The sequence below is a fragment of the Lagenorhynchus albirostris genome, chromosome 13 (assembly GCF_949774975.1).
Source record: "Lagenorhynchus albirostris chromosome 13, mLagAlb1.1, whole genome shotgun sequence".
In the NCBI taxonomy this organism is placed as follows: domain Eukaryota; kingdom Metazoa; phylum Chordata; class Mammalia; order Artiodactyla; family Delphinidae; genus Lagenorhynchus; species Lagenorhynchus albirostris.
The window spans coordinates 4664401-4736489 of NC_083107.1; the positions used below are offsets into that span (position 1 = coordinate 4664401).

General features: G+C 41.2%; 2 protein-coding genes across 2 annotated transcripts in view; both read right to left on the minus strand.

Annotated features, from left to right (window-relative positions):
- Positions 1-15374: 15374 nt before the first annotated feature.
- Positions 15375-47214, minus strand: IL18R1 (interleukin 18 receptor 1). The gene is made up of 11 exons (XM_060169403.1): positions 47157-47214; positions 42907-43150; positions 39504-39669; positions 36865-37015; positions 34142-34243; positions 30180-30242; positions 26089-26209; positions 22768-22907; positions 20556-20717; positions 17996-18154; positions 15375-15730 (listed from the first exon to the last, which is right to left on the minus strand). The coding sequence occupies exons 1-11, from the start codon at positions 47212-47214 to the stop codon at positions 15375-15377; spliced, it is 1722 nt and encodes a 573-aa protein (XP_060025386.1).
- Positions 47215-59173: 11959 nt separating this feature from the next.
- The window catches only part of IL1RL1 (interleukin 1 receptor like 1), a 13730-nt gene continuing 814 nt past the window's right edge, over positions 59174-72089 (minus strand). The window contains exons 2-10 of the mRNA XM_060169994.1: positions 72001-72089; positions 70851-71025; positions 70592-70754; positions 69128-69199; positions 67455-67596; positions 67216-67361; positions 63752-63898; positions 62573-62740; positions 59174-59703 (exon numbers count right to left, since the gene is read on the minus strand). The exon at positions 72001-72089 is cut by the window's right edge and continues 122 nt beyond it. Of these exons, the coding sequence (XP_060025977.1) occupies positions 59174-59703; positions 62573-62740; positions 63752-63898; positions 67216-67361; positions 67455-67596; positions 69128-69199; positions 70592-70754; positions 70851-71025; positions 72001-72089 (1632 nt within the window). The remainder of the gene's footprint in view (positions 59704-62572; positions 62741-63751; positions 63899-67215; positions 67362-67454; positions 67597-69127; positions 69200-70591; positions 70755-70850; positions 71026-72000) is intronic.

The following is a 72089-nucleotide window of genomic DNA, read 5'->3' on the forward strand; positions in this document are numbered from 1 at the left end:
GAAGAACAGATGAGTGACCTGGAAAATAAAATAGTGGAAATAACTGCCACAGACCAGAATAAAGAAAAAAGAATGAAAAGAATTGAGGACAGTCTCAGAGACCTCTGGAACAACATTAAACACACCAACATTCGAATTATAGGGGTCCCAGAACAAGAAGAGAAAAAGAAAGGGACTGAGAAAATATTTGAAAAGATTATAGTCAAAAATTTCCCTAATATGGGAAAGGAAATAGTCAATCAAGTCCAGGAAGTGCAGAGAGTCCCATACAGGATAAATCCAAGGAGAAACACAACAAGACACATATTAATCAAACTATCAAAAATTAAATACAAAGAAAAAAATACTAAAAGCAGCAAGGGAAAAACAACAAATAACATACAAGGGAATCCTCATAAAGTTAACAGCTGATCTTTCAGCAGAAACTCTGCAAGAGAGAAGGGAGTGGCAGGATATATTTAAAGTGATGAAAGGGAAAAACCTACAACCAAGATTACTCTACCCAGCAAGGATCTCATTCAGATTCAACAGAGAAATTAAAAGCTTTAAAGACAAACAAAAGTTAAGAGAATTCAGCACCACCAAACCAGCTTTACAACAAATGCTAAAGGAACTTCTCTAGGCAGGAAACACCAAGAGAAAGAAAAGACCTAGAAAAACAAACCCAAGACAATTAAGAAAATGGTAAGAGGAACATACATACCGATACATACCTTAAATGTAAATGGTTAAATGCTCCAACCAAAAGACACAGACTGGTTGAATGGATACAAAAACAAGACCTGTATATATGCTGTCTACAAGAGACCCACTTCAGACCTAGGGGCACATCCAGACTGAAAGTGAGGGAATGGAAAAAGATATTCCATGCACATGGAAATCAAAAGAAAGATGAAGTAGCAATACTCATATCAGACAAAATAGACTTCAAAATAAAGACTATTACAAGAGACAAAGAAGGCCACTACATAATGATAAAAGGATCAATCCAAGAAGAAGATATAACAATTGTAAATATTTATGCACCAAACATAGGAGCACCTCAATACATAAGGCAAATGCTAACAGCCATAAAAGGGGAAATCAACAGTAACACAATAATAGTCGGGGACTTTAACACCCCACTTTCACCAGTGGACAAATCATTCAAAATGAAAACAAATAAGGAAACACAGCTTTAAATGACACATTAGACCAGATGGATTTAATTGGTATTTATAGGATATTTCATCCAAAAACAACAGAATACACTTTCTTCTCAAGTGCTCATGGAACATTCTCCAGGATAGATCATATCTTGGGTCACACATCAAGCTGTGGTAAATTTAAGAAAATTGAAATTGTACCAAGTATCTTTTCTGACCACAACGCTATGAGACTAGGTATCAATTACAGGAAAAAAATGTAAAAAATACAAACACATGGAGGCTAGACAATATGCTACTAGATAACCAAGAGATCACTGAAGAAATCAAGGAGGAAATAAAAAAAAATACCTAGAAACAAATAACAATGAAAACACGACGACCCAAAACCTATGGGATGCAGCAAAAGCAGTTCTAAGAGGGAAGTTTAGAGCAATACAATCCTACCTCAAGAAACAAGAAAAATCTCAAATGAACAATCTAACCTTACACCTAAAGCAACTAGAGAAAGAAGAACAAAAAATACCCAAGGTTAGCAGAAGGAAAGAAATCATAAAGACCAGGTCAGAAATAAATTAACAAGAAATGAAGGAAACAATAGCAAAGATCAATAAAACTAAAAGCTGGTTCTTTGAGAAGATAAACAAAGTTGAGAAATCATTAGCCAGACTCATCAAGAAAAAAAGGGAGAAGACTCAAATCAACAGAATTAGAAATGAAAAAGAAGTAACAACTGACACTGCAGAAATACAAAGGATCATGAGCGATTACTACAAGCAACTATATGCCAATAAAATGGACAACCTGGAAGAAATGGACAAGTTCTTAGAAAAGCACAACCTACCGAGACTGAACCAGGAAGAAATAGAAAATATAAACAGACCAATCACAAGCACTGAAATTGAAACTGTGATTAAAAATCTTCCAACAAACAAAACCCCAAGACCAGATGGCTTCACAGGTGAATTCTATCAAATATTTAGAGAATAGCTAACACCTAAACTTCTCAAACTCTTCCAAAATATAGCAGAGGGAGGAACACTCCCAAACTCATTCTATGAGGCCACCGTCACAATGATACCAAAACCAGACAAAGATGTCACAAAGAAAGAAAACTACAGGCCGATATCACTGATGAACATAGATGCAAAAATCCTCAACAAAATACTAGCAAACAGAATCCAACAGCACATTAAAAGGATCATACATCATGATCAAGTGGGGTTTATCTCAGTAATGCAAGGATTCTTCAATATATGTAAATCAATCAATGTGATACACCATGTTATCAAACTGAAGGATAAAAACCATATGATAATCTCAATAGATGCAGAAAAAGCTTTCAACAAAATTCAACATCTATTTATGGTAAAAACTTTCCATTAAGTTGGCATAGAGGGAACCTATCTCAAGATATTAAAGGCCATATATGAGAAACCCATAGCCAACATCGTTCTCAATGGTGAAAAACTGAAAACATTTCCTGTATGATCAGGAACAAGACAAGGGTGCCCACCCTCACCACTATTATTCAACATAGTTTTGGCCATGGCAATCAGAGAAGAAAAAGAAATAAAAGGAATCCAAATCAGAAAAAAAGAAGTAAAACTGTCACTGTTTGCAGATGACATAATACTATACATAGAGAATCCTAAAGATGCTACCAGAAAACTAGTAGAGCTAATCAAAGAATTTGGTAAAGTAGCAGGATACAAAATTAATGCACAGAAATCTCTAGCATTCCTATACACAAACAATGAAAAATCTGAAAGAGAAATTAAGGAAACACTCCCATTTACCACTGCAACAAAAAGAATAAAATACCTAGGAATAAACCTACCTAAGGAGGCAAAAGATCTATATGAAGAAAACTGTAAGACACTGATGAAAGAAAAGACGATACAAACAGATGGAGAGATATACAATGTTCTTGATTGGAAGAATCAACATTGTGAAAATGACTCTACTACCCAAAGCAATCTACAGATTCAATGCAATCAAAATACCAATCAAAATACCAATGGCATTTTTCAAAATACCAATGGCATTTTTCACAGAACTAGAACAAAAAATTTCACAATTTGTATGGAAACACAAAAGACCCCGAATAGCCAAAGCAATCTTGGGAAAGAAAAACGGAGCTGGAGAAATCAGACTCCCTGACTTCAGACTATACTACAAAACTACAGTAATCAAGACAGTACGGTACTGGTGCAAAAACAGAAACATAGATCAATGGAACAGGTTAGAAAGCCCAGAGATAAACCCATGCACATATGGTCACCTTATCTTTGATAAAGGTGGCAAGAATATACAATGGAGAAAAGATAGCCTCTTCAATAAGTGGTGCTGGGAAAACTGCACAGCTACATGTAAAAGAATGAAATTAGAAGACTCCTTAACACCATACACAAAAATAAACTTAAAATGGATTAAAGACTGAAATGTAAGACCAGACACTATCAAACTCTTAGAGGAAAACATAGGCAGAACACTCCATGACATAAATTACAACAAGATCCTTTTTGACCCACCTCCTAGAGAAATGGAAATAAAAACAAAAGTAAACAAATGGGACCTAATGAAACTTATTTGCACAGCAAAGGAAAACATAAACAAAACAAAAAGACAACCCTCAGAATGGGAGAAAATATTTGCAAATGAAGCAACTGACAAAGGATTAATCTCCAAAATTTACAAGCAGCACATGCAGCTCAATATTCAAAAAACAAACACCCAATCCAAAACTGGGCAGAAGACCTAAATAGACATTTCTCCAAGGAAGATATACAGATTGCCAACAAACACATGAAAGAATGCTCAACATCACTAATAATTAGAGAAATGAAAATCAAACCTACAATGAGATATCACCTCAAACAGGTCAGAATGGCCATCATCAAAAAATCTACAAACAATAAATGCTGGAGAGGGTGTGGAGAAAAGGGAACCCTCTTGCACTGTTGGTGGGAATGTAAATTGATACAGCTACTATGGAGAACAGTATGGAGATTCCTTAAAAAACTAAAAATAGAACTACCATATGATGCAACAATCCCACTACTGGGCATATACCCTGAGAAAACCATAATTTAAAAAGAGTCATGTACCACAATGTTCACCAAAGCTCTATTTACAATAGCCAGGACATGGAAGCAACCTAAGTGTCCATCAACAGATGAATGGATAAAGAAGATGTGGCACATATATACAATGGAATATTACTCAGCCATAAAATGAAATGAAATGAAATTGTATGCTAAAGTGTACATATGGAATCTAAAAAGAAAATGGTCCTGATGAACCTAGGGGCAGGACAGGAATAAAGACGTAGACGTAGAGAATGAACTTGAGGACACAGGGAGGGGGAAGGGTAAGCTGGGATGAAGTGAGAGAATAGCACTGACATATATACACTGTCAGCTAGTGGGAAGCAGCTGCATAGCATAGGGAAATCAGTTCAGTGCCTTCGTGAGCACCTAGAGGGGTGGGATACGGAGGGTGGGAGGGAGATGCAAGTGGGGGGCATATGGGGATATACATATGCATATAGCTAATTCATTTTGTTATATAGCAGAAACTAACACATTGTAAAGCAACTATACTCCATAAAGATTTTTAAAAAAATAAATAAAATCCATGGAAGATGAATGATAAAAAAAAAGAATAAAGGCAAGAGACCTGGGAAGAGATGTGGCTAAGATGGAAGGAAAAGGCTAAACGTAAGGGGTTGCCTATGACTGGTATTCAATACCTATTGATTTGAACTTGATTCAAGTGAGTTGGGGTGTGGGAGCTATCCTTCTGAAGCTTCAGAGATCCTGATGCAGACCTTGAAGTTGAGTCTAAAGTTGTTTAGAGAGGTGATTCCTAAAGCCAGTTTGATCACTTTAATCGAGTTTGCAGGAGACAGAATACCCTCCTACAGGCATTGTGAGGATAGTCTCCAAAAATGGCTGCCATCAGTTCCTCTGGTCCTTCACGTGCATTGTTGTGCATGTCGAGAGGTGGAGTCTATTGTTCCTGTTCTTGATCTAGGTTGAATTTGTGACTTGCTTTGCCCAACAAAATGCAGTGGAAGTGCCCATCTGGATGTAGTTTTTTAAAGGTCTTCAGCTTTCTCTTGGAGGCCAGATACAATATTTCTTGTCCAAATGTTCTGAGATCACCTTGCTGTAAGGAAGCTCAAGTAGCTGTAAAAGCTAGTTGTAAAAACATGAGGAGAGAGAGAGAGTGAGCTGTCTGGTCATACTCCAGTTGATCCAACCATCTTAGTCTACATATGTGAGTGAAGAATATACTAGATGTTCCAGCCCCAGCAGACACCACATGGAGCAGAAAAATGGTCGAATGGAGTCAAATCTAGATTGCAGAATTGTGAGAAATAACAAACTGTCAATGTTTAAGCAACTAAGTTTTGGGGTGATTTGTTAGATAGCAATAAATAACTGAAACATATAATATTACCGTTGGATAAATGAATTCTATTTCACTTGGAGTAAATTGCTGGGAGAAACCAAAATGAATCTATTCTGTGCATTCATGGTTCCAAGCATTTTATGTGTGTCTATTATTGTATCAGAAACATGATACAAGGATAAATAAAATACACACGCTCTACACTCAAAGAGTTCATATTTGGGGGAAAAGGTAAATAATTACAGTGGACAGTAATAAGTTTAATCTAACAAACATTTGCTAACCATCTACTATAGGCAAGATATTTTTCTGGTAACTGTGAACAGTTAGGCTGGTCAAAGAGGGACTGGACCTCTGAAGATCATTTCTTAGATGGTAAATGCTAAGTAGAGGTATGCACAGTGGACCATAGGAGACAGGCTCTTAGCCAAACTACAGACTTGGGGATGTCTCCCAGAGGGATTTCTCTGAATTTTAATTAATTTTTTTCTAACCTCATTTGTAGATAGTTAAATTGATCATTTGTCATATCTTCAAACTCTTCCCTGGACTTTCTTACCCCTTTCTCACCATTGCTATTTGACTCTCTCCCAAGGACACTGTTTCCCTAACAGCCCACTTAAATTGTGGTTGTTTTCTCTCCCAGACCCCTTGAGCCACTGATTTCCAGCCATTATACTCCCTCCTCCCTAAAAATCCCCAGCTTTGAATAGCATGTCCTCACCCTGTAATACCACCCATTACTCACCTTGTTGAGGTTGTCCCCAAACCTCTGGTCACACTGCTGCATTTGTTACTAAACAGAACTTGGGTCTACATGCAGCAAAGCCAGTCTACTTATACCAGGTTGTGGTGAAGGAAAGAACAGCATTCATTGCAGGGTACCAAGCAAGGAGAACAGGCAGCTTGTGCTCCAAAGACCTGAATTCTCTGGTGGCTATCAGGGAAGTGTTTCTAAGGACAAAGTGAAGCGAGAGAGTCTCAGGGTATGAGATCAGCTCGTGTACAATTCTCTGATTAGCTGGCGGTGAGGTAACAGGGTCATGCTTTGGAAATCTCAATCGTCAACCTTCTGGTTCCAAAGTGTCTGAGGTCCCCATGCTGGTGGTCAGCTTGCAGTTAACTTTCTCCACCTGGTGGGGGCTTTAGTATCTGCAAAATAACTAGCCCTTGAGGAAGAACTAAAAGTCCTTGACCTAATTTTATGGCTAAACTATTATTATTTTGTCTTGCTTGACTGCTTTCCTTTGTTTTTGCATTTTCTTGCTTCTCTGATTAAATTTGCTCTTTGGAACTCAGGGAAAGCCTAGGAAGATAAAGCTCTACCAACAAGAGGCGGAGGACACAGGAGTCTGTTCCTGGGAAAGCCCCGCAGGGTTCCTCTCAGTTTCACATTCTCTGAAGAGTTTAGTCCCCCCACTTATTCTTATGCTCACCAGAACCCTCCCTGTTTTGATTCTTGGTAATCTTAGTATTCACATAGATGATCCATGGAACACTCTGGTCTCTCGATTCTTTAACTTCCTTCTCTTCCAAATGTCTTGACTTCCACACCTACCTCAGGCATTTATTCCTACACCTGCCATTACTAGTATTTGACATGCCTCAATAATCTCCGTTTCAAGCATCCTATCATCTTACTCCCTGAAACACTCTGATATCAATTCATTTGTGACAATCATGTGGTCACAGAAGAAACTTATATTGCTCTAACCAAATCTTCAACGACACCCTCTATACACGCATTTCCAACTTAAGATTTATTGTCATGCATTATTATCAGTCGCTTACCTATACCTTTAGTTCACTTGACACTCTCTTATTTTATCGCATTAGCTTAAAAATTACTAACTCTCTTCCTTAGTTGAACATACACAACTGAACATGGCTGGAGGAAACACACAGGCATGCTGACTCGTCTCCATAACCTGAGGGAGACTCTAACACTTGTTAGCAGCCATGCTATATTTCTCTACTTCACTCAGTATCTTATTTTCCTAGAAAACAACTTCATATTTCTTCCTTTCTTCTAAAGTTTCCCCCCTCATCCTCATTCTCAGCTGATGACTGAGAAACTTGCAGTAAACAGAACAGCAAACAGAAAAGAACTTCTTTAAGCTCCATCAAAAGCATCTACTCACCTGTTTTTGCAGGCGTTAGTAAGGGACATATGTAAAGCAGCTGCTAAGGAGCTATTATAGAGAACACAGGTCCAGGGTAGAACTTCCTGACTGAATATGAAACATGGGAGAAAGAGAATTAATATAGGTGACCCTCAGTTTCCTGCTTAGAAGAAAATGGTTCTACCATTTTCATCAGGTAGAAAATGGGTTCGTAAAACCAAAACAGAGGTACAGGCTTTGGGAAACTAGAATCAATTCAGTATAAATAGTTGAGTTTTAGATGTTATGTATGTTTCTAGATAAAGTTACCCAAGGTAGAACTGAATGTGTGATTCTAGAGCTCAGAAAACAGACCATAGATGGGAAGAGGGATTTTTTCCTCTTTAGGTTTGCTAAAGCAATGGGCAAGGATAATATGCGGCATGAGAAGGAAAGAAGATTCCAGAAAGGGACCCTGGAAAATTTTAAGGGAGGGGTGGCATGGAACAGAGAAAGGGAAACCACCAAACAGTATGAAAAGGGAATATGAAAATGGGGCTATGAAAACCAGGAGGGAATCTTTTCACAAATCCAAGGAGGTTTCAGAAGAAAACTGGGGTGACTAGTGTTGACTACAACATACAAGTCAAGTGAGGTTGAAGAGTTTCCATTAGAGCTGGGGATCCAGAGCCTGCAGACGTCCTGGACTGCAGAGTATGGGAGATATTGCAGCAAATGGACCAGGGATTAATGAGAAAGCAAAGCATAGCCTGCCTTTCTAAGAACCTTGACTTTGAACAAAGTTTTAGATATAATCTGTTGACTTCCTAACAATGAAAGGTGTGATTTACTCCCCAACACCAACTCCAAATAGAGTTATACCATAATTTTAGTTAAATAAATGTTGAATATTTACACCATTGTTACAGGTAAATACTATTTATGGCTGAGCCATATAATACTATTTGACTACATCTCTTTTCGTATACCAACTTTTGTTTCACTAGAAGCTAATAATTATTTTTCTTCATTTGATTAAATTTCTCTATATTTATCATTAACTCATTCCTCAACTTTCCACTAGAAATGTAAATGACCTCTCAATGCGTTAACCACACTGGGAAATCTGTCTTCTTCCTGAAAACGGTCTATCTGGAACTTGCTCTCAATTGCCATCGTGGGATTTCCATTTACCGTCAGCCTGGAGAAACTTTTTACCACTCTCCTAAGTTGGATCCCTTATTTCTGAGCCTTCTTAGAGGATGTTCTCTTTTTTGGAGAAGCACCTCTTCCAGTAGACCTCAGACACAAGGTACATGGGAAGTAAATATCTTGAGGGCTTACATGTCTGAAAATCTCTATTTTGTCCTCATATTGGAGAATAATTGTCTGAGTATAAGACTGCAGGGAGCACATCACTTTTCCTTCCAAGTTTGGAAGTGATTCTCTGTTTTGCTGGGAAATTGGTAGCCCTTTCAATCTAGAAACTCATGTCCTTCAATTTTGAGATATTTCAATTGCCTTAGTGTATATATGTAAAAACAAATTAGAAGATCACCGAAGAGAAGACACCATTTTAATAGCAAAATAGTCCAAACTTAACATGAGATATCCAAAATCTCTATGAGTAAAACTATAAAACAATCCTGAATGAACCAAATGCATATTTGAACAAGTGGAGAGACATCCTATGTTCTTGGCTAGGAAGATGCAATCTCAAAAATAAGTTGATCCTCCCTATATTAATTTAAAACTTTAATGTGAACTCAATAAAATGTCATCAGTTTTTTTTTTCCTGGAGTTAAGCATACTAATTATAAAGTTCATTTGGAAGAAAAAAGCATGTACGAAAAGTCAGGAAATCACTGAAAAATAGGAGCTTTGGGGTGAGGTTAGGGACATAGCCCCTACAAGATATTAAAATATGTTTTAAAGTCTCTGCAACTGAAACAGTGTGGTATTACCACATGAATAGCAAGTTGACCAATAGAATAGACTAGATAGTCCAGAAATAGATCTAATAGGAAATGGAAATTGAGTATAAGTTAGAAGGGGCATCTCAAATCAGTGGGTAAAAGTAAAAACGTAGTATTGTGGTAAATGGACTGTCATCTGAAAAATGATTCAATGGATTCATTCCTTGCACTGCACACCAGTACAAATTCCAAATGGATTGAAGATTTAAATTTTAAAAATTAATCTCTATGAGTACTGGAAATATGGGTGAATTCCTCTATAATCAGGGAATGGGTAAATATCAAAAGCAAAGTTAAAAACACAAGGGACAAAGTGGGAAAGAAAAATATTTTCAACTTACATCACAATGTCTTAGTTCTAATATGTAAAGACCTTTCAACAACAGGGATGAAAAAGATCAACATCGCTACAGTAAAATTGACAAAAGCTAAGGGGCTAGCGCTCCTTACATTGCTGATGGGAATGGAAAATGATATTACTTTACCCCTACGAAAAGGAATATGGCAATATCCAGCAAAATTACATGTACATTGCCCTCTGACCCATGTATTCTACATTTGGAATCTATCCCCAAAATAATCTTGAAAAATGTGAAAAGATGCATGCATAAGGGGACTTCCCTGGCGTTCCAGTGGTTAAGACTCTACACTTCCATTGCAGGGAGCACAGGTTTGATCACTGGTCAGGGAAATAAGATCCCACATGCCCGCAGCGTGGCCAGAAAGAAAGAAAGATAAAAAAGATGCATGCATAAGACAACATAATTCTTTACAACATAATCTGTAATAGCAAAAGACTGGAAACATCTGAGATTGGCTGTATAAACTATAGCATAACCAAGCCACACAATGGTGTACCACGTAACTGTAAGAATGAGAAACAGCTCCATATACAGTTAGGGAGTGATCTCTGGAATATATTGAGTGGGAAAAGCAAGGTGGAAAAATTGTAGTTAATACACTACGATTTATCTGTAAGACGTGGGGAGATTAAATATGTATGCCTATTTAATTACATTACAAAACAGAAGGGTAAATCAACATCACTCTTAGAAAGGTTTACCTGTGGGGAAGGGGAGAACAAGAAGGGTAGAAGATGGACTTCTCTGCATATACCTTATTTTGCAGATTTGCTCTTAGAAGGATGTAAATATTTTGCATTATTATAAAACAAAATACAATTTAAGCAGCAATTCCTAAAAAAGCACAATAAAAGAAATAAATCTAACTGTATACTGAGTCAGCAAAACTACGTCAAGAGGAATCATTTCACATGACTTTAGGACACACCGACTTGGCTTTACATTCTAATGGGAGGTTCTCAAGGCATAAAACAGTCCCCCCAAAATCTTGAACTGTTTTTAGTCAACAAAATATTGATGGCGTTGTTCGTATCATCATCCTTCTGAGGCTATTGTGTATATTGTGGGATAAAGCAAAGGAATAACTAAGTTGCTGCTGGTGGACTCAGTTGGGTGAACAGAAGCAGTTGGTTTTTTTTAGCTCTCAGCAGCTCCACAGCTAGCCTGCAGGATGGTCTGAGCTGACATCTGCAGCAGAATCTTCATGATTCCAGAGATTTCTTCCTGTCTGTGGCAGGATCAGCAGCTCTTGGCAGCCCAGTGTTTTTCTGGGTGACTTTGGACTATATCCTTGGAAGAATAGACTAGAGTCTATTTCTTCCCCTTTCTAAACAATTCTATAACCATTTCTGTTTAAACTAGCCAGGGAGGATTACGTTCATTACATCTAAACCATGGCCTATTCAGAGGTGTTTGATTTTGCCAAATAAAATTGTTATGTGGAATCTCAACATAAAAATGGGTAAGAGCAGCGCTACTCCTGTTGAAGTACTGATATTTGGAAGGAATGGGAAGTGGGGAGAGGGCTGGGACCAGGCACACATGCACCCACTGCCCGGGATGGTCGCTAAGGCACCTCTGAAGAGAGCTGGGACTCCTGAAACCCAATTTGAAAGTCGATTTTAATATGGCCACCATGAATGATTAAACTTGCACATCGAGTTGTAGCCATTGTTTAAATGGGGTATCATGTTCCTCGGATGGTATGTGCAACCACAAAGTAGGCTGCAAAGAGATGAAAGCTGGTTTTCACAAGCCTCTCACAGAAAAGTAGGCATTGGTCTCAGCACTCCCAGGCTGGACTCTGCGATCGCTATCAGTGTGGCCCGCAGGTAGGGCTGAAGCACTCAGTGTCCTGCCCACAGCGCACACAGCCCGTTTCCTGTTAGAGTCGTGGCCTGGCCACAACTTCTTGGCCCTGACCCCGTTTCTCAGAGTAGCTTCTGCTCAGAAAGATGGCTTCCCCCAAACCCCAGCTCTCCTCCCTCAAGAGGTGCACTCGTGCCAGGTTGATGAACTATTTCCTCTGAGTATTTAAAGCTTTGATTCAACTCGGTTTTGCCCGTGTCCCCGGTTCAGACAAGCATGTTGATGGCTGCAAGGAGGTGCACCCACTCTGAGCCTTGCTGACACTCCTCCGCAGCCAGCTGGTCAACCACTCAGCATCAATTCAGGATGAGCTCCTAGTACCTCTCAGGGCTCTTAACTCCCCCTACCTCAGCAGATGCCACAGTCACGTGTACACTTCCATCCTGTGGAGGATTTGAGTGCTATTCTCCCTCCATCCTTACCCTAGTAGCCTAGAAGAGCCCTCGTACTCTTTTAACCTCCTGAGAGCCAGTCCTAAGCAGCCCTGCTTCCTCTCTGCAAGACTGTTCTAGACCCTCCTAGTACAAGGTGCCTCCCCAGGAAAGTGCCTACAGCCTCCCACAACTTACCTGGTCTCCCTGCAACAGGCAATTCCAGAGAGGAGACGGTATCCCTCTCTGCCCCGGCCTGGTCACACTAGCTAATTGCATACCCAGGTCAAGTCCCTGGACAGACCATGTCTCAGGTTCCTGGGTTTAGAATATGTGGGTAATAAGGTCTCTCTCTGCTTTACAAGAGTATAACTCGAATTTAATAAATGTTTCCAGCATATAATAGACATACATGGGTTGTTTCTTTATACATCTTAGACAGCTGGTTGTTCACTGATTCTCTGAAATGGACTCCACAGTGTAAGGACATTTGAAGTCATAGAAGAGAATGACATTATTCTATCAATAAAAGTTAGGTACTGGTCCTGATTGGAAATGCTTGGCATTTAAATTTTAAAATATGCACATGAGTTAACCGGCACGTGAAGACCTAATATTTGTGCTGGATATTGGGTGGCCTTGTGAGAGGGAATGGAATTCTTCTTTTGCTCCTGGATGGATTTTAAAGAAGGCAGGTACAAAGTAATTTGACATAAGAAAAGATAGATCTAAGCATTCATTTTGAATGACCCATATCTTATTTTAAAAGGTGGGAATCTATGTTGAGACTGAGGGATTGAATTTTTTTTTTTTTTTTTTGCAGTACACAGGCCTCTCACCGCTGTGGCCTCTCGCTTTGTGGAGCACAGGCTCCAGAGGCGCAGGCCCAGTGGCCATGGCTCATGGGCCCAGCCACTCCGCGGCATGTGAGATCTTCCCGGACCGGGGCACGAACCCGTGTCCCCTGCATCGGCAGGCGGACTCCCAACCACTGTGCCACCAGGGAAGCCCCTGAAATTTTAAACTAAGTGAAAAAGATGTCGAGATTTTTCAAAAATAAAGGCACGAGACCAATGGTTCATTAATGTATTTTAAAGCATATATTTACTGTATACATTTAATACAAAATACATTTAATGTATTTAAATCATACATAATAAAAAAGAAAAGCAGATCATTCTATTAGAGACTATGATGATAGCAATAAAATTTCTCACGACCACATATTTTCACATATAAATCTTCTTAGTAATTAAATCCCTTTACTTTTTTTAGCCATCCAACTAGCATGCAAAATTTTAAGTGCTACAAAAATTAGACTACTTTCTTATACTGAAAATCTCATTTTTCTTTGATTTTCAGTAGTATCTACCACAGCTGTTTTATTATTTAAGTTGCCTGATTTTATTTTTTTTTATTTTATATTGGAGTATAGTTGATTTACAATGTTCTGTTAGTTTCAGGTGTACAGCAAAGTGATTCACCTGATCCGTTCTTTCTTAGACCCTTTTCCCATACAGGTTATTACAGAACATTCAGTAGAGTTCCCTGTGCTATACGGTAGGTCCTTGTTGATTATCTACTTTATATAGAGTAGTACCACAGCTGTTTTAAACAGTCTCTGCTTTAAATTTTTCTGGAACATTCATGCCGCACCCATATCTTCTAACCAGCCTTCCAAACTTACCCAGCTCTTTCCTTTCTCTGTAAGGCTGCACGCTATTTATCACTCACTCAGTGATTTTCATGAACAGACCCCTGAGGCCGTCAAGAAGGCCCAGTACTAAGGAGACAGATATATGTCTTCCAATGTGAAAAGCTGCAGACGTCCAATGCAGATATGCTGATGTGCTGCTCCTCTAGGTTTCTCTGTAAGAATGAATCGCCTCAAGTCAAAACTGCCTTCCTTTCCAGATCTTGTTCTCTTTCCACCGCTAAATAACTGACCTAGGTGATAACTAATAACAATAACAAACGTAGTAATACCAACACTTATTGAGTGTTAAGTTTGTGTCAAGAACTGTTGTAAGAGCTTCATTTGTATTTATTCACTTAGTCCCCCTGTACAGTTCTTATAAATTCTAATGTTACAGATGAGGAAACTGCATCACAGATGCAGTTAGAAGTTAGAAGAGTTTCCGGAGATCACAGAGGAAGTGGTAAACCCGGGATTTGAGCTCAAGTGTCTTGGCTGCCATGCTGCCTCCACCCAAAGGGCATTTAAAATCTGTCGCCTTTTAAAAATCAAGCAAGTAACCATCCTTTTTTGGCTGTTGAATAACTCATCTGACCTGGCACCCATCCTGTGTCTAAACCTTTATGCAGAATCAACAAATGTTTTAGACCATTTTTTGGAAAGACCCAGAAAATTATTTGAATTAAAACTTGTGTCTGGCATGAAAGATTAAAAAGTTGTTTTGAGTTCTTTTTAAGAAGTTCCCACAAATAGGTCCAATTAAGCAAGCCCTCTGCAGCATCTTAGTGGGGTTTCAAGAACTGTAGGTCTGCAGCTGTAGCCAGGATACATTAATGCACGTGCTCTGAGGCTGAGGCCCTGTTACAGCAGCTCACACCTCGCTCCCTGCTCTGCTCGCAGCCCCGTCGGTTCTCCCAGAGCCCCACCCTGCACCCCGCATCCCAGGCACTGTCAGAGGTGTTTAGAGGTAGGGAGCTATTGTGGGTTCGTGAAGGCACCATTCCAGTTCCTGTGTCACCTACTGGCTCATAGAGAAATGCCACTTTGTGAACTTAAAATCCTTCAGTTCAATTGTTAGCATTAAAAATCTCTTGAAGACGTGCCCTTATTTTAAGGCCTAAGTTATTCTGCACCGTGTGCAGTCTCACAGTTGCTGAATGGGATTGAGCAGAGTGCCTGCATCCAGTTATGGAAGAGGGAGAAACAGGAGACCCATTTCTGTTGAATTCCAGGGTCTTCTGAGAGCCCACGACTATAGCTCAATGTTTAGTCTTATCCCCGGCAACCTAATGACAAGTTTCATCTTCAGACTGTGACTAGGACATTCACAGAGTAGAGTTAAATATTTGAATAATGCCCTTCATTATCAACAGGCTCATACACTCAGTCCCCAGAGTGTCAAGAGTTCTTTCTTCTGCTCAGCTTTTCTGAAGATCAGGGCTGCGAAAAAACAGGCAAGACTTCTGCTTCTTCTCTATATGGTTTGACTGCTTTTGCGGGCATCAGATAAAGAAGATTCTTCCAGAACCTTGAGTTATAAGACAGAGATTTATCGGCCTGCCACTTCAGAACTCTGTGGGATTTCAAAAGCTTCAGTGATTGAGGCAAGAATGTGAAGTCACCGACTGGTGTAAATTCAATTAAGATGATTTTAATTTTCCTTTCCACTAGTGCTTCATGGAGTCCACTTTCAAGTTCATACCTGACTTCATTAGACATATAACTTTTACTCAGGACAATTATCAGTCTTCGGCTTTTCTCTATCAATGAATGGATTTCATCAACAACAGCTGAAAATACGAGAAGTGGCAGATTAAGAAAACTGAAAGGGTGGGCATGAGATTAAAATCATTTTGCACAGGGCTTCCCTGGTGGCGCAGTGGTTAAGAGTCCGCCTGCCGATGCAGGGGATGCGGGTTCGTGCCCCGGTCTGGGAAGATCCCACGTGCCGCAGAGCGGCTGGGCCCGTGAGCCATGGCCGCTGGGCCTGCGCGTCCGGAGCCTGTGCTCCGCAACGGGAGAGGCCACAGCAGTGAGAGGCCCGTGTACCGCAAAAAAAAAAAAAAAAAAAAAAATCATTTTGCACAGTCCTATTTTGTATTAACTCAAATTCACTAGTAAGTTTTTCTTTGAGATAAACCATTAATTCTCAACTTTATATGCCTATTAAAAAAGCAATCATCTACACAATGATATAATGAATACCTACTTGGCACTTTTTCTGTGCCATACCTTCTTCTAAATATTTTATGTATATTAACTCATTTAATCATCATAATGACCCTATGAAGAAAGTATTGTGATCACCCCCATTTTACAGATGAAGAAGCCAAAGCAGAGTGGTTAAGTAACTTGCCCAGAGTCACGTGGCTAGTAAATGGCAGAACCAGAACCTGAACCCAAGTGGTCTGGTTCTGGAGTGTATGTTCCTAAACATTCCACTGTCTTGCCTCTTTACATGGATGGTGGAACATGGTAAAATTTGAATTAAAATTTTTTTTACAAAATCCTGCCATTATTCTAGACCACAGGTTGCTAAATTTTTTCCTGTAAAGGGGCCAGGTGGTAAATATTTTAGCCTTTGTGGGTCATACAGTCTTTGTCACAGCTACTCAACTCTGCTGTTGTAACTCAAAAGCAGCCACAGACCACACATGAACATATGTGTAGAGATGTTTCAATAAGAGTGGCAGGCAGGACCTGACCTGTGGATGGAAGACTGCCAACCTCTGTTCTAGACCTCTAGCCCTCCTCAGATAGAGTTCTTAGCCAAAACTAATCATATCAAATATACAAACATCCTTTATTTTTATTTAAAAACTAAGAAGAAATCTGTTTTTAAAATGACTCCTAGAAAAATAATGGAAATATTGGGTTGGCCCAAAAGTTCTTTTGGCTTTTTCTGTAACATCTTCCGGAGAAACCCAAATGAACTTTTGGGCCAACCCCAATATAATAAAATTGATGTAATCGATGTAAAGTCAAGCAGAAATACTTTGTACGTGACAGAATGTCTTCTTAGATACAAAGAGTGATGCACAAAAATATCACAGTGTTGAATGCATCTGACAATTTGGCATATTATTCCTTTTGAGAAGTTATCTATTACTAAAAAGTATTCTCTATTTCTGATTTGTAATATTTTCCCTTCTTAATTTGTAACCCAGGAGGAAAAAAAAAAAAACACAACTGTTTCTTATTTCCTACTCTGTCCTAAATGCCCAGCTTAGAATTTGGCACAAGGATGGTGCTCAGTAAATGTTGGATGAATGAATGAGTGATGGTAACTATGAAGACATCTGTATTGCATCATCTGTGATGCGTCAGCATCCAACATAATTTGACATCAGATTCCAAATCTCTGGAAGACTTCAAAGCTCTGGAGGACTTTCAGAGAAAACATGGAAATGTTACTAAATTTCTTTGATTTTGACTGTAATATACTTCAATATATGTGTTATAGACATTTGTATTCACATATTAATTAAAAAATAAAATTTCACAACTAAATTATTCTAGGAACCACCAATCTCCTTTTATTCATCCTTTGCCATCAGTCCTAATTTCTACTTCAATTTTCTCAGCAATGTTAATGCGATAAAGAAGAAACATTTTCTGGTAAGAATTAACCTGTTTTATAGTCCAAAGGATCACATATTAAATTAAGAACTGGTTCTGCTGTACAAAATATCATCAAAAGAGGTATTCTTACTGTGGGGTATTTCTAGATAAATGCCTCATGATAATGATTCTGGACCTGCTTCTGAGAATGGAATGCCTACTTCCTTTCTCCAAGACTCAGAGAACTGTGAAGCCAAGTGAAGAGACCAGGTCCCCAAGAGGCCATTTTTGGAAACAGTGCAATCTTCTCATCTTCTCACTACTGCTTGTATTGATTTAGCTGGTTATTTCTGGTTTAGAGGACTACTTCATTTGTTTGTTTTTAAGCAAGCAGAATAGCCTTCTGTAAGGCTAAGCTCTTCATCTTCTAAAAGTAAAGATGAAGTTAAAGATGAAAACTCCACTAGTTTTCTATCTGATATTTCCTTTCTTACCTCTTCCAGGCACCACATCCCGTTCAAATATGCACAACTTATACCCAAAACGCTTCTCCAACACCCTGGGCAAAATCTCCACAGCAAAGGTGTGCTCCTCTCCGTTCTCGGGCCGACATTCTTTTAGGTAAGACACAAAAGCATCGTACGTTTTCCCATCTAGGAGATAAGGTTGACTCTTTTAATTAGTGTGAAAATAAGGGTTTATTTAAGTACAAATTTGAGCGAAAGTTCTGAAAAATGGGAACAGAATCATTGAAAAAGAAGAGTTAAATATAGCATCCTCACCTCTAAATGCATCAAACAGTGTGCATTAAATATGTGTAGTTCGTTGTATATTGATCATACCTCAATGAAGCTCTTAAATAAAAGAATTAAATATTTTTCATAGAAAACAAATAATTCTATAACTTAATGACAAATTTAGCTCAAAGCAAAGTGAATTAACTTCGTTATTTTTATATTAGTAAATTAGAAGTTGTAAATGTGAATAATAAATCTATAAAAACTCAAAGGAAAAATATGAAAATTATTTTATGACTTTGAGGGGTTCAAGACTTCATGGGAGAGGTAACTGTAGCTATGATGGAAACAGCAAGAGAACTAGAATTAGAAGTGGAGCCTGAAGATGTGACTTAATTGCACGATGAAACTTTCAACGGATGAGCAAAGAAAATGTTTTCCTGAGATGGAATCTACTCCTGGTGAAGATACTGTGAAGATTGTTGACCTGACAACAAAGGACTCAGAATATTACATAAAGTTAGTTGATAAAGCAGCAGCTTTTTATATGCACTGGGAAACCAAAAAAATTCGTGTTACTAACTTTATTGCGATATTAGCTTTATGCAGTGGTCTGAAACTGAACCCGCAGTATCTTCAAGGTATGCCTGCACATTAAAAAGTCTTCCATGTAGCACACCACTATCAAGAAAGTCAAAAGCACACCACGATCAACAACCTGGGAATAATATTTGCATTTTATATTATAGACAATAGGCTAACCTCCCTAAAATGTAAATAGCTGCTAAAAATAACCAAGCAAAAAAAAAAAAAAAGTCAACAACCCAGTAGAAGCATGGGCAAAGAATATGAATGGGTACTTTGAAAAAGGAAATACAAATGGGTCTTAAACACATGAGAAGCTGCTCATACTTTTGCACAGTAAGCAAAATGCAAGTGAAAACTACACTTCGATACCCCTCAGATTTTATCTATCAGATCGGCAAATATCCAAAAGGTTGTGGGTAAGGCTATGAGAAAAAAATGTACTCCCGTCCTTTGAAGGTGGTAGGCAGCAGAGAAATATGGAGCGCAAATTGGTAATATCAATCAAAATAACAACTATATCCACCTCTGCACTTCTAGTAATTCCACTTCAGGGAATTTTTCTTTCAGTTACACTGCACACATGTGAAACAATAACTGTACAAAAGTTATCCACCATGTCATTCCTGCAGTAACAAAAGGTCTTAAGCAACCCAAACGTCCATCACACGGTGACTAAATAAACAATAATACATCCACAGAAATAAAACACTGTGCAACCCTAAAAAATGAGAGATTTTATAAACTAATATGGAAGGGTACCCAAGGTATAGTACAGCAAAGTTCAGAATAGGGCACATAGCATGCCAAGATTTGTCTTTTAAACAGGTGTGAAATAAGATTCTCTATTCGTATTGGTTTGGATGTACATCAAGGTGGGATGGGGTAGGAAACAGGCACGGAGCAAGTGTACATGTATAATTTCTAAGACTTTTGGTGTTTGAACTACGTATGTCCTACACACACACACACACACACACACACACACACACACACAGAAACAAAAGCAAGTGCAATGGATTAGATTTATTTTTTAAAATTTGGTAGCTATTTCGAATCTTGAGGACTTCTAGTCACCTGCAAGAATAGAGAAACTGAGACAGTCGCCAGATAGAAGCTGGAGTAGATGAAAAGTGGCAGATCTAGGGGACTGGAACTCAGGTCATTTGGTGCGCACTTCAAGGTTCTTACAAGTACATCATGCAGCCTCCTTTGCCAGGTTAAAATAATGAACCATAATACAATTCTTTATTTTTCTGGCCTTGCCACGTGGCACATGGGATCTTTGTTCCCTGACCAGGGATTGAACCCGTGCCCCCGCACTGGAAGCACAAGAGTCTTAAGCACTGGACAGCCAGGGCATTCCCAATTCAATTCAATTTAAATGACCTTTATTGAGTGTGAACTTTGTGAAGGCACCAGATGGCGTGTGAGCAATGACATTCAGACACACAGTCCCTGGGCCTAACCATCTCACAGGGCATTTAGAAGGACACGACACACATGCATGAAACAATTAGAGAACAACTTTTAGCAACAGATAAGCACAAGAAAAAGTGGCCCAGACAATATTCATAACGGACGCTTTGTTCAGATCAATTTTTCTTATGGAAAACTTCTACCGCCAATATGTCTACAATATAATCAAAATGAGGTGAAGATTGATGTTTGTTTATATAGCTTCTTAATAAAACTGTAAAATAAGAAATCCCAGCATGACAACATTCGTTACCTGTTAAGGTTTCATCTCTTCCCAAGAAATGTCTATAAAATAGAACCAAGTCAACTCTATAAATGGCACACACGGTCACTAGGCACACAATGACCACTGAGATCAAAACAGCTACGATCATTCCTCTAGTGAAGATGTGGCCGGGGATGTCAACTGGGTCTTCTAGAAAGAAAAAGAAAACGGGAAAAACTAGAGAAATTTCACCAGCATCTTTCGCCATCACTCTGTGGTGGTCAGCGTTTACCTTTAACACAAATCTACTTGTCTACCCAACACATTCCATTGAGTTGCTCTGCAGTCCTGCCTTTAGTCTCCAGTGGTGACCTCTCTGCTCCATAAAAATGTGTACAAGGGTATTCAGAGACGTGAACTGAAAGCATTACGATGTAGTCTGTCCACACTTTTGGAAGTTGGATCTCTAGGATGATAAGACACTAGGATGAGATTCAGAGGGGCCCACACCGAAACCTCAGCTGGCGGCTTGGGAACATAGATGGAGGCGCAGAACCTTGAGAGAGCAAGCACTGAGCTGAGTCTGTGTGGGCTCCAGCCTGGCTCCATCATCTACTTTGTATCCTAGGGAAAGTCACTGATGCCCTAAACTCTTAGAATTTCATCTGTATACATAATACAGCTATCAAGCTAGTGATATTTTCTCCTTCACTTACAGGGTTGCTGTTTTGGAGGAGGGTTAAATATTACACATAAGTAGTTGACACAGTGCCTGGCACTCAGCTCTGAGAATTTTTGTATATTTTTATACGAAAGTGTCCTTTGAGAAAAAAATTACGTTTCCTAGATTGATTCAGTTTATGCTCATTGTGGACAACATGAGATACAACAGAGGAGTATAAAGGATAGAATAATTATTGAATAACCATCCCACAGTGTGGCAACGGCCACCGCCAACAGGCTAGTACATTTCCTTCCAGGTTTTGTTTTTTCCCTGAAAACATTTACTTAGTTGGAACCATCTGGTGGTCACGCTTTATTTCTTAACATTATATTAGGAGCATTTCTCTAGGTCTTTAAAATTATAATTCATATTATCTCAGTATTTAGATCGACTGCAATTTTTCATAAATATACAGAATGCTGCAATGAACACAGGCATAAATCCTTATCTATGTTTCTGATTATTTCCCTAGAGTAGATTCTAATGGAGGTGGGGTTTCTAGGTCAAAAAGAGTAAGCATACATAAAACTCTTGCCATCGTGACACAATTTTAGGGATTATCTTTCCAGTAAAATTAATTATTAGGATGTAAGTAAGCAACCATCGTTGCTTGGTAAGTGAACTCTGAATAAAGCCAGCCCCTGGGGTTCCTGCATCTCTGAAAGGCTTACATATCTATGACTGTGCTGCACAAATACACACACTCTCACGTTGGCCCACACACTCCTCCAGGGATAATGGTGGAGTCAAAGACCCTATTCCCCACACAGCATTTGTGAGCCCAGCAGAAGGAAAAAATGATCAGGGTAGAAACATCTATGGTAGAGATAGCACAGCCACGCATTGATCTAGGACAGTTTACAGCACGACTTCTGAGCAGCTCCTGAGTCTGTGGCCCTCGGTTGGACTGTTTCGGTGGAGGATGCCCTCCATCAGGTGGGCACTGAAAAACTCTGAGTCCAGTGATCAGAGCCATCAACTAACTGTCCACTTGCCAAGTCCAGGGACTATCCCAAGAGAGGGAAGCCTAAGTGAGTCTTTGTTGAACGAAAGACCACACCCAAGGGCCCCTGTGCCCAGGGCCCAGCTAAGGTAGGGTGGAGGCAGCAATTACTCCTGGACCACTGGTCTCATCCTACACGGAGCAGCAAACTTTCCTCCTGTTGTTCAGAGTGTGCCTGAGCTGCCCGGACCACCTCCCCTGTGACTCACCAACCCTGAGCTCTACCTACCTCCCCGCTCTGGGCCCCTGGTTGCTACACAGGATTGGAATATGTTTGAGAGCAGAAGAATACGCTTGAGGTTTTCATTCTCTGCTTGGAATCAGGGGATTGGGATTGGAATCAGGGCACAGGGGATTGCAGCAAGGGCTGAGCACCAGCTCTGCCACGGAACGCCTGTGACACAGGGCAAACCCTTCACCTCTCAGGAGCTTGGTTCCTGGTGTGTAAGATGAGAAAGTGATGAGCGACGACAGGTCTCTCAGCTGCTACATTCTAGGTTTCCACAAACTGCCAAAGATAAAATTTCTCACACCTTTTTTCAATAAGATGAAGTTTTTGGTGTCTATGCCTCCCTCGCTGGCTGCAGTGCAATTATATGAAAAGTTCAGATTGTTTTCATTAACAGTCTCAATTCTCAGTATTTTTGAAGCCAGCCATTTGCCTTCTGAAGTCCTGTAAGAGAGGAAAATGGTTTAGCAATAGGCTTTGTGTCATTGCCAACACGTTACCCATGAAAGAGGAATTTGTATGTGCAAATACATCTGCACAAAGACACGGCTCTGTGGACTCCAGGGAACAGTCCCCTTCTGGTGGGTTCTCTTCAGGTGTGAGCCTCCTGCTCCCCGGGGGTCTCAGCCCTCCTGAGACCATCTGGGGACGGCGCTGCAAACTGCCTAAAATTAAAATGCCTGGGAGGTAACGATGCTCAGTTGAAAACACAAGAAAATATTCTCTCTCTCAATTACAGGCACACTTCATTTTACTGAGTTTTGCTTTATTATGCTTCGCAGAAACTGCACGTTTTACAAATTGAATGTTTGTGGCAACAGGGTCTCAAGCAAGTCTTTTGGTGCCATTTTCCCAACAGCATTTGCTCGCTTTATGTTTCTGTGTCACATTTTGGTAATTCTCAAACTTTCACATTTTTTCATTATCGTTATATTTGTTAAGAGATCTGTGATCAGTGGTCTTGGATGTTACTATCATAATGGTTTGGGCATTTATTTTAGCAATAAAGTATTTTTTTTTAGCAATAAAGTATTTTTAATTAAGGTATGTACATCATTTTTTAAGATGCAATGCTATTGCACACTTAATAGACTACAGTATAGTGTAAACATAACTTTTATATGCATTGGGAAATCAAAACATTCACGTGACTTGCTTTATTGTGATATTTGCTTTACTGTGGTGGTCTGGAACTGAACCCTCAGTATCTCCCAGGTGTGTCTGCATTTTCCCCCATTCCTCCTGTCCTGACGACTCAGCATTCCTCCCACTGTGAAGTCTCCACCAGCTGTGATAAGGCCGCGTATCGTTAATACAGACGCAGATTCATATCAAGTTTGTCCTAGCAGTCCTAACGACCACTCTTCTTTTGTTCAGCATTTAAAATAAATTAAAACCACTATTCTCAGACACCCCCAAGCACATGAGAAATGCCAATTAAGCTGCTCAGTGAGTGTCAGAAAATGACCGGAGGCCACCAGGAGCGGCCAGCTCTCTTTCTCTACTAAAAGGACTCAAGCCACCCTGTCCCTGATGCAGGGCACACGCTCTTGGCGCCTGCCTCCTGCTAGGGGCAGGCCCTGAAGGTGCGCCGTCAGCCAGCACTCCCAGGTGTAGTCGCTCACCCGGCAGGCCCCCCGCAGCTGGATGTGGTACCCACTGTAGCCTCTAACTGTCTCAAATGCATTTTAGAAGAGAAGTCATACATCTGTACAGAAGTCACCCACCCCGAAATATCAACCATCTAACATCAATGTAAAATCCACAAAGAAAGTAAAAAAAAATCCCACTGAGAGGCCAAAATAGATGACATAAGTTCATGCGCCCAGTATAAAGAAAGATTTAGCCTCGCTTAAGCCCTTAGTTTAGCTGAAGCTCCGTTTCTAGTAAGTTTGGTGAATTGGTCTTCTGTGCCTCCAGAGATTAACAATGGATCATGAGAAGGAGGAAATGCAGGAATCCGGTGGGGGACAGACACTGAGGACAAGAGAAAGTGGCAGGATAGCCACGCAATCCAGCTGAGCCAACACTCCATGAGCACTAATCACGCTCCCGGCTCTGGGCGAGGGGATAAAAAAAACCTCACAAGTGCAGCTAAGGTGACAGACACCTTCGGACCACTACTCCCTAGAACCTGAGTGTACAGTTACCTTAATAACGACAGTAATGACCCAAAGCCATTCAGAAACATTGTAATGGCCACAGGCTTAGCATGTTTTGTTTTAATAAGTATAACCATTCCTTAATATAGGCTATTTAAACTAGACGGCATTTGGAAATTTTTGCACCAACTCTGCCTCCTAGATATTTATATCTAACCATTGCCCTGTTTGCGTTTTCTAGCTGTTCTTCGTGTGTTTCTAGTTTCCATTAATGGACTCTGACAGGAGAGTGCTGCCATAATTACGATCAGTGGCGATGGACCAACAACGATGTCACAGGGCAGGAGACCGGTCATTTAAATTAGTATTTTCTCGGGTCATCACTGGCATCTGACAATCTTTGGGGACCCTTCTGGACTCGAGAAAATTCCTCACTTCTCACCTTTAAGAAAGATAATCCCTGTAAGGAATGTTCTAGAAAGAAGCTCTGAACTGTCTCTAAAGAGCTGGAAGCAGCGTCTGTGTCAGCACATCTCACGCCCAGCAAAGAAATCCACCCACCCCACTCCCCCTGCCACACACACAAAGCTGTCTTCAGAGGGCTATTTCTCTCTTTGTGATTTCTGGTAATTCTCAAGCATCTTATAATGAATTCTTTTCAACAATCAGAACAAAGAAAGCTGTGTGTGTAAGCCAGGTACAGGGCATAGATCTGGACAGGTAGCCATAGATGGATGGCCTACATGTGTCCAGGGCTGCCCCCAGGGTCCTCAGGGAAAGGAACTGATGACGTGCTTTGTCACCTATGGATACCCAGCGGGCCCCACGGTGACACGTGGGCAACACAACTAGGCACGTCTACTGCATACAAAGGGCCCGGAATAACTTGTACGTGTCCCAGGCTCCTGACCTGGTCTTTTCTCTGGTACACTAGTAAAAACAAAGCATTTAACACAATCTTCAAAATTCAAATGACAGTGGCCTAGGTAATCGCTCTTTTTTATGAGATGCTTAGGTAAAGTCCCCACCCCATCAGATCCTGACTGACCAAAAGCTACTTCTGTAAGGCGATGCTAAAAAGCCTCATTGACCTTCTTTTTCTTTTTCTTTTTTTTTGTGGTACGTGGGCCTCTCACTGTTGTGGCCTCTCCCGTTGCGGAGCACAGGCTCCGGACGCGCAGGCTCAGCGGCCATGGCTCACGGGCCCAGCCGCTCCGCGGCATGGGGGATCTTCCCGGACTGGGGCACGAACCCACATCCCCTGCATCGGCAGGCGGACTCTCAACCACTGCATCACCCGGAAAGCCCTGACCTTCTTTTTCTAATTTAGGTCTCAGCAATAAATTTCTGCATAATGCGTCAGCCTAGAGTATGCGAATTATAAAATATGTAAGTTATAAGTTAAACTCATCTCAAGCATCCTGTCAGCCATTCAGGAGTCTGGTGTTTTTACCTCATATATATATGATACTATATGATTTTTGTATATCATGATATGTATTACATATATCACATATTCATACCTAATTCTTGTCCCTTCCTCTTCGTGTACATTAGGATCCTTTCCATTTTTTTTCCAGATGTTCCAGTAAATCACATCCTTTTCATTCAGCAAGGCAGAGCAGTTGAGCTGTACATCTTTTCCTAGGTAGAAGTTGACAACCAATGTTCAGATTTTAGAAACTCAGGTTTCTCAAAGGTTGAAATTAATACAGCCAACGTATATTAACCTAATATACAACGACAATATAGAGCTGCATCTAAGGAAAAAAATGCCTTGTTTTGCAATTAAAAAAAAATTATAAATCAGAGAAATTAGGTTGCAATTACAAGTCATCACCAAACTATGAACTGGCTTCTCTTCAAATGTTTATGTCTAAATCAATTATTAAAACTTAGGATGGCCAGTGGACTTTCTTTTCAACCTATAGTCTAATAGGTAGTGTCAGGCCTACACACCCACTGCAACTTCTGGAAAAACAAAATGGATACAAAACAACAAAAAAAATTAAATTAGCTAAAAATTAAAGACATCAAAGTGCAGGGAAAACAAAGAGAAACAGATGAACTGAAACTACAGTCAGGAATAAAGTCCTTCCAGGGTGAGCTGAGATAGCCACCATTTTATTCCTTGAAGGAATTTGCTTTGGTTTGTACAAAACAGAGGGAACCTCATGGAGAAAAGAGAGTCCAGTGGAGATGCTGACAGCCACATGGGCTCACAGGATTATTGCTAAGGGCTTGGGCAGCATAGGAGGCTGGAAAGGCCTAATGATTTCTCCTGCAGTCTCATGGTACTTAGCAGAGTAAGTCCCACTGGAGGACAACACACACGTGACTGGAGTCTCCCCCCAGCCATAAGAGATGAAAAGCAGGTTAAATCCAACAAACCTGCATCCTAGCTACTGCTCAGCTCAATTCCTGACTGGATTGAGATGATCAAACCCTCACATTATCTGCCTAACAAAGAAAAGGCAAACACTCTTAGGAAAAAGTAATACAAACTTCATTCACCTTGGTTGTTTTAGATACAGAAAGATCAACAACAACAACAAAGAGAGACATACAAAGGGTGAGAAAAGGGGACAGTAATCAATAGAAAAAATAGGTAATAGAAGTTGACCCAAAGATGATCCAAATGCCTGACTTGGCAGATAAAGAGTATGAAATAACTAATATAAATACGTTAAAGAAAACAGAGGAAAAGATGGACAAGTAGATGAAAAGATGGATGTTTTCAACAAAGAAGAGTAACCTATTTTAAAAGAATCAAATGAGCAATTGATAACTGAAAGAAACATGAATTTAAGAACTCAATGGTTTTAACAGAGTCTGAGCATAAAAGAAGTCAGGATTGCTAAGGCTGATTACAGGCCAAGATCAAAACTGAAGTACAGAAGGGAAAAAAATAAAAATAACAGAACAAGAGCGTAATACATGTAATTGGAGGCCCAGGAGAGGAGAGAAGAAAGGGGCAGAAGAAACATTCAGACATAATGGCAGAGGATTTCTCCCAAATTAATTAAATACATCCTTTGCAGACTCAAGAAGCTCAGAGGAACCCAAATCAGGATAAATGCAAAGAACACCACACCCGGATGCATCAAAATCAAAGAGAAAGAGAAAATTCTGAAAGCAGCCAAAAGAAGAAGACACATCAAAGTACCAACAATAAGACTAAAGGCCAGTCTTTCAGCAGAAACTATGGAAACCAGTGAACAACAGAAGGGCATCTTTAAAGTGCAGGAAAAACTGTCAACCTAGAATTATTGAAATTATTGAAAAAAATCTTCAAAATTGGAGGTAGAGAGATTTTCAAGTAAATAATAGCCAAAAGGATTTATTGCCAGCATAACCACGCTATAAGAAATACCAAAGGAAATTTTTCACTCTCAAAGAAAAATTATCCCAGATGAAAGCAAGGACATACATTAAGCAATGAACAGTGCAATAAAGGACAGACATTTGGGTAAATACAAAATAATTTTTGTGTTTCAAGCAATAATAATGCCAAATTATTGTGAGTTTTATAACATATGCAGGAGAGAAATACATAAAATAGTAGCTTAAAGTGAGATAAGAGGATGAATGAAATTAACTGTTGTGAGGTTCTCACGTGTCTGTGAAATTGTCAACGTACTAATATGTGCATTTGCCTTATTGTAGTAAGAGGATATATATTGTAATCTCTAGGAGAACTACTAATGAAGAATACAAAATGGCATAACTAAGAGGAAAACAAAACAGATTAAATAAAAAATATTAATCTGAAAGGAAAGGAGAATAAAAGGAAGAAATAAGACATAGGACAACTGGTAAACAGCAACACGAGAGGTCTCAAACCGACTGTATTAGTAAGTCATTAAATGTAAATGTACTAAACACCATACAGACTGGATTTCAACAAAGATCCAAATATATGCAGTTTATGTGAGACATATTTTGTGTATAAAGACAATGAAATGTTAAAAGTGAAAGGATGTGAAAAAAGATAAAACATGCCAGTCCCAAACAAAAGAAAACTGGTGTGTCTATCTAACATGAGAGAGAGTAGGGATTGGGAAAAGATAGTATGATAGATGAAGAGAGAAATTTCATAATGTTAAAGTGTCAATTCAAGAGGCATCAATTTGTATGTGCCCATAAGGTAACCTCAACATACATAAAGAAAAAATAGACAGAACTAAAGGATGTGTAGACAACTTGACCATCATAGCTGGAGATATTAACATCTCTCTTGGCAATTAGTAAGGATGTTGATGATTTGAAGAGTACCATTAACCAACTTCACCTAATTGATATTTATAGAAGGACTAAACCAAAATCTGCAGAATACACATTTGTTTCAAATGCACTTAGAACATTCTGGTCCAAGTAAGTTACTACAGATTTTAAGATTTAAATGATACAATGATTACTCTTGGACCATAATGGAACTAAACTGGACATCAATAACAGAAAAATAACTGGAAAATCCTCCACATATTTGGAAATTAAGAAACATTAAGTAATCCATAGATGAAAGAAATATCACAAGGAAAAATTTTTTAAATAGTTAAAACTTTGAACTGAATAGTTATGAAAATATGGCATATCAACATTGTTGGAAACAGCTAAACAGTGATTAGAGGGAAATTTAGAACTTAAAATACACATACTACAGAAGAGGAGAATTTAAATTAATTCTCTAACTCTCCATGTGTACAAAGGAAAAATGAGGTGCAAATTAAGCCTAAAATGAGAAGAAAAAATAATAAAGTTCAGAAATCCATAAAACTAGAAAGCAGGCAAGCCACAAACACAAATGGCAAAGTATCTGAGCTCCACTGGGCATATGTGGTCATATACATGACTGTGGCCATCTGTAGTCAAAGGGTGTGTGCTTTGGAAACAATCAACAGGATCAAATGACAATCAACAACAAACAAACAATGTAAGAAACTTGAATCCCAGCTCTGCCCCTTTCCTGGGGCTTAACTTCAGACAAATTACTTAACCTTTCTGAGCTTTGGTCATTTAATCCAAAGCTTAAATGGGAACGATACCCCTCAGAGTTGCTTTCAGGATTTAATACAATAACATATTTCAATTACCTAATCCAATACTCAGTTTAGCATATGTGAATTTATTCTTTTCCTTCCGTCCTTTCTCCTTTGAAAGAAATTACTCAACTGGACATATCGATTCATCAAGACCCGTCTAAACAAACCCTAAATGTAGAGTCGAGTCCATTGATTCAAAGTGAACCCATTAATCAAATATTCAAACCACACAATAAGTTTGAATCATTTCTCCAGAGTATTCTCATTGAGTTTTCATATTTAAAAATGATCATAGATACTATTAGAGGAAAGCCACATACAAAGTGACTAAAACCACAGGTCTGCAAACCACAGGCACTTCCATAATCTTTTGAACCGACCGTTAACTGTAATTATTACTAAAAAGGGCAACATTCAAACAACGACAAGGTTTTCCTGCTTTTTCAATATTCTTCAGTAAACATGGTATGTGTTATGAACACAATGTTGATCAATAAGGAACCAGATTTAGCCTTGGAAGACTATTATGACCCCCATTCACAAATCCAAAATATACGTATGTCAAAATATACCTAATTCCACTTTAACATGCGTAAGCTTTGGTCCAAGAAGAGCTGGAATTATATTACTGTTGTCTGAAAGTGAAAAAAGAAAAGAAAAATGCATTAGTGTTACAAGGAGTTTTGCTAAGACAGACATTTGTTGTAATACACTTATTATTCCAGGTAACCAAGATTCTAACAGTCATCACTTTACATTTATTATTTAATGTATTTTCATTAAATAAGGATTGCAGGGAATACTGGTCGTTGTTTCACTTTCCATCAACTCAAAGCTCACCTCACTGGAGAAAGCACACTGAATTTGGTCTCCCCTCAATTCCAGCCTCTGCCTTCTGCCGCTTCAGATAAAAGCCAGAAGACGATGCTCATCCAGGGAGACAATGAAACTTTTAGGACTTAGAAGATGCAGAGTCACTGGGATATGTCTTTCTGCTCTGCCTTTCTTCCTTCCATCTGCTCTCAACTCCTCAAGATAGATTTATTGGGTGCAAGGTCAAGACTCAGGTAGGGTAGGCAAAGCACTTACTCTCAGAAGCCTCCTGAGACCCTCCCCTGGCAGGACAGTGAGAGGAGTGCCCCTGGATGCCTCACTTGCCTCACCTTAGTCCCAGTCCTGCTGGGGTGTCCACCCCTGTAAACTCAGTTCTACTTCTGTTCCTTAGTGACCTCTGACCCAGACTGGAGGTACATAGATATGCTCTACCTCAGCCCCATTGAGTAACACTGAGGAAGGAAGCAATCCCCCAGCAACCTCCCACTGAGGACTACCCCACAACCTAGGATGCTAATAACTGCAGAACACGGACAGCCCTGTGGTCCCGCATTCACAAGGTACGTAGTCCAGTCCCTGCTGCTCCCATTATCAGCATCGGCAACTTTCTTCATTACCTGGACTCCCCCTTCTAAGTGCTTCTGGTGCTTCTGGGGCATTTACAAGTAATGTCCAGTGCCTCCCTCATGGGGGCTCCCAGGCGCCCAGCAGATGTGCTTGCTCACGAGGACTAAAGGGGACTCAGGTGCTCTCCTGCAGCACCCACGCCCTCCTAGGCTCTCCCAGGAAGCACGCGCTACAGAGTGAAGAGCAAAGAAGGGAAAGGAGGAGTCATGTGAGCAAGGATACAGAAAGAAACTAGTGTAGCAAAACCTCAGGGTAAAGGACTTCCCTGGAGGTCCAGTGGTTAATAAGACTCCGTGCTTCCACTGCAGGGGGCACGGGTTCAATCCCTGGTCGGGGAAGTAAGATCCCGCAAGCTGTGCAGTGCAGCCAAAAATAAATAGATAAATAAAAATTTTAAATAAAATAGTTAAAATACGGTGATCTTCAACTATCTTTGTAATGAGCTGAGAGGTAGATCATAGATAATTAAAAACAAAAAACAAAAATCCCAGGGTAAGAATCTCTTCTGGGATTCAGACTCCAGGCGAGACTAGAATTCACGTCGGCAGGAAGAGCTGGAGGAACCGCTGCCAGACAAGAAGCTGACCCTCAGGTCTGAGCACAGAGGAACAGACGCTGCTTCAAGCACACAGGGGCAGGAGGTGGTTTTGAGTAGTGGAGAAAATTGCTACTGATTATTTTTCTCTTCATCGCTCTCCTTTTCTCAGGAATTTGGTGGGAGTCCTGGGAAGAGGAGGTGTAAAGGACATCTTTGAGAAAGGATGCCATCTACTAGAACTCAAAGCAGATCATGGAGAACCCAGAGCAGTACTGGGTTTGTAAAACTGGTGTAAAGTGAAGGGTACAATCCTACTGAAGGTAACAGAAGGAAGAGAACACTTCAGTGTGTGCCCCTGGCATGGCTAGTCTACCTCTGAAGTTACTATCCCTGGATCAAAATGGCACAGAGACGGTCAGCTGCAGGAGGAGAGACATCAGCAGGTCAGCCAGAGAGTGAGATGAAGACAAAAGGCAGAGGCCAGGTGGGTTGAGAGGCCTGTGATCCACAGCAGTGATGCTCCCCACGTGACAGTGCAGAGACCTACATCCGTGACCACAGGTGAGCACAGACAAGGTAGGCGCTCAGTCCCGCTGCCCTCAGCAGAGGCCATGATACCTCCTGATCATCAGCGTCAACTCTAAGCTCCACATTTTAAAAGAATGGTGGCAAACGTCACCAATTCCAAAGGAAAAGGGCCAGGATGGTGAAGAGTCCTGACTTCCTGTTGAATGAGGCACGACTGAAGAAACTGTTCCTATCTCAGTACAGAGCAACCTTGGAGGTATTGCGGGTTCTGTCCAGACCACCACAATAAAATGAATGTGACAATAAAGCGAGTCACACAACTCTTTTGGTTTCCCAGCACATATAAAAGTTATGTTTACGCTGTACTACAGTCTATTAAGTGTGCAATAGCATTATGTCTAAAAAACAATGTACACATTTTAATTTAAAAATAGTGCTGTTGGAAAAATGGCGCTGATACACTGGTTCAATGCTGGGTTTCCGCAAACCTTCAATTTGCAAAAAAAAAAAAAAAATGCAGTATCTGCAAAATGCAATAAAATGAGGTATGCCTGTAATTCACTCAACAGACATGTAATGAGCACATGTACAAAGGTCCAGCCGTAAGTACAGGAGAGACCAACATGAGGAATAGAACACAGGTTAATCCCTTCTTTCCAGGAGCTCTCATTCTAGTGACAGGAACAGACATGTCATCTGATTCTGACAGCAACCAGAAATAAGAACAAGAGGCCGTGGGAGCACGGAGGAGGACGGACACTTAGCTGAGTCCTGAAAGACACAGGTGGCGTTCTCCAAGAAGACGAGGAAAACAAGATGGGTGGTTAAGACAGAAGAATAGCACGTGGGGCAGTGTGGGGATATGGGAGTGAGGAGACGGGAGACGGTAATACTAAGATGGTAATAACAGAGCTTTCCATGTCCCTGGCACCACTATCAAGGCTCTGCAACCTCACTCACTCGGTCCTCAAGGCAACCCTCTGAGGGACGACTCAACTCATTACTGTCCCATGTCACTAGTGAGGAATGAGAGGCAGAGAAAAACTCAGTCATTTAACTCAGCCAAGGTCACAAGCTCACAGGGTTCAATGATCTGACACAATTCCTGGTCTTGTGCACATGCTCTTTGGATAATGGATATTCTTCTTCTTCTTCTTTTTTTTTTTTTTTGCGGTACGCGGGCCTCTCACTGCTGTGGCCTCTCCCGTTGCAGAGCACAGGCTCCGGACGCGCAGGCTCAGCGGCCATGGCTCACGGGCCCAGCCGCTCCGCAGCATGTGGGATCTTCCCGGACCGGGGCACGAACCCGTGTCCCCTGCATCGGCAGGCAGACTCTCAACCACTGCGCCACCAGGGAAGCCCGATAATGGATGTTCTTACTGCTCCTTCCAAGAAGGAAGGAAAGAGGAGCTGATGGGCAGAAAGCAGAGATGGATGAAGGGAGGGAGTTGGCGGTGGAAGTGTCAAGGGACCAGAGATGTAGGATTTATACGATATTAAAGAAAGTCAAACTGAAGGATTTAAGGTAGATAAATAGAACTTACTGAGTTTAAGAATTTAGTTATGGGATACGCAGGTTATGGGGCGTGACAAGCAGGATAATGTCCCCCCACCAAAGGTGTTCACATCCTAACCCCCAGATGCTGAATATTATACCTTACACGGCAAAAGGGACTTTGCAATATGATTTAATTTAGGATTTCCGGATACAGAGGGTGTTCTGGATTAGCCAGGTGGGCCTAGTGTGATCACAAGCATCTTCATAAGCAGGAAGCAGATGGTCAGAGTCCGAAAAGGAGATGATGAGATGAAGGAAGAGGTGAAAGAGATCTGAAGATGCTGTGCTGTGGGCTCTGACGATGGAGGACGTGGCGTGCACCAAGGATGCAAGGCGCCTCTAGAAGCTGCAGAAGGCAAGGAATCGATTCTCCTCCAGAACCTCCAGCAGGAATGCAATCCTACCAAAACCTTGATTTCAGCCCAGTGAACCCGGTTCAGATTTCTGACCTCCAGCACTGTAAGCTAACACATCTGTGCAGTTTGAAGACAGGAAGTTTGTGGTACTTTGTCCATTCGCAATGCGTGGAGTACAGCTATATAAGTGGATGGCTGGAGAGAAGAGGGAAAACGCTGCTAAAGTCGACGAGCTCTGGTAACTGTGAACCCACAACGTTGTTGAATGAGTCATCCCAGGAGTTTACAGCTTCCTGGATGATGGGAAAGAACGTGAAGGGTGGGTAAGCCACCTGTATTCAGACACTCGAAGGAGCTGTCATTTTCAGAAGGGACCAGACAATCTATGGGGTTACTCAAGGCAAACACAAACAGTGAGTGGAAGCTACAAGAAGGAGTAATTGGACTCAATAAGAAAAAAAGACTTCTCTACAATCAATCATTAAAATCTGGACCCAGGGCTTCCCTGGTGGCGCAGTGGTTAAGAATCCGCCTGCCAATGCAGGGGACACGGGTTCAAGCCCCGGTCCGGGAAGATCCCACATGCTGTGGAGCAATTAAGCCCGTGCACCACAACTACTGAGCCTGTGCTCTAGAGCCCGCGAGCCACAACTACTGAGCCTGCGTGCTGCAACTACTGAAGTCCGCGTGCCTAGAGCCCATGCTCTGCAACAAGAGAAGCCACCACAATGAGAAGCCCGTGCACCGTGATGAAGAGTAGCCCTTGCTCGCCGCAACTAGAGAAAGCCCACACACAGCAACGAAGACCCAACGCGGCCAAAAGTGAATTAATTAATTGATTTAAAAAAATCTGGACCCGTCTGCTGTGTGATTTGGTAATTTCCATGGTAGTTCCTGAATGATCTATTATTGGCTGACTCATAGGAAGGATATCTTCACTGGATAGGGTTTAATTAAATTACTTCCAGGGTCTCTGTCACCCTAAAATTCCAGGCTTCAGTTTTTCCATTATATATGGTCTGGGTTCATGATAAACCAAACTAGTAGCCATCATCCCAAAATATACAGCCCTTTTCCACAGCCACGTCTGTGCTCCTTATACGTTCTTATTCCAGCCCGACCCCAGCAGGTCCTTCTGCCCGTCCATCACACGCAGCCTCTGAGAACCAGCTCAAACAGAGCCTCCGACACCTATTCTTCCTCTGGACTCTCTCTGCACCCTTAACACCTCACAGACGACTCCAATTTCATATTCTACGGTGCTTCTATGGGGCTTATCACCTCGATACTGAGCAGGGCCCTGCGGGGCTCCTGGGCACAAAAGCCTTTCTATGTCCCCCATTTCTGGATTACAGGAAATAGGCTTCATTCAGCCTCCAGGACCTTCCCCAAGTTCCACTGACAGGTTCAAACAGATGCTAATCAGGGAAGGGAGGGGATGCAGAGACAAGGGAGGAGCAGTCAGGACACAACAGTGCAGCCTTGGGGCAGGGTCCTGGTTCCCTTCAAGGGATACACACAAGGATATATTTCAGCTGTTTTGCAGATACCGAAACCCCCTCCAGGCGGGAGAAGTTAATGGTGATAAACGGAATATTTCCTGCCATATCAGTGAACAAAGAATGTCACAGTCATCAGCGATTGCAGCCCTCCAAGGGAGCTGGTGAGCCCTGAGGAAACTCAGGAAGGAAAGAATACCTACCATCCAGCAGCCATCAGACTGCAGCCACTCCTTAGGGTGCCCTGAAGACACTCAGGGTGAGAAAACACAGGATACTGGCCCCAGATAGCTGAGGTGCACATCAAAGGAATGATGCCAGACAGCCCAGACTCTTGCATCTTCCCATACATAGAAAAGCGATAAATTCCTTAACTTGGGATATCTGGCTTTCTTTAATTAACAATAATCTTTTGACGTTCAGACTACCTGCCCTTTGTTGCAAAACTTCTATATAACCTGGGTCCCCCCCTCGCTTCCTCGGAGCAGTTCTCTCAGGGTTACTTGAGATGCTGCCTCCCAGGTTTGAAATCCTAAAAATTTCCACCGAATAAAACATAACTCTCAGCTTTTAGGTTGTGCGTATTTTTTAGGTCGACTACAGTAAGCACGTAGATCCCAGACCGGTTGGAACCAAAAGGTTGATGATGCCGACTCCCGATGACCTCACCACCAGCCAATCATAGGAGTGTCCACGAGCTGGCCACGCCCTGCTCCTTGAACGCTATAAGACTCCTCAGGACCCGCTCCAGGGTAGGACACACAGTCTAGAGGGCATGAGCCCGCTGTGGTCCCCTTTGCCTGGCAAAGCAATAAAGCTGTTTCTTTCTACTTCACCCACAACTCTCAGAGATTTAATTTGGTGTCGGGGTACAGAGGCCGGGTTTGGCTTCAACCTTTCCTGACTATAATCAAATTCCTGAGAATCGTACATTATTCACTCCATTTTGTATTTCCATGTTTCCCTTACCTCCCAATACTCAGTACAGTTTACTGAATATAGACACCCATCAATAAGTATTTACTGAGTGCAAGCAGATGCTTAATAACAAAAGATTCCACAATTTAGTCAAATACCAAATAAGAGAACTGACGCATCAGAGGTTCACCTATATAAACCTTCATTATTGTCCCCCCCAAAATTTTTCAGCATGGCAGGTGATGCCGAAATGATTTTCACCCTTATATTTGAACTAGTGATGTGGTCACGACTCCAACTAAGTTTGCCTCAGGCTTTCCGTACGCCTTTCGAAAAAAAGAAAATATTCCATTTTACTACGATACATTTGTTTTTTCCCGATTCTAAGATTTCTCTTACCTCCAACTATTGTTATATTGAAGGTTTTGGTGACGTTAAATAGTTTGCCATTACGAAGAAGGAAAAACATGCAGGTATAATATCCCTGATCTTTAAACTCTGCATTCTTCTTTAAAAATGGGTTTTGATTGTTCTCTATCTTTTCACAGTTCTGTTATTAAAAAAAGCAAGTTAAAATATTTTAAGTGAGAGTGGTATCATAGGACAAGAATTCAAAATTTTAAAGTTAAAGATCTTTAGAGAAAGAGGGAAACAGAATAAAATCTAGCAGTTTCTGAGCAAACGTCTCAGTGATCTGCAACTGCCTCTACTGGAACAATGAAAGAGAGTCCCATTCCTGGTATTATCATTATTATTAATTCATGCTGGGAAATAGAGTATAGGGGGCACTGTAGTTGCTTTCCTCATTTTCCTTTAATCTCTCTCTTTACATACAAAGAGAGGGAAGAAGAGGAGAAAGGAAAAAAACCCACTACAACAACAAAAAATCCCCGCTTGGATCAAAACTTTCCAAGCAATTCTAATTCTTAATGCTTTTAGCTGAATGCCATGTATTCAGGACTACCCATCCTGGGGATGGGTAGTGGAGGTGGGAACAGAATTACTCAGAGAACCAGGTACCTAGCAGACTACCCATACCCACTGATGTCCTCCACCAGAAGACAGTGGACTGATGAGAAATGCATGAAAAATATTCCAATGTATAGGCACACACAAACATGTCTCTGTATCACAAATTTCTGTATGCTGTAGGAATGAATAATAACAAAAAGGCCACCTTTTTCAATCCAGCCATCAGGTACCAATAAATAGGTTCTGAAGCAATCTAAGAATGAGATGGGGAAAATGGAAACTAAATTGCTAACCTTCACTAGGTGACACTGTTCCTGTAAATACCAACCAAGGAGCAGCTACTGCCCACAGACTCCTCTCAAAGCTGCCAAAGCTGGTAGCAAGCGGAGATAGACCCAGAGGATGCTTAGAATGGGCTTGTGAAGCACCCACATGTGTATCTCACATCAGTGAACTGTTTCTGCATACACCAAATTTTTATAAACCCCACCTTATTTTTCTAAGGCATATTAAAATATCAATTCCAAGGCATATAAAAATATCTTTATTTTTTTTCCAATCGTTTACTGATTTAGCTTCCTTGTTCCCCTCCCCTCAATTTTCTAGCTAAAAACATTCTCAATACGTCTATTTTCTAAATTCAAATACCTGCATAGAGGGATTTCTTAAAACCCAGTACACTGATCCCCACACATTTATATATACTGTAAAAACATTTGTACACGTGACAGGAAATAGAGTCAAGTCAACTCAGGGCTGATACAGATATTTGGAAAACATTTTGGATAAGAGCTTCCCTTGAAAAATCACAAGTAAACAGTGTTCAAGCAAAAGCTACAAACAAACATTTCTAAGGAATCATCATCAGTAGCTTGAACTTTCTCAAGGTCGTCTCTTCAGACCACCCTCTCTCACAGCTCTTCAAAGTTTCCATGACAGAGTTACACCTTTCAGATTTGTTCCTCTATAGAAATAATATCATTTGTGTTGTGTGTGTGCATGTATGTGTATGCATATTATGCAAGTACATGTGACTGCATACATACTTGTGTATATACAATTTCCATAGGATCGTCTAAAGGAGCTCTTACAACTCAACAAGTAAAAGGTACATCAACTGAAGAAAATAGTTCACAAGAGAAGTAATATTAAGATGTAGTAAATACATAAAAATGTTTAACTTGTTATTAAGGAAAGAACTGGGGGAAAGATACTAAGAGTTACAGAAGTTTTGCACTTCCGATTTTTAAATGTTCTTAAAAGTATTCATTCCCATGTGGTAGTGATATGAGAAAAAGAGGGTTTTAACCTGGTGTAGCTGCCTGGAGAGCAGCCTGATAATTTAAATCAAAAGCCATAAACATGCTCATAGCCTTTGATCCAGTTATTCTACTTTTAGGGATTTAGTTAAAGAATAAAATCATAATACACCTCCTGAGTTATGGGAATGATATTTATTTTAGCCTTATAAATAATAGTGAAAAGTAGGAAATTAACAAATGTCCAATAACAGGGGCTTAGATACAAGTGTATACACATGGAATCCATGTTTGGGAAAATGTTTAAAGATGTGGAGAAATCATCACAGTATAATTTTTAGTGGATAAAGGAAAATACCACTTTTTAAAAGTAGATGTTTACATGGAGAAAAACCCCATTCTCTGGCTGGTGGGATTATGAATGATCTCTGCTATCTTCATCATTCATTTTTTCCATCTTCCAATTTTGTAAATGCATATATTCAGAACAAACATATACAACAGAATTTAAAATTTTAAGTATATGCAGCAGAATAAAATGAACTAGCATTCTTAAAAATTAAATTTTTTGAAAGAAAAGGAAAATTAAGGAAGGGAGAGGAAGCTGTTATCATTTATTGAATGCCCAACACGGGGCAGGAACCTTGACGCCTGCGTTACGTGTAGGAGCTCAGACAGGCCACCTGAGCTGTGTGGACTCCCAGTTTGTATGTTACAAGGCCAAAATGCTTCACAGCCATCAGACCCTCACTTTGGAATTTTGTCTTTTCTGTCAAGTTTTAAGTTAAAATATTTTAAAAGCGTTACCTTATACAATAACGTTCTGTTGACCAGTTTTTGATAGTAACTATGTTCACAGGCTATCTGCAAAGATTTTTTAACTTCCACAGATTTACTCATTACTTGTTTCTCAGTAAAACAGCTGTGTTTAGGTCTTCTGATGACATTTAATTTCCAGTCATGAGTATCATTTCTAGGAAATAAAGGGTTAGACATATTTTATCATTAGTACAGAGACTTTGCAAATACCACCTTTTAGTAACCAATCCAGTGAAAAATTTCCCTTCTTTTTGTATAAAGAGATTCATTCATTGATGCCCAAATCCTGCTCTGTCTCTTTTTGGTTCAGTGCAGCAAGAAATTTAATAACTGCCATGGGAGGGGGTGTAGGGGAGTAAATGAGAAAACCCCGAGATGTCCTAAACACACACACACACACACACACACACACTCACACACACAAACCTACATCAGACCATATGTATAATGGATGTCAGGACAGAAATGTTTAAAACGTCAATGGTCTTTAGAGATGGACAGGTTCAAAGATTCTTAACCCAGGATGGGAGAGTGGAGGTGGTTTCATGAGGACTATAATGCTTTCTGAAGGTCTGTATATATACACTGCGTTTTATATTTCTCAGGACACTTTGTTCCTATCCTCTTCTCTTACTGTTGAGTAAACCGTGTCTGGAGTGGCTGCTCTCCATGTAGTTATATTAGCACTTTAAGTACCTTACTAAGCAAAAATTAGTTTGAATAGATGCCATTGTTGTTCCTTCTGGTTAGAAGTTAGGAATATAGAGGAGGAAAAAATTTTAACAGCATTTTTGGAAACGATCTTTTTGTTAACTTTTTATTTTATACTGGAGTATAGTTGCTTAACAATGTTGTGTTAGTTTCAGGTGTACAGCAAAGTGATTCAGTTATACATATACATGTATCTATTTTTTTCAAATTCTTTTTGAATTTTTGGGGGGTTAGGTTGTTACATAATATTGAGCAGAGTGCCCTGTGCTATACAGTCAGTCATTGTCGGTTATCCATTTTAAATACAGTAGTGGAAATGATCTTTTAAAAAAGAAAATGTTTGCAATCTCATGTGTGCTTGAACTGCACGTTACATAGAGATACATATACTAAATACTACACGAGGTTACGTTGTCCTGTGTGCCTGACACATCTGTACTCGCCCCCCAGAGGCCCTTCCAACTCTCCTTTTGAGTCTACAATCAGATGGACAGAAGACTAGCACTCACAGAGTTCCAGGTATTGTACCACGTGTGTGCACTGAGATGACTCTTTTCCTTACGTTAGATGAGAAACCTAACCTTCAGGCAAGGTTAAATAACTCGCCCAAGGTAACACACCTGGTACACAGTCGGGCCAAGATGCAAACGCACATCAGTTTGGCCCTCAAGGCCAGGAGTGCTTGGTACAATACTATACTCTCACAAAACTTTGATCAGACAATGCGATTTTCACTGTAGGATTAAAGTAGCAGTCTCCAGAGACATCTGATTATTAGTAGAGGCCTCCTGAAAAATTAAAGGAGGATTCCAGGAGCAGGGTCTGGTCATTGATGACTCCCACACAAAACTACAAAGACTCACTCACCCAAATGATGTACACACACATACATGCACACATACACACATGCATACACACACACACTCACACCTCTGTGCAGAAACAGAATACTGTTCACCAGTTGCACTATATTTGAAAAAGTTTCTATCTTTAATGCTCTCAGGTGTTCAAAACCACCTTCTCCTGTGTAGGGTCCCATTTATTTTCAAAACCACCGTCAAGGCTGCTGCACCCCCCATCGCTTTAGTCTCGTGTTATTCATCAGCCTCCAACCGCTTCAAAGCTTATCACAAAGCACTCTGAGCCCGCCACCCTCCCTGTCCTATTCCTGGCCCCTCCATGCCTCTCTGACATCCTGCCTCCACCTGACGAGTCCACTTTCTCTTCCTACTCCAGGCTGTGTTCTCCACCTTTCACATCAGAAAGACAGTTAATGCCCCTGTCCCTCCCTGTCTCCAAGTGACATTCGTAGATGACTGACTCTCCCCATCAATTTGTCCTTTCTGCCTTGTCCAGAATAGTTTGTGCATTTGAATCACGTCTTTCTTCAATCAGGATTAGGGAGATCTTCTTCTTCCTCTACCCCTACTGTGAGTATACATTCTGCCTTAGTTTGAAAAGACCCAGTTGTGACCTACTTCTGGAATCGTCCCTCTTAAAAGGTCACATAAAATTCATTGGTTAACAAGAGTTTCTGAACTTCTTTCTAACTCCTGGGAGTTCCCATATATAAAAACAAACCAAAATGACCCCTTTTTGTGCAAAACCACAGGAGTGCTATCAAGATTTCACTGTGGGGCTTCCCTGGTGGTGCAGTGGTTGAGAGTCCGCCTGCCGAGGCAGGGGACACGGGTTCATGCCCCGGTCCGGGAAGATCCCACATGCCGCGGAGTGGCTGGGCCCGTGAGCCATGGCCGCTGAGCCTGCGCGTCCGGAGCCTGTGCTCCGCAACGGGAGAGGCCACAACAGTGAGAGGCCCACGTACTGCAAAAAAATAAAATAAAATAAAAAAAAAATACACACATACATAAGTACAGACACAACATCACAAATGTACTGGATAAACACTATGCCATCAATGTTCTCACTAACGGTTCATCACATAGAAGTTTTCTTGTCCCAGTTACTCCTTCCCCATCTCACAAAATAAAGTATAAAGAGAACCAAGTTCAGTAATAACCATGGACACATTCAGTGGGTTGCCGTCATTTCACAGAATTTAGGATTCTTGACTACGAATACCCTGGAAGACTCTAGGGTTAGCCTGAGAAGGCTGTGCAAAGCCCTTTCGGTGTTCCCCTCTGTCACTGTCCCTGGCTATAAATTTGTCATTGGCTGACACACACGTCTTTCACCAGTACCGCCACCTGGCTCTCAACAAACCCCTGAAAACTGGACTAGGATGTGTCTACACCAATACCAACCCATCTCCCCAGCTTGACGTTACCACCCAGGAAGCTGACACTGCCCTCCTTCACTACCTGCTCATAACACTACGAAGCGCTCGCCATTTATTTCCTTTGACCGGCAGCTCTAGGCAATGGAAGCAGCTGAATTTAAAAATGAATTTCATTCAATCCTCACTTATCTTTGGCAAGGATCACCTAAAAGTAAATCATACTAAGGTCATCTCCTTTCATTACGATTACTAAGAAAATAAACACAGGGCAGTATTTAATTTAATTTTTCAAGAATGAAGTATTTATTTCATGTTGTAGGAAGAGTAGGGAGAAGGAAATGGATGGAGTATCTGACCTTCCCAATGACTGTATATTTGATTTGCCGAACAAAGTCCAAGAGTGCTATGAAATACGCCAACACAAAGAGAAGGTATACTCACCCCATTCGGATAGAGTAAGATCCACTGTCATTCAAATGAACTGGCCAAAACTCCAAAACATAATCGAGCAAAATAATTCTGGGTGAACTACTCGAGCTCAGCTCAAGGGGTCCATGCGATTCATTTTTGTACCATTTTATGGTGGTGGTTTTATTCTCATGCTCAGATGAAGATGAACAATACTTCAGATAGAAAGGTTCCCCTTCAACTGCAGTAATGTGAAGACGCGAGGTACAAGTTTCTTCTAAAGATTAGCAAAGTAAAAGAAAAATATAAAAACAGAATAACAAAGGTAAATTTTTTTCCCTAATGCATTAGGTGAAGAAGCTGGGTCAGTAGCATCCTGAAAAGTCTCAATGTCTCATTTCTGTGGATTCTTTTATTTTAGGGTCAATCTTTCCAACACTAAAAAACAGGAGGTCAGTCTTTCTAACACTAAGGCACTTTCAGAATATAAATGAAGACAGAAAAACCTTCCAACAGCTTCTCCCAAACAGGAAGATACCGGAACTTAACCTACCAAAGCTAGAAGACACATAAATTCACTGTAATCTTTTAGAAGAAATGTTACACATTACAGCTTCCTCTTAAGGAAAGCCACCAAAATCACAGCGTTGCCACACCTACCCCAAAACATGCCTAGCTGAGGAATCTCCAAGGATAATAAAAAGAGAAACCTAGAGACCGCAGAGTTTTCCACTTGTATCGTCAGAAGTCTCACGGGTCTTGTTCTCAACCACTCTACCTAACCATTCCCCAGGCAGACGTGGGGATGGTTAAAGGTGCGCCCACATGTGTATAAATCCATTACCTCTCTAGGTTACCATGTGGATACTCAATACATGATGCATACAGTTCATACTGATAATTAATTCATATTGACTCACTGCAAATCTGGGTATCTGTCACTTCCTCTTTCTGAGATCTCTCTCTCTCCCTCTCCCTCTCCCTCTCCCTCCTCTCTCTCTCTCTCTCTCTCTCTCTCTCTGTCTCTCTCTCTGTCTCTCTCTCTGTCTCTCTATCTGTCTCTCTCTCTCTTCTTCCTTCTCTCTCAACTAACCCAGATACTCTGGCTTTAGAAATTTATCTGATCCTTTGTGCTGTACAGGGTCATCATTTCCCTCCTTCTTCACTTTCAGCAGTTCAAAGTCAGTGTGAATGGACCTTCCCTGTATCGTGTCTTTCAGCAGCAACCTTTGACTGTATTTTGAGAATGAGAACTCTTAAACTGAACAGAGCAATTCTCTGAGGCCACAGAGAACATGCTTTCTCTATAGTCAGGGTTTATTTCTCAAAGCAACTGTCTGGTTTTAACCACAAGGTTGTTAACCACAAGGTAGAGAGGAGGTGGCTCTAATGGCAAAAACACTCTTTGAAAACATGGCTGTCAAACCTACCCAGAAGCACAACATTTAGTGAACATCAACCTTGCATCTGGTGGTTGTTATTAAATCTTCATCTCACAATTCAGGACTTCAGCTTAGAAGGTGTGATGCATGTGTAAATGTGGGTGTTAGTTTTAACTGACACCTAAAAGGATGGTAGGTCATTAACAGCTTGATTTATTTTCTAGTTTTAGAGATGTAATCTACATATAACAAAGTGCAGAAGTCATGCATTATGTGCTCTATTGTGTCTGGACTTTTTGTACATCGTTACGTCTATGATGGGCAATCGTGTTGCTGCATGTAGTGGTGATCTGTTCTCTTTTTCATAGTTATGTAGTATCTAATTGTGGTAGTATTTGACTATTTTATTTATCCATTCTATTGGTGTTGAACATTTGGGTGATTTCGAGGTTTTGGTCAATCATGAAAAAGCTTCTATGAGAGCTACCATATGATCCAGCAATCCCACTCCTGGGCATATATCTGGAGAAAACCGTAAGTCGAAAAGGTACACGCACCCCAATGTTCACTGCAGCACTATTCACAATAGCCAGGACACGGAAGCAACCTAAATGTCCATCGATGGAGGAATGGATAAAGAAGACCTGGTACGTATATACAGTGGAATATTACTCAGCCATAAGAAAGAACAAAATAATGCCATTTGCAGCGACATGGATGGGCCTAGAAATTGTCATACTGAGTGAAGTAAGTCAGAAACAGAAAGAAAAATAGCGGATGATATAGCTTATATGTGGAATCTAAAAATGTGGTACAAATGAACCTATTTAAAAAAATAGAGTCACAGGTGTAGAAAACAAACATGATTACCAAAGGGGAAAGGTCGGGGGGGAGGGATAAATTGGGAGACTGGGTTTGACATACAAACACTCTTATATATAAAATAGATAACTAATAAGAACCTACTGTATAGCACAGTGAACTCTACTCAGTGCTCTAATGACCTATATGGGAACAGAATCTAAAAATGAGTGAATATGTGTATATGTATAACTGATTCACTTTGCTGTACAGCAGAAACTAACACAACACTGTAAATCAACTATACTCCAATAAAAATCAATGAAAAAAAAAAAGCTTCTATGAACCCCTGTGCCGGTGTTTGTACAGACATAGGCACTTATTCCTCTTTGGGGACAGTTATCACTTAAAGAAACCTAGCCTGGAATTCATACTCTCCAGGGTGCATGGTTGGCAGTTGAAAGTTCATATTCCCCAGGCAGCTAATGGCTTCAGAGATCTAATCTTACATTTAACATTGCAGGTTTTGTTGATTTGAAATGGCTTTTGATTGGAGAAATGAGTGGAGCTCAAAGGGTATGGATGGCCCAGAACACCCTCCCCATCTTACAAGAATGGAGCACCGCGATCCAGTAGGGTCAAGAGACTACAGCCTCTGCAATGATGTCTGGGTTTGGAATTGTCCTGAGTTTCGGCAATAATAGGATGTCATCCAACTTCAGCTAAATGAATCTGACACGTAAAATATTGTCAAGTCTGCCTAGAGAGACCCCTTCACAAAAGGTGCTCTTCAAACACCTCAAAGGACATAGAGCTGGGACCCTAGCATCCTTACAGCAAAGGCTGCGTGGCTGTTGGGAGCCTGCAGCATGTTTTCATAATAACCTGGGAGCAAGGTTATCAGCCTATGTCTATAGGAGCCTTTAGAGCAGGGGGCCTTTTCATGTGATGCACACTTTCCTACACCTTGGTCTCTCTCACCTGTTCTGACAGGTCCTTCCATATCAACAAGAAGAGGTCTGTCTCTTAACACCTGGGTAATGTTGCACTGTACGGATCTCAACGATACATAGATCCTCTTAAGTAAATATACCCAGATATTGGACCTGAATTGTTTGAAAGTATCAATAACCAAACTGTAATCTCTTCATTAGTAATTCTCAAAGTAGGGGACATGCGCTCATGTCTTCCCTCCTCCAGATACTGGATCAAGGCAAATCAACAATCGTGCCCCTTCTTTCTTCTCCAAAGCCTTTGGAGAACCTTGTTAATCAATCACGGAACTCTTCTTCAGAGAACCTGCTGAGGTCTCAGAACCTTCTCAGTGAGAGTCTCCAAGCAGTGACTTCTAATAAATTAAAATCGGTACCTGACACCGGACACAAAGCCTACCTGTCTTCCTGGTCCGAGCAGACTCTTTCTAATGTATTCCTTCTAGCTCTAATATTTTCTTTAAGATCTGTAAGGTATTCCCACTCACTTTCTTCACTACCTAGATAATGAGATGAATTTTTGCCTTCCTTTTGGGGAGGAAACAATGTGTTAAAACTTTGTAAAAATCAGTAACAAGGACGGCTGTGATCGCTTCAGTTTCAAATAACGTGAAACTAAGCAAATTTTTATCACAGACAAATGTATTTCAGGATAAAAGTTTTCACTTCCTGCTCTCTGTACATAAACTCATAGGGCTGAATCCTTACTTTTTTTTTTTTTTTTTTTTGCGGTACGCGGGCCTCTCACTGTTGTGGCCTCTCCCGTTGTGGAGCACAGGCTCCGGATGCGCAGGCTCCGCGGCCATGGCTCACGGGCCCAGCCGCTCCGCGGCATGTGGGATCTTCCCGTACCGGGGCACGAACCCGCGTCCCCTGCATCGGCAGGCGGACTCTCAACCACTGCGCCACCAGGGAAGCCCGCTATGAATCTTTTATTCTCTATTCCAGGCATACCAAATGGTTGGCAACTTTCTAAAGTAAAATTTTAAACTACGAATTTTAATAAATCCAACATCTTCAGTAACCACCTCCACATAAATAAGCCAAACTTCGATATTCCCTCTAGACGACCAATGAAGTATGTTTGTGATTGATTATAACTACTTACCTGAGGTGCTTATAAACATAAGCACCAAAAGTGTCAGGGGTATTTCTCTACGATGCATGTTTATGATTCTGCTTCAGATGGTTTCTCTGGAAAACAGAATAAGACAGGTTCGGCCAAGACTTTCAAACAAAAGCATACCTGTCTCATCCAGAAGGTTTTAAAAAGTCGTCTGGCATACAGACTTTAAAAAAATCAGCCCAGCAAATTTTCATATCCCTTCATAGAGTCACCAGTTTTCCTGAGAACTTCCAGCCATGTAGAATTAATAAAATTTCAAGGCATAAATTTGGGCACCCAGGGGAAATCCCTAATAATGCAAATTTCTAAGACAAGAGAGCTTGCTGTATTTTAGGTCTGGTCTACTAAATCTTACCTCCAAAGTCAAAGTTGAGGACGACAGTATTTCCAGAAAATCTACCATCCTATGAATGGACAGTCTGCCCATGTAGGTGTGTGTGTGTTCCAGCCGCTTTTTTTCCCCCTCACCACACCAAAATGTTCATCACAATCTTCACTTATGGGCTGAATTTTTAAATATTGTTCTTTCTTCAGAACTAAGTTAGGAACTAAGTCTGTTTTGTTCATCACTGTATCACTAAAATCAACGCCTCCCACAAAGTAAGCACTGATTAATCTTTGTTAAGAGGAAAAGGTGTGTGCACGTGTGTGCATGTGTCTACACTCACATGCCCCTAGTGTTTATTTTAGGAAATGAAGACACAAATCTGGGAGTTTCCTGCCATCCGGATGCCTGATCCACACCCACTCAATGAATGCAAATCTGTGTTGAATTTTGATCCTACTGCAACCTATCTTTGGTTCTACTAATTACAAGTTGAGAGAGTAGAGGAAGGGTGCATGGGGGCTCATACACCAAGTCTATTTCATAAACAAACACATGCTCCCTGTATACCACACACCTAGCCCCACTGGGCGTAGGAAGCACAGCACGATGGAAGGAGCTTGGATTTTGGGCCCACACAACCGGACTGGCGTTCCTGCTTGAGTCTCGACAAGCTGTGCAACGTCGGGCAAGTTACTTAGAAGTCACAGAGCCTGTTTGCTCATGACCAAAATGGGTTGATAAGAAGGTCTATGTGCCAAAAGTACTGAAGTAAGTATTTATGAAGCCTTCCTGGGTGCATGGTAACCGTTCAACCCCAAATAATTCTTTCACCAACTGTCACTCACCGCCCCTGCCATACTAAAAAAGAGTACTGTTAATGCCCAAATCCTTGGTGGAGTTTAATGGCTAAACTGCCAAACCTTTCACATCAAGCCTTATGAATAACATCGCCAAGCCTTTGATGAAATTTCCGAGAGGTGATAATCAATAATGTAAAGACAGAGGGATGGTATGTGTGGAAAGTGCCAACTATTCATAACCAACTTAGAAGATGGCTATGGTTTGAACTCAGTCCTCCAGCCCCCACACACCACTCTATTATTAACTCTCTCCATCCTCTTATCTCAGGTAGAATGAAAAGTGTTGTTTCCTCTGGTTTAGGTCGACACAGCCTTGCAAAGGGCACTGCTGGGGATTTTTGTTTGATTTTTTTTAATTATCAAGGTTTACTAAGAGATAAAGTTATTACGAGATTACTCAGCATTCTGATGAGTTAACTCTGAGTTTCAATATGAAACATGTTAAGATCCCAGCATGCAAATTAGCTGACATTTGCCCTGCTCTATGTGTCTATATAAAATTTTTAATGTACTTACCATGGATTTAAAAGATTAAGATATTAAATAATGGAACTCATTTCCAAAAGACAAATCTGTCATAGATACCCTAGTAAGTATTAACGAAATATATGTAGGAGGATATAAATATTACATTTCTTGCATATGGGAATTTTGGGGGTTCTTTTAGTGTTATATTTGATGATGGTCCCATTTTTTGGCCTTTTCATAATCTTTAAATTTCTTCTTCTCTTTCTTTTGTTCTTCTTTATCTTAAAAAATTTTCTGATTTCTAAAGTAACATATTCCCATTATAGGACACTTATAACATGAAAATAGAAAAGGAGAAAATAATCTCAACATGCATAATACTTTAGCATTCTCTTATACTTTTTCTATATATCTTCAAATAATTAAGGTTTTAAATAATCTCATATCCTGCTGTTCCTACTTAATAAAACAGCATTTTCCTGTGTCAGAAAATACTCTGTTATCATTTTAATTGCCACACAATATTCCTTCTTGAGGATATATTATAATTTACAAGATGTATTTTACTATAAAATAACCCCATGACCATCTTCTCATGTAAGGCAGTACAGATCAGTTTTTGGAGTATGACCTCTGGCGCCAGACTGGCTGGTTGAATCCTCATTCTACTCTTTATCAGCTGAATAACATTGGGCTGGTCACTTACCATCTCTGTTCCTCAATCACTTCATCCGTAAAAGGGAATAACAATACTATCTCCCAGAGCTGATGTGAAGGTTCCATGAGTTACTACGGCAAATAGTAACTGGTGAATAATAAATATCACTAAGCTATTATTACTCATCTACATTTCTTATTATTTTCTTGGTGCTACTTCATGGCAGTATAGTCTGAGTCAAAGAGTACATTTTAAACAGGATGAATGCATACCGCCAAGCCGCACCCAGAAATGTAATCATTCATACCCCTCAGCAGTGAAAGACAATATCCCTCCCCTATACCCACAGAAGCATTTGAGCACTCTCATTCTTTAAATCTAAGTAGGTATTTAAATTGGTAAAATGGTATCTCATGGCTTATTAATCTGCATTTCTATTGGTATAAATGAGGCAAAATATTAATCATGTATTTTTTAGCTATTTTATTTCCATTTTTTTATGCTTTTTTGTCCAGTTCTTAAATTTTTAGTGTTTTTTTTCAACTTGTTGCACAGTTTTCCTTTCCAATTCCTCTTCTGATGTCTTAACATATGGACAATTTTCTATTTATGCAGTCAAACCTATCATTCTTTTGTGACTTTTCCATAACTGTTACATTTAGAACATTCCTTTGCCCTCAGTAGTCAGATAGATACCTACCTGTATTTTCTTCATTTTTATGGCTTAATAGGGTTTTTTTGCATTTAATTTTTTACCCTTTAACAATTAACTTTGTTGTTTGGTATGAAGATAGGGTCTAACTTATTTTTCCCAAATGGCTCCTAATTACTACTCTATCATTAGTTAAAAATCCTGTCTTTCCTTTAGAGTTGGTTGATACTGTAGTTATATTGTACAGGGCCTCCCTGAGCAATCTATGGAAAATCTAACATAGAAAAATCTAACATCTGCTTGAGAGCGAATACACACAAGCGTGTGACCGAGTGCACACACGCAAGCACGTGCGTGCGCACATACACACACCTCTCTCTGTCTTTGCTCTCCCACTTTGTTTTGTTCTTTTATTCCTAGCACTTATCACCAACTGACATACTATCATCTTATGTTTGTTTGCTTGTTTGTTATTTGCTGAATTAATGAATGCATCAAATTCATAAAATATGTACAGTTTGGAGTCTTACGTGATTATCTGATCCATTGTTAAAAGATTAAGATAATCTTCTACCTGTGACCTGCTTCTTAAATCATAACATCCTGCAAAGTATGTTTTAACGACTGATGTTAAGTCTAGGGCAATCATCCTTGCTTGGTGTTTAAAAAAAACAACAACTGATGCCTGGGTTCCGCCTAGATGTCTGGCATAGAGTCTGGGCATATCGATTTGTAAAACTCCTCCGACGATTCTAATATGTAGCCAAGATAGGCAGACACAGATCCAGGGGACTTACTTCTATACTTAAAAGTAAATTTAAAATATCCTAAACATATAATTAATAAGAATACCTAATAATTAAGATATAAATATACGTGCATGTATACGTACAAATACGTGTATGTGTGCACATGTAGGTATGTATGTGCATGCACACACACACACACACACACACCCCCCAAGAAAACTCACAAACGTTCCGTAAATCACCCGATGGCATGAAGTTTTCTCTAAAGGAAAAAGGCTCTCTTCCAAAGATTGTGTGACCCTGGGTGAGGGTCAGATCCAAGCTGACCACTCCCTCTGCCCCGAAGGCTACACAGGCAGAGATGCCTCCAGAGCATCTGAAGGGTCATCTCCTGAGCTCCTCGTTCTGCCCAACTGCCCTGTGTATAGACCCCATTCTGAGCAAAGTGACGGTTCTCTAGAAAAAATAATGCACAGAAACTCAGAGTTGCTAGGCCACTTCAGAGCTCCTTCTCTCAAGGAACCTGAGACTAGACCAGGTGAAACGATCAAACAGTGTTTGTTCATTCGTCTTTTGAGATGACAAAACAATCAAATGCCAAGCGGAGAAAATGATCTTGGACATCACGCACACGTACAAGCGTGTATATGCGTGCACACACTTCCACTCTAAGAAGAATTTATGTAAAATAGGTTTCTCTTGGGGAGGCCAGGAGAATCATTCCCATCCCGCAGTCCTGGTCACACAATGTCTGCTGTTGCTACCCTTACGCTTCCCCAGCCTCCACCCCTGGTCCTGCCGTTGGGGTCACCCTCCACACTTCCAGCTGCACACTCCCTGAGGTCCTAGCAGTTTGGCCCAGTGGCTGCCTGCGCATGGAAGCTCTCTAGCTAGCCCAGAACCTGCACAAACCCAGTTTCCTCCAAATTTACCCCCTCCTGGCCCATCCAAGGCCCTCAGATTTGGAAAGTGGGCCCCAGAGCCCAGCACTGCACCGCACCAAATGGGTGTTATGTAATACAGCGAGCTCAGGTGCCTGTACCTGAAGGGGCTGCCCAGTCATCTGTTGGTCTGCTAACCGCAGTACAGCTGCCGGGCTTCTAACTCCTGGAGGCACCTGGGATGCAGACGAAGGTTTTGAAATCAGGAAAATCTGGGTGTGAATCTGGGATCTGTTACTTAGTAGCTGGATGCCCTTGGGTAAACTACTGAACCTCTCTGGGCTCGGTTCCCCTCCTCTGAAGAAGCATACTGCATTTGGCCTGTAGGAGGCTAAAGCGAAAATGATGCATCTAAAAGTGTCAGACACAAGTAACTGCTTAATAAATGAAAACTATCACTTCTTTTAGCTGTTCTCACCTTTCTAGAAAAAAACTGGGACTCGTTTAACCACTAAAACTACACTATTAGGGAAAGTTGATGACGCTGAATCACCAGTTATTCGTGTGGATACACACATATGTATGCATATGTGCTAATTATTTAAAATAATATATATTATATATAATAGCTGTATGTATATGCATGCATTTTTAACGGATCTTTCAGAACCCCTGCCCCTGAGGCTGGGTCGCCCCTTGTCCGCAGCCGGCAGCAGAGGGCAGTGGGAGGGGCCGCAGGTGGCAGAGGCAGGTCTGTCCTTACCTTCAGAAGGCGTCCGGAGGCTGGGGAGGGGGCGGCTGTTCCCCTGGACACCCGATGGCGAGGCAGTTGAGAAAGAGCAAAAGCTGCCTTCCTACCACCGTGAAACCAGAAAGGAGAGGAGCCGCAAGCGTAACGCAAGAGATAAGGCGACCAGAGAAAGCTGAAAAAGAACAGAAAGTCTGAAGAAAGAAAAAGCGTCTGGCAAAACTCGGCTGGCCGAGGCCGCGGGTGCGGCGCTGCTTCCGGCCCCGCGGCCTGGGCTGTGTCCTGGGTCTGGGACGCTCCTTGACTGGGTTTGCTCTCGGTCCGGGTCCTCCCACTCCCGCTCCTCCGCAGGGACGCTCTGGGTCCGCGGGGACGCTCTGGGTCCGCAGTGCTTCCGGTCTGGGGGTGCCGCGGGCCGCGCCGCTCCCAGCCTAAGGATGCTCCTCCGCGGGGGCGTTCCTGGTCTTGGGTGTTTCTGATTCCGGGCGCTTCGGGGCGGGCTCCCGCCGGTCCGGGGATGCTCCTCAGTGGGGGCGCTCCGGGTCGGCGTGCGCGCTCCTCGTGGCGCTCAGGGTACTGGCTTCTCTGGCTGGGCGCGCCGCCCGTGGGTTCCGGGAGCGGCTCGCTCGCGGGGGTAAAGGCGCGCAGCTGGAAAATCCGGCACCTTGCCGGGGGCCGAGGAGGCTGCGGCCGGGGGCGGCGCGCCTGGGTCCCGGGAGCTGGCGGGCCGTGGACGGTGGCCGGGCGAGCCGCGGGGCCAGGAGGGGGCGGGCCTGGGCGGCTCTTACGCACCCTCCGGGCGGCGGAGCACCCGGCACCAGAGCCAGGTGAGGAGGTTGTCAGCCCCGGCCTGGCGGAGGGGCAGCGCCTGCGCTTAGGGGAAGGGGCTGGGGCCGGCTGGGGCCACGACGGAGGCCGAGGAGTCGTCCCAACGCCACCGGGCGGCTCCCCGAGGCCAACCAAAGGTGCGGAGGACTTGTGGTTCCAGCCCTGGGGTCCTGGCTCCGTCCTAATGCCTTCTGCTTAACCTGAGGGGTGGGTGGTTCGCCATTGGGAAGTAGAAGAGGGGCGCAGAGGTGTTAAATTGAGATTTTAAATTGGTTAGAAGAAAAGGAGGCCAGTGGAGAAAGCGTGTTAATAAGTTTTTATGGTGTGGTGGAACTCAGGATACATTTTTAGACTGGTCTGTGATTGGACCTTTCAAACAAAAATGAAAAATGAAACCCACAGCAGGCAGCGAAAAGGTTTAATGAGAATGAATTTCATTCTTTTTATCCAATCAAAGTCATTCACCACATAATAAAAGAGAAAAATCGTATCTCAGTAAATGCAATTAAAAAGCATTTTGCACTCGTCAATACCCTTTCTTGATTAATAACACCTGAGAAACTGAGAATAGAAAGGACCATTCTTTTTTTTAACATCTTTATTAGAGTATAATTGCTTTACAATTGTGTGTTAGTTTCGGCTGTATAACAAACTGAATCAGCTATACATATATCCCATATCTCTTCCCTCTCACGTCTCCCTCCCACCCTCCCTATCCCACCCCTCTAGGTGGTCACAAAGCACCGAGCTGATCTCCCTGTGCTATGCGGCTGCTTCCCACTAGCTATCTATTTTATGTTTGGTAGTGTATATATGTCCATGCCACTCTATCACTTCGTCCCAGCTTACCCTTCCCCCTCCCCTCAAGTCCATTCTCTACGTCTGTGTCTTTATTCCTGTCCTGCCCCTAGGTTCTTCATGACCTTTTTTTTTTTTTTAGATTCCATATATATGTGTTAATACACGATATTTGTTTTTCTCTTTCTGACTTACTTCACTCTGTATGACAGACTCTAGGTCCATCCACCTCACTACAAATAACTCAATTTCCTTTCTTTTTATGGCTGAGTAATATTCCACTGTACCCATGTGCCACATCTTCTTTATCCATTCATCTGTCGATGGACACTTAGGTTGCTTCCATGTCCTGGCTATTGTAAATAGAGCTGCAATGAACATTGTGGTACATGACTTTTTTTTTTTTTGCGGTACTTGGGCCTCTCACTGTTGTGGCCTCTTCCGTTGCGGAGCACAGGCTCCAGACGCACAGGCCCAGCAGCCATGGCTCACGGGCCCAGCCGCTCCACGGCATGTGGGATCCTCCCGGACCGGGGCACGAACCCGCGTCCCCTGCATCGGCAGGCGGACTCTCAACCACTGCGCTACCAGGGAAGCCCCGATGACTCTTTTTGAATTATGGTTTTCTCAGGGTATATGCCCAGTAGTGGGTTTGCTGGGTCATATGGTAGTTCTATTTTTAGTTTTTTAAGGAACCTCCATATTGTTCTCCATAGTGGCTGTATCAATTTACATTCCCACCAACAGTGCAAAAGGGTTCCCTTTTCTCCACACCCTCTCCAGCATTTATTGTTTGTAGATTTTTTGATGATGGCCATCTGACTGGTGTGAGGTGATACCTCACTGTAGTTTTGATTTGCATTTCTCTAATGATTAGTGATGTTGAGCATCCTTTCATGTGTTTGTTGGCAATCTGTATATCTTCTCTGGAGAAATGTCTATTTAGGTCTTCTGCCCATTTTGGATTGGGTTGTTTGTTTTTTTGATATTGAGCTGCATGAGTTGCTTGTATATTTTGGAGATTAATCCTTTGTCAGTTGCTTCATTTGCAAATATTTTCTCCTATTCTGAGGGTTGTCTTTTTGTCTTGTTTATGGTTTCCTTTGCTGTGCAAAAGCTTTTAAGTTTCAATAGGTCCCATTTGTTTATTTTTGTTTCTATTTCCATTTTTCTAGGAGGTGGGTCAAAAAGGATCTTGCTGTGATTTATGTCATAGAGTGTTCTGCCTATGTTTTCTTCTAAGAATTTGATAGTGTCTGGCCTTACATTTAGGTCTCTAATCCATTTTGAGCTTATTTTTGTGTATGGTGTTGGAGAGTGTTCTAATTTCATTCTTTTACATGTAGCTGTGCAGTTTTCCCAGCACCACTTATTGAAGAGGCTGTCTTTTCTCCATTGTATATTCTTGCCTCCTTTATCAAAGATAAGGTGACCATATGTGTGTGGGTTTATCTCTGGGCTTTCTATCCTGTTCCATTGATCTATATTTCTGTTTTTGTGCCAGTACCATACTGTCTTGATTACTGTAGCTTTGTAGTATAGTCTGAAGTCAGGGATCCTGATTCCTCCAGCTCCGTTTTTCTTTCTCAAGATTGCTTTGGCTGTTTGGGGTCTTTTGTGTTTAGAAGGGACCATTCTTAATCTGATGAAGAGCACCTATAAGAAAGCTACAAGTAACTTCTTAATAAATAGTGAAACACTTGGCGTTTTCCTAGGATGGGGAACAAGATGAGGATGTTTGTAACTGAAATCGTCTCGAAATAAAAATACAAGGCATAAATATTGGAAAGGAAGAAATAAAACTACTGGTTTTGACAGAGGGCATCATTTTATGTAGATCACCCTTTGAAATCTACAAATAAAGCCTGTTGGAATCAATAACTGAGTTTAGCAAGACCATGGAATACAAGGTAAATATACAAAAATCAGTTGTAATTCCATATACTAGTAATAGAAATATGAAAAAATGAACTTTGTTTAAAAAAAATGAACCACTTACAATAGCATAAAAAATCAAATACCAAAGGAGAAATTGTTTGAAAGATGTACAAGGTATCTACTATAAAATCTACAAGATATTACTGGGAGAGATGAAAGACCTCAGTGAATGGAGGGCTATACCTTGTTCATGAATTGGGAAACTCATTGTTAAGATATCTGTTCTCCACAAACTGGAGAGTTTATAGAGTCTATACAGTTTTAGACTCTGTAGGTTATAAAGTCTATCCAAATCACAGGAGGAATTTTCAAAGAAATTGAGAAACAGTTTCCAAAATTTATATGAAATTGCAAATGATCTACAATAGTCAGAGCAATCTTGAAAAACAAAGAACAAAGTTAGAGGAATTACACTGACTTGGTTTATAATAAGGCAATAGTAATCTTGGCAGTGTGATATTTGCACGAGCATATAAGTAGAAAATAAAAGAGAGGAGAAGAATAGACCCATATATATATAGTCTATAAATATTTGACCAAGGCACCATGTCAGTTCAATAGGGAATGAAAAGCCTTTCACAAATGTCGCTGAAATAACTGGTATCTCTATGGGGAAAGAAGAAAAGAGCCTTGACCTTTACCTCATTCTATATACAAACATTAATTCACAATGGACCATAGACTTAAACATAAAAGCTGGAACCATCATCAGTTTATAAAAATACATAGGCGAATATCTCCATGACCTTGGAACAAGCAAAAAAAAATTTTAGGACACAGAAAGCACTGACCTTGTAAGAAAATTTGATAAATTGGATGTCATCAAAATTGTAAATGTCTCCCAATCAGTAATACCATTGAAAAATGAATAAGTAAACGCCTAGGAAATTCTCACCTTACATCTCTCTGAAAAGGAACTTGTATCCAGAATATAGAAATTATTTCCACACATCAACAATGAAGGGAAACAACACCAATTTAAAAATGTACAAAAGATTTTACCTTCCCTAAATGATACATGAATGCTATGTTGTGTGGAAGTAATGCTGGCTGACTGTATTGATATGAATTCCAAGATCAGACAAAACCAATCCACGGAGATAGAAATCAGAACATCGTTTGCCTTTGAGGAAGGAGAGGGATTGACTGAGAGATGGCAGGAGGAATCTTTCTGGGATGAAGGAAATATTTCTGTCTTGTTTGGGGTGATAACTACACAGGTAGGTATGACTGTCACAAGTCATCAAACTTAGGAGCTGCATTTTATCGTACTCAGGTTTGACTGAATTAAAAATAATTCCTTGTGATTTTTATAATTCACGGGAATTTTCACCATGATCATATGGTAGACACTCAACAAGTTTGACTGAATTCATTTTATTCACAGGATCTTGTGTGGAAGGTGAAGCATCTATTACTCTCACTGTACAGATGAAGCACAGACTTAGAAAACAAACTTATTTGTTTGCAGGGGATAAATTGGGAGTTTGGGATTGACATATACATAGCACTATATTTAAAATAGACAACCAACAGGGACCTACAGTATAGCACAGGGAACTCTGCTAAATATTCTGTAATAACCTAAATGGGAAAAGAATTTGAAAAAGAATAGATTCATGTATATATATATAACTAAATCGCTTTGCTGTACACCTGAAACTAACACAACGTTGTTAATCAACTGTTCTCCAATATAAAATAAAAATTTTAAAAAGATTTAAAAATAAAAAAATAAAATAGGTCAACAATTGTTTAAAAAGAAAGAAGAAGAAGAAACTAAGAGAGGTTAGTGGCACTGCTGGTATGAGAAGCCAGGTCTTCTGGCAGTTCCCCAACCTCTCTGTGAGTGTAGGGCTTGGAACCCTGGGCTATCGGAGCTGAGAAAGCCCTCACAGCTCTTCTTCTCCATCCTCCCACTTTTCAGTTGCAGAAACTGAGGCCCAGGAGCAGCTCAGTTGAGGATAGGACCTCCATCCACTTGCAAAATCTGAGCTCTGACAGGACTCCCAGTCTGAGGGTCCCTCAGCCTTAGCTCTGGTGGGCTCTGATGGTGTGCGAACTCCAAGGAACTGATGGGAGTGGCCCTGACTGTGCAAATTGACTTCAGTTTTACTAAAACACTTCTGCCAAAATGCCCTACTTATTTCATGGAAATGTTACAACAAATTTAATTTGTTTCTCAAATTAAAAAAAATTAAATTTAAAAAAGTTTCTCAAATTAAAAAAAATTGTTTTAATTGGAAGATATAAAGTATAATGATATGGCCACTGCAGAATTACTTATAACGATGACTATTTAAATTGGACACAACTTAAATATCCAACAATAAGTAATTAGGCATGTCACCTGTAGCACAACCAGGAGCTGGAACACTATGAATATTTTAAAACGTTAAAATTTGAATGACTTGTCAAATGCTTTTATTATGATTTTAAGTAGATAAAAATGTAAAAACTACATGCTGTATAATCTCAGCTATATAAATGGTATATTTAAGTATAAATTAAAATTTCTTAAAATGCAAATTTACCAAAATGTTTAAAAGTCATAATCTTAGGATGATGGATTTATGAACAATTTCTGTTATTTTTTCTTTCACACTTTCTGTTCTTTTATAACTTGTACAGGAAGAAAAGATATTTCTAAAGAGAATAAAAATATATGAAAGAAATTTTAGAATTAAAAAAACTTAAATATAATGATAATTGGGTAAGGTACTCCAACCAAATGGACAGTATTGATATGATACAACTTAAGCGTCTGATCAAATAAAATCGAACACATTCTGGCATTGGGAACAAGATTCAGTACCAGCGTTCTGCTTGAGGGGATCTGAGTGTCCAAGATCACATTAAAATTTAACTCTAAAACTTTCAGTTTGATGTTCAAAATGTAGAATATCAACAAAGAATAAGGAGAGAGAGAAAGAGAGGGAGAGGGGAAGAGTAGTGAGAAGATGCTGGGCCACGATGGAGAAGGACCAACCACGGGAGACGAGGGAGGGGATGTGAGGTGGAGACAGCGAGCCTGAGGATGAAAATCTCGGGTATTTTCCATCCAGCCAGAACCAGGGAAATGGAAGTAAAGTCAGTGCATGAAACCTGAAGTCTGAATACCCTCGATACTCCCATTTCTGGAGCCTCCTCCCCCAGTGTCTGGTACAGAGGCGTGACCCAGCTGGGAGCGATTTGGATCCCCCAAACGCAGTGCATTAGCCGTCAAAGCAAGCACTGCTGCCCCCCGGGCGCTCGAGGATGCCGAGCGGGGAGTCTTTCTTGGAAGTTGGCTTGGCACCGGCATGTGGTACCTTATGTGCTTCCAGAACTTGGAATTCAGAGACTGTTTGTTGGCCACGAGGTCCTCCCTCCACTTGATGGTCCCCTGCACTTTGACGAGATGCTTGAGGGAGTCCTGAAGCTCCCCAAACTGCAGTCCGCTGGGCGGGCACAGAGCCTCCATTTCAATCAGGATGGCCTTGGAGTCGTTCCGGATGAGGATGTTGTGCAAGGCGATCTCCCACTCGTAGGCACACTCCTTGCTGTGCGTGACCTCAGGGGTCAGGATGAAGATGTGCCGCCTGCTCTTCTGAATGCTGGTTTCCACTGTGGTAGCTACATCTAGTGATAAAAGACACAGTGGGAGGGGTGAGGACACACACAGCCCTTTCACGATGAGAATATCCACCCCAAGCCTTCTTCTCTCCCAGGCAGAGCAGTCCAGAGTCCTTCAGTTCAGTGGGAACGTAGAGATATGTAGCAGGAGGCTTCGAATTCAGGTTCACTAGCTATCGATACATCTTATCTTCTTAGAATATTAGCTTACATGTTGTAAAGGGACTTAGAATTTTCACTCTCTTCTTACAGAACGTTCCATGCAAATGCAGCAGAACACACGTTCTTCTCAACACACATGGTACATTCTCAAGGTTAGATTATGTGTTGGGACACCAGACAAGTCTCAATAAGTTTAAGATTGAAATCCTATCAAGCATCTTTTCCAATCACAATAGTATGAAATTAGAAATCAGCTACCGGAAGAAAGTGGGAAAAATCACAAGTATATGGTGAAGCACATAGGTTGTGAACACCCACCGGGTCAATGAGCAGAGCAGTGGTTACCAGAGGGGGAGGCGCAGGGAGGGCAAAATGAGTAAAGGGGACCAAGTGTATGGTGATGGATGGAAACTAAATTTTTGGTGGTGAGCACGCTGTAAGTTGTACAGAAGTAGAAATACGTTGTACATATGAAACTCACATTCAACGAATGTTACCGCAAGAAAAATAAATCTTAAATAAATAAAATAAAAAGGGACAGTGGGGGAAAAAAAAATAGAGTGCAAACTCAGGAACCCTTCCTTCTCTGAACTGACTAAAGTCTCTAGGGAGTCCTGGATCCACTTCATTCCCCTAATAGTCTCTGTTTTAGAAGCTGATTTGATCCAGACTAGGGAAATCTTAAGGAAGATCAGATCCCCTTATCAAATCAGTGTTTATGGATCGTCAACTCCACGGTGATTTCACTTAACTTCTGGGTGGACTTAGAACATGTAAAACACCCAGCTCTCACGGCAAGGAGGGAACAGCATGATTAAGGAAGCACAACCATGAACAAAGCAACTCAAGACATTCTTAGGCAGTGGAGGCTGAAGACTGCCGGTCCACATGGTCTGAAACAGGAAATGAATGTCGAATAGTGCCCGACAGAGACCTTGTGTCAGTCAGGATCCTAACAAAAAGCTCGGCACCCTCAAAAGTACTGACTAAAGAGAATCTAATGAAAGGACAGTTTATAAAAGATGTGGGCAGAGCCAAAGGAAATCAACAAGCGATGGTGCAGAGCCCCACAGCAGGTGATGTCAGGGAGCCACAACTGCCCTCCAGGTGTGACGGGAGGGGAGCGGTGATGGAGCCCAAAGCAGGTACGTGTCTGAGGATGGCCAGCTGACAGGAGCCAGTGCTTCAGCAGAGAGGGGCACAGCTACCCAGGGGACCCCACCCAGAGGGAACAGGGATGCACCCTGCCCTCCGAGCACCTGCCAGTGCCTCCCATTGGCCAAGCCCAGCGTGGAGCAGAGAGCAAGGGGGTGACGCCTTCTGTAAGGATCAGCTACCAGACCACTGGATGGAGGAGGGGGCAGAATGAATTTGAAGCAGCAAATGGAGAGTAATTGTCATGGGAAGAAATACACTGCATGGGCCTGTCATGAACTTTTTCTAAGGGAAGAGTGAAGTTTGGTGTTGTTTTGTTGGATTTTGTTTTACTTTGGTTGAGGTAAGGTCAGAGGACATACTTGAGAGAGGCGGAGGTGGGAAACTTTTCCAAACGAAAAACAGCACGATAAAGGCCACACAAGCTTGAGCACCCGTGAGTTGGCACTCACGTTTGGCTGGGGAGAGGTGTCACTAGAAATGAGGTCGGCGGACCTAAGAAAGAAGAGATGGAGAGCATGTCACACCTGGTGTGACATCACAAACAACTGGAGTCCCTGCAGCCTCATAAGCAGACGCGTAACAGGCAATGAGCATCTGAATAACATGACATTGCTCTCGACTTGCAGGGGTAGCCAGTGGGGAGAGCTGAAGCAAGAAGAGAGCCTCGGGAGAGATGTGGGTTACGTTTTCCTGAATTGCGCTCTATACATGTCTCCCAAGCTGGTACTAGGCCATTAACATTATCCAAATAATGCAGGATAAACCAGATTCACCTGTCGTGTATACATTTAATTCCATAGACACTTGAAGCCCTCTTTGCAGTAGGAATGCCGTTTAAACTCACAGTCTATTAAACATTGACTTTAGAGGACTTACACTCATGATGTCCCTGCCTTATTCATATTCCACACACTTCCTGGTCCCTGAGGAATGTGAGAAGGGCGAGAAAGAGGGTTCCTAGATACTTGACATAAATATGGAGGGAAAGGAGAACGACTACTGAATGCCAGAATTGTGACCCTACTGTCAAAATCACATGAAATCAACTAGGAATATTAAGGAACAGAAGACACAATTCTATCTGTTCTTGTGAGGATATAAATTTGCAGATGTGTCACCAATATAAGGAAATCATAAAGCCTTTCTGAGTCCTTTCAAATATTTTAGCCAGTGCCTCTGGATAGTAGAACAAAATTCCTTGGATTTCAAGTCCTCCTTCAAATCTTCTAGAGGGACTTCAGAGATGTCAGTTATCCTAGTGGTGGACATGGGGAATGAAGTAGGGGCTGGACCCTGCTAAATCCACAAGCAAGGATGCCTTATCCTGTCTTCATATCACTGACACGACTGTGAAGACCACAGGATCAGGGTGGTGATGGGGGCAGGAGAAGCAAAGAGTAAGTACCTCCTTCTCCTGGAGAAATATTGAAAAGCTCTAGTCTTATGACCTGGAATAATAATTGCAGCTCCTGATGATGGCAGGGATAAGACCACCTATTACTTATCCTTCTGATGAATGTGAATTTCTGTCCCTGATGGTTGTTGACAGTTTTACCTTCTCCAGGGAGCAGATCTCTCCCATAAATGTACAAGTCGTAGCCACATTTATTTTCAAGAACGTCAGGCAGAATCTGGTGAACAAAGTACTCCACAGAGCTGGCCCCCTCTGGACTGTTTTTACAGTTCCGTGGATAGATCACGTAAGCATCATAGATCTTCCCATCTGAAGATGAGAACAAAGAACACAATGTTATTACTTGGTCCTCAAAAATTCTCATTGGACTCTTAGTAGACATTCTTCAGGGAGTTTTATGGCTGTTGGTGAATGTATCTCATCGCCCCAAATAATCTAGAATCCAGAGACCATGACAACAATCTACTGCCACAAAATGTCATCAGGAAACCAATATTAGTCCCAAAGTTCTCCTTTTTACGGTCTCAGACTGAATGATAAAAAACAGGCAAGAGCCTGACTAGTTTAGTTCAAACCATATTGTCAAGTTTGATTAATAATCTGTTAATAAGTATTAATACTCATGGCTAAGGGGCTTTCTGCTGTGCTGAGCAGATCTCAAGTTTAGCTTTTGTTTTCCCCATGGGGACGTGAAAATGCTAAAGGGTAATTAACGGTGGCAAAAGAGTAGAAGTCTTTAAGGATCTGACTTTCCCACAAATCAAATAATTAGCTCTAGTTGAGTGACCCATATGGAAAATCTAAATTTTATCTGCCTCCAAATGAAAGAACGGTGTTCATATTTAAATAAGCAGGCGGCACTGTCTTCTTTCATGGGTATACATCTGTAGGTAGGTAAGACTCTTTATGGAAGAGCGTTTCTGGTAAAATACATTGCATTCTGATGGACCTTTCTAACCTGTTCACATCTGGAAAACAGGGACAATTTTGTTAATGTTTTGACTTCCATAAAGTTTTCCCGTTTTCCAAAATGCCCTTTCTGGGCTTGGAGCAGATTCTGCTACAGGGGATTTAGTAAGAACAGCAATTCTACGGGGGAGAAAACTGGTGCTGTTGGGATGAACCTCAGAACCACGAGGAGTGACAAGGCAGGATGGAGAGTGTCCTCTGAGTGGACTCAAAAAGGTTTATTGATAATATGCTAGCAAGCAAAAGGGAATCTGTGTTAAGTAGCATAACTATTAAGAGATTATTCGATAAACAACCAACAGCCCTTATAGAACCTTTTCTTTTGAAGAAAACTTGAAACTTGCCACTTACCGTTCCTAGTTTTGTGAGGTCTAGCTATGTCTCTCCAGAGCAGAATAATCTCAATCCAGAATGCTTTTAGAATTACCACCGAGACATTGATTAGCAAGAATAATATGCTAAATCCTGCAAGCACATAGTAGGTGCTTTGTTGATCCACTATTCAAAAGATAGGGGGAGGAGAAAAATGATCATTATTATTCCTAAAACAGGAGAAAATAAATACGTGGATGCTGGCTTCCACTGGGATGAGAGATTTATACAAGGGATGCCTACATGGCATTTTCATGGCTGTTTTAAGAATCAGTAAATTAATGTTTAGTGAGCCCCTACTCTGTGCAAGGCACCAGGCTAGGCATTGTAGGGGATTTTCAAAGCATAAGAGAAAGACAGACACATGTAAACTTAGCTAAGATTGGAAGTGAAAGCATTAGTTTTAGCTAGCAGAGGTTTTAGGAAGGTGTGCTCACTCCATGCTGGATTGGGCAGTGAAGGCTTCTTGCAGAATAAGGTCTCTGGAGGATGAGTAAGATTTAGATAGCTGCAAAAAAAAAAAAATGTATTCCTGGCAAGAGAGGATGCTGTGAGCCCAAGGGCAGAGACGGGGTGTGTCTTCTGAGGAAGGGGGATGATGCAGTTTGGGGAATTACTGGAACATATGATTGGAATGGTGGGTCTAGGGCTAGGTTCTGATCAGATTTGAGGCTCCAGCTACAGCATTTTGTCTCTATTCTGGTCATGAGAGCCACTGAAGAGTGCTGAGTGGTTCGCTAACAGTGAAAGTGGTTTACAAGCGAGATTAATCTGATGGTAGTGGAAGTTTTGTTTCTATAACTCACAGGTCCTCGGAGTCGAATGGGATGAGAAGTTTCTGCATTAGGGGCCAGATTCATGCAATAATGAGAAAGGAATGGACAGACCTGGCATTGGCGGCGTTAAGGACAAAGAATCAACAGGTCTTGGGGACTTACTGCATCTGGGCTTGGTGGCATAGGAAAGCAGGGAAGAAACAAGAGCTCTCTAAGTCTCTAATGTGTATTTGATGAAGTCAAATGACTGGGTTTTAGGTCCTGAATATGCCCTATATTTCCCTTCTGATGAACATTATTAGCCATCACTGAACTTTTATCCTTACTCATTGCTTCATAACGTATATATGCAAGATGGTCCCCGTATTTATTGAATCAGATATATACAAACTGAATGTAAGAACGGTGCTCGTCAATAGTATTTTTGGCTGTTTTAAGTTTACTTCCCTCCTTAGAATCGTTAACTATCCCATCTTACAAATAGTCCCACTTAAAGATAAATGTGAAAAGACTCTCAAATGAGATTTGGCTAGATAGCTCCCTTTTCATTTTCATCTGATCTCAAAACACAGGCTCCCAGTTTTGCCATAGAAAATCCCTAGTCTGTATTTGCAAATCCCTTCATTAGTTCACCAGCTCCCTGTGTATCCACACTATGAAATCAAGAATGACCAAGGTGGGGACTTTCCTGGCAGTCCAGAGGTTAGGACTCCGAGCTTCCATTGCAGGGGGGTGCGGGTTCGATTTCTGGTCGGGGAACTAAGATCCCACGTGCTGCATGACATGGTCAAAAAATTTTTTTTAATTAAAAAAAGAATGACCAAGGTGAACCGATCCAAAACTGAAAATTGTGAGTGAGCCTAGTGTCTGCACTGTCATCAGTTTAAATGATAAATACTCCCTAAGTGAATTATTTCAACAGGATTCCTTTCCAGGTCACTCTTTCTACAAATCCTATCTGGATGCATGCCGGGAATCCCTATTTCTTGTGAAGTAGTTATGCATGTGACTAGCTAACTAGAAGAAAGAAGTTAATCCAAGACCTTAAGGCAAGTTGAAGTTCAGTATCTTCCTAAATGTTAGTTATTTTATAAATGTATAAGTGATCCTTGTACGTGTTGACTAAACACTGAATACTTTCTGTAAGAGCTTATAAACAGGAAACACTGCTTGCCTTTGAATCCTGGCTCTGTAACTGCAGCCTGGCCAATTATTCAACCTCTCTTTGCCTCAGTTTCCTCACCTATAAAACTAGATGATGGTAATAGTCTCTTCATCGTGGATTTTTGATAAAATAAATGAAAAATTATATGGGAAATCATGACAGGTCCTGGTACCTAGGGAACAATGAATAAATGTGTACTATTATTATTAATAGCAGTAGTATCAAATGTTTAATGATATTTAATAATATGGGGACACAGGTTTTTTAGTTTTTGTTTTTAAAATTCAGGACAATGTGTAATTTCTTTTATTGTATGATTAGAAATAAGGGAATTCATTGTGACCTTTGAGAGCAGTTGTAACAGTTTTTGTTTAATCGACATAGTTGTTGAGACAGAGTATAATTGTGTTGCTTTGAAGAAACACAGGTGAAAGGTAGCATATACAGATGAATTAGAAGGAACAAAATCACCAAGTACATGTAACGTGAAAACAATTCCAATACACAGGCACCCGGAGAACGTTCATATAATGACAATGTGAGAAAAGCATGGGGATAAGGACAGCATGGCAGTGCTAGGGGTGGAGGTGGCTTCCTCTTTCTTGCGGGATCTTCCGTGCCCACCAGAACCACAAATGTCACCCTAAAATGACATCTCAACAGGGTCCACATGTCCTGGGGTGACACAGTTATAACTGGCAGAATCCTGATGACCCATGGAACATGATAGCATTTAAAATCATCTACAGTAGTCATGATTCCGTTTGTTTTATAACAGCTTGCAAATCGGTGGTTAAAGTTGAATTCAAAAGACCCTATCTGACTGGTGGTCTGTTTTCTCATCTCTCCCAACCATGTTGTGCCTTTGTGGGTTTATCCAAATTAATCTGGACTATACCCCACTTAGGGGTATAAACTGGGAGTTTACCTCTCCCTATGACTATGTGACAAACACATTACATAATTTCTACATAGTGGTACATGGAGTGACAAGTTAAAGTACCAAAATTTTCTCCCCACCCTTCATTACACCGGATTAAATGCTACATCTAACCAGTGGGGTGTCTTTATCTGGACATGCAAACAAGTGAGGAAATTGACAGGTGGTCAGGAAGGAAATGTTTGTCAAACTACTTTTCTGCCATCATTGTGTGCGCAGTGATACACGGAGGGAGTGGAAGCAAGATGCCTTTGCACCCGAGAGGAGGGGCACGTCCTCACGGACTCGTTTAACGCTGTCTGGACGTGCCGAGGATGGGAAGCACAGTGAATGTGGCGTGGCTTCGTTTTTGTCTTGAATTCTCTACACACAATATGTCCCCCTGTTGCCTACACCCAAGACAGATCTTTTCTCCCCCTGCCTCCAATCTATGAGATGGACCACTCTGACTTGATGGACTCCCCAGAGCCACACTCCAATACACCGTTCCCTAAGAATATGATTCAGCTTCCGGTTGTTAACAGCAAACTCAGGTGACCCAAGTCTCAGAGACATGCCTTACTTGGATTTTTCCTCCTTAGTCTTACGGTGTGCGTGATCAGGCCACGGAAATTCATGGCCAGACAGTCGTACTTCAGTGAGAAATCCTCTTCCTTTACATCCGCTATTCTTAACACGGCGTTTAGGCAAGTCAGCTCGCTGCGAGAACTAGTAAGACAACCTGTTACTTTCAGTGCTTATTTTGCAATTGCAAACTTTGTGGGAAGGGAAGGGGATGCTTTAACTGAGACTGCAAAATACCTTTGAGTTTGCTCTTGCAACACTTGCATTCTTGCTTCACCGAAGTTCTCAACGTTGCTTCCGTTAACCTGCCACAGGATGTCAGCCATGGTCTGAGAGCCTTTCCCAAAGCAAGCAGAGCACCTTAGGTTTGCTGGTTTTCCTAGATGAGAAGGAAAGCGATTCACCAATAAAAGTCCGTTCTGCAGGGAGGACTTAATTTAATTGCAGGTGAGAAAAAGTCATTGAACGTCTAGTGTGTGTCATGAATTGATTCCCATTTCCTTTCCTCATCTTCAGCACCTTCCTCCTTCTCTGCCCTCGCTTTGCCACCTTCTCCGTCTCCCATCGTTTTCATCACACTCACAGTTCAGGTTGAAGCTCAGGCCCCTCTCCCCTCTCCCCTGCAGTGGAAACTATAGAGGCTTCACCAATGCCACGTTACAATCTAAGATTTCCCCTTACTACGCATTGCCATTTCTTTTCCTTTTGTTTTTTTAATTAGAGTAGAGTTGCTTTACACTGTTGTGTTAGTTTCTGCTGTACAGCAAAGTGAATCAATCAGTCACATGTATATGTGTATATCCCCTCTTCCTTGGATGTCTTCCACTCCTTTCTTCTCCTATGGAATTCCCTTCATCTCTCTGTAAGCTACCTTTGTCGGTAAAACCGTTTCACCTGAATCAGCCACAATCCCACTGCTTAATCGTCCAACAAGAGCCTCTCCACTCCCACTCCTGTTAATTTGAGATTTCCTCCTTTCAGAACTAAAAGCTTAAGGGCTGATTCCTGCCTTGGGTTGGGTACTCAGCCATCCTTTACTGAGTTCTTCGTCTCTGTGTCAAGAATTAAGCATCTGAAGAGGGATGAGGAACTTAGAGTCTCCAGGGAGGTGACAACGGTATAAGCAAACGATCAGAACACACGGTATTCTAGTGTTTTAACAGAAAGGTAGACAAGTGGCATGGGAATACAGAGGGAGCCATCAGGGCAGGGAGCAGGGCTGGTGCTGGTGGCCCTGGATCAGAGCCGGATGCTGGCTGTGATCGTGCTCCCTGGCAGGTAAGGAGGCGGGCAGGGGGATTTCACGGAGGAGGGGGTACTCGAGCTTCGTGTCGACGGATGGGAAGGAGGGCATTGGCGAAAGCAGGGAGGAATGTGGAAAACCCCGCAAAGCAGTAGAGCAGCTCTGAGGCAGTCAGCGTCGTTTTGCTTTACGTGCTAAGAACTCTGATTTTGACCCCATTCTCTCAGGGAACCAGGACAAGCAGAGACGGACAGAGGCATACAATCTGGGTTCTCCTCCATCACCATTTATTCACGCCGCATCCTTGGGTATGTCATTGAGCCTCTCTAAGCCTAGGCATCCACAAGCATAAAGTGGGGACGATATCTACCTCCTTGGACAGTTGGATAGAAGTGAGAGGGAAATGAGGTAGCACACATGAAAGCACCAAAATAAGTAAATAAAATAGAGCCCAGTGCAGTACAAATGTAAGTGCCGTACGTTGCTGTGACCACATATTCCTACTATTAGCAAGGGCCCAAGGTGGGTGTTTCCAAATACGCATCTCATTTAATCTTCACGATCCGCTGTGGTAACAGCCTGACCCCTGCTTGGGGAATTCAGAACAGGGGTCATATGGAAAGATGTTCCAGACGAAACATTGACAGTATTCTTAAAGTTTTCTTACCAATTTCCACTTCCTTTGTTTCATTCTGTGGAGGGGCTATAATTACTGGAAGCAAAGAAAAGCTTTGCTTATCTGAAATCAAAGAGAATATAAATATGTAAATCTATATAAATATTTAAACATTTAAATATAAATATGTAATTAATTAAATATAAATATGAGGCAAGCATTGGGTGGTCATCAATATAAAGCTTGTATTTCCATATTTCTGTCCTTTTTCACATGATGTTTCTCAGATTTTTCTCGTTGTGATCCATGGCAACAAATACACAACATACACACGCGCACACACGCAAAACAAAAACGTTCCAGCAATACGTCCTCTTACTACCTGTGATGTTTTATGATATTTTCTATTCTCTTTTTATCATCAAAACAAATGCCATCCGGAGCATTAAATTAATTGCATGACGCAGCAATGGTCAGAAAACGACGATTCTATAGGAAAAAGCATAACGAACGCTACAGGGACGAGTTCAAACGACTCCTGAAGTGATAAACACGTAAGTCCACACTTCCGCTCACAGCGTTCCACCCGTGTGGCCCACCCTATCAGGAAGTTCAAATGCCTGTGGCACTGACGCGTAGACACGGTGAATGCACGGCTGCGTTCCCGCACCCCTTGATTCTCATTTATTTCGGGATGGTGTGATTAAGGACCCCTGCGGGTTTTGATGTTGAACACTGAGAGGTACTAACACAAATGTGGTCCAGCGATGCCTATTTTACAGCGGTGGGGCACTGGAAAACTACAAACCAAAACTCCTCTCCACGACTGCTCTGCCCTGAGGAATCTGCCAGACATACAGGTCCTGCTTCATCTCCACCCATAGATCAAGCTCTGCTAAGGAGACCCCAACTCTTTGTAGATTTAACAGGCTTGACTGTGAAGTCTCACCCCTCATGGACTTTTATAGAATTTAAAGTAATTTTGAAAAAAAAAGGTAGAATTAAATGACCTCCTTAAGGTCCTGGATGATGATGAAAGCATTGCAAATCGAGATTGCAAATCAGCCAACAATATCTATGTATCTCTTTATAAAGCTTCTCACTCAACTTCTAACCGGCTAGTCATGACAGAGGTGAAATCGATTTTCCTCTATTTACAGAACCTCTGACAACAAACTGCGAGACAAAGAGTTAATCTTGCTCTCCAAATAGTGGTACTGCCATTCAAAAAAACGTTAGGTTAGCATTCAGATCACATTATCTTTGAAAAATGAAGCCACAGAGGACAGAACAGATGTGGCTTTGGATCAGCAGCGTAATTTCCCTCCAAAATGTCTTACATCTTGATAGTGCATTTAGAAAATCTCTTTGCGTCACATTAGAAAATACACATAAGATGAGTCAGGAGGAAGTTTGGGGAGGAGCATGGAGTACCGGCAAATCAACAAGAAGGACACAATTTCTGTCACGTTAGCTTTTTCCAAGTATTGCATTTTGTTGAATTCAGTAGCTTACCAATAACTGTGAATGACCTGGTTGCAGTCACAGTATAATTGACTCCATTTTCATTGTGCATAAATTTACATGTATAATCACCAGTGTCCTTGCTGTTTGCACGGTCAATCAGCAAAAATGACTTGTGTGCTCGGTACCTGGGTCCTTGAAGAACTTCACAATTCTGAAATGAAAAGTTCCAGTCCACTTTCAGTAATTCTTTACTTCCACCTATTCTGATGGTGTGATTTTCATCTATTTCCTGCACGTTTCCTTTTACCTTAAACCACTCCACAGGCGCTGTCCAATTGTAGAGGTCAATTGTAGGACAATATATTTTGGAATTTCTTTCTGATCCAGATGTTGTTGAATATATCAGAAAGTCTGGAATATCACAACCTGGTTGTTTTTTATAAATGGTGACATTCACATATCCAGTCTTATTGGAGGTAGGACTATGAAAATAAATCAAACAATTTTTTAAAAAGTCACTTAGCGTTATGAAATAACTTAACCCAGCTCTAACTTTTACTTAATATTGCTTTTCTTCCTAAAACAATTGACAGATAGTGGTTCTTCTTCTAAAATAATCATTAAAATCTAGAGTTTTAAATGCTTTTTGTTACATTTTAGGTACAACGCAACCCCTACAGTAGCCTTTAAAATGATTCCCTCACCATTTCTGTATACGCTGTACGTGCTGTAACACTGAGACCTGATATAATAAAGATAATTAGTATTTATTAAGAGTTTACTGTGTATCTCATTTTATTCTCATAGCCACGCTTTGAAGTGGGTTCTACTATCACGTGTATTTTACAGATGAGGAAACAAGGATGGAGAAGTAACTTACCAGCAATGCGCAGCTAACTAGTGACACACCGTGACTTTGAAACTAACGCTGTCTGACCTCAGAACCTAGGCACCTAACTGTACCCATCTTGCCTTTTGACTTAGTTCATCTGACACCTTGCACGTACCAAACAGGCGCAAAATCACAAGAGTTGGCAATTTACATGTAGAGTGAGGGACTTGTGGGCCCCCAGTCTCAGGTAAACTTCTTGGGTTTGCCCCTCACGTGGGAGGCACGGATGACCCCCCTTTTACACCCATCATAAGCCTCCTGACACCCCACATCTAGGCTGCTGGTTTGTTCTGATTTGGAGCCCAACGTGAGCAACTGCTCTCAGTTTTCCTGGTCACTAGAAAAGCTAGGTCTTTTTCTAATTGGGCTACAACTTAAACCCTGTCATTATACATCCAGAGAGTTCACCATCACCTAAAGCCCAACCTCATGGTGTTCCTCAGGTGCTCTTTTATTCCAATCACTTTATAAATTCAACTGCTGCAGAGAGGTCTAGAAAGAGAAGGGAAGTGAGGCAGCTCAGACTATCAACTCTGAAAGACAAAGGAACAGGACTGGATAATACCTTCTGATAATGCAAGTATAAAATCCGGAATCATTGACTTTGGCTGGGAGAAACTTAAGACGTTCCCCTGAGGCAACTACACGACTTCT

Excerpts from the sequence above, each read along its gene's own strand:
- IL18R1 (XM_060169403.1), bottom strand. The coding sequence starts at position 47,214 with ATGCATCGTAGAGAAATACCCCTGACACTTTTGGTGCTTATGTTTATA. Across the intron at positions 39,670-42,906 it reads TCTTACTCTATCCGAATGGG|AAATGATACTCATGACTGGA; the intron begins GTGAGTATACCT and ends TTTATTTCCTAG. Across the intron at positions 26,210-30,179 it reads GCATGTTAAAGTGGAATTAG|GAAAAGATGTACAGCTCAAC; the intron begins GTATATTTTGAC and ends ACTTCTACCTAG.